At 41.5% G+C, this 52,617-nt stretch overlaps 2 protein-coding genes and 1 pseudogene across 2 annotated transcripts; 1 reads left to right on the forward strand and 2 right to left on the reverse strand.

The window, feature by feature from the left end:
• Nucleotides 1-3,542: 3,542 nt before the first annotated feature.
• LOC139043688 (thrombospondin type-1 domain-containing protein 1-like) lies at nucleotides 3,543-18,576 on the reverse strand. Its single transcript, XM_070503605.1, has 5 exons — nucleotides 18,517-18,576; nucleotides 17,489-17,565; nucleotides 17,349-17,401; nucleotides 10,874-11,278; nucleotides 3,543-4,507 (listed from the first exon to the last, which is right to left on the reverse strand). Exons 1-5 carry the CDS (start codon nucleotides 18,574-18,576, stop codon nucleotides 3,558-3,560), a joined length of 1,545 nt encoding a protein of 514 aa, XP_070359706.1. The 3' UTR covers nucleotides 3,543-3,557.
• Nucleotides 18,577-18,614: 38 nt separating this feature from the next.
• On the forward strand, nucleotides 18,615-28,236 carry LOC139039778 (mitochondrial ornithine transporter 1-like; annotated as a pseudogene).
• A 3,889-nt stretch (nucleotides 28,237-32,125) lies between these two features.
• LOC139043689 (phosphatidylinositol 3,4,5-trisphosphate 3-phosphatase TPTE2-like) lies at nucleotides 32,126-47,650 on the reverse strand (the record flags this gene model as incomplete). The annotated part of the gene is made up of 6 exons (XM_070503606.1): nucleotides 32,126-32,464; nucleotides 34,043-34,110; nucleotides 36,132-36,227; nucleotides 38,943-39,013; nucleotides 43,850-43,964; nucleotides 47,570-47,650. Coding segments are annotated over 6 exons (543 nt in total), but the record flags the coding sequence as incomplete, so codon positions are not given.
• Nucleotides 47,651-52,617: the final 4,967 nt, after the last annotated feature.

A 52,617-nucleotide genomic window follows, 5' to 3' on the forward strand; every position in this document is an offset into this window, starting at 1 on the left:
AAGATTCTACTGACATGAGTGAGTAGCTACAAGCAGCAGTAGGAGCAAAGTCTCCTGGATAAGCAGTTCAGATTTTCTGGGCACAGAACAAGGCTCACTTATATTGGACAAATCATGCTTCTGCCTGGGCCAGTGGACTCCAAAGTGAGTTGTATGTCGCTCAAGGGGGTGGCAGCACAAGACGAACCCATGAGATGAGGAGGAAATATATAGAACATTTTTTTAATCTAAAAGCTTTATATTGTTTAATACATGGATTGACAGCTGATTATATGGGAGGCACCATAGAATAGTGGTAAAAGCAAACTGTCGAGCCAGTCTAACCACCAGTGGTGGTTTAGCCACTTAACCACCATTGACCTTGTTCAAGTTACTTAACCTTTCGGTGACTCCACTTCTGCACCTATAAAATTGACAGTATAATAAACCTAACTCATAGGGCTGTTATGAAGATTAAATGGGTTAATATTCATAAAGCACTGAGACCAGTGCCTCATGCAAAGTAATCACTATATAAATGTTAGCTTTATCATGTCACATGGTCACATACAGCACGTCAGCTGTCCTAAAGGGATCCCAGAGGAAGAGGGGGAGCTGCACTGAATGAAAGGGTTTTACTGGTTCATTGACTTTCAGAGAAGTGACGAGTATTACAGCATCCAAGGGTCTGCTTACAGGGATTTTTAAATTATATTTTCTAGTTTTAGGTAAACTAACTCACAAAGTAGACAAGTGGCTTAATCCGATTTCAGCAAAGGATTAAAGATAAAACCATTATCGCAAACAGCTACAAATAAGAACAAAATGACAGGGGTGACAGCACTCCTATTCTTGGTAAAAAGCTCCTGTTTAGTCATTAGGAAGGAAAAACAAGATCATCTATTCGGAGAAACAAAAAGACGGCCAAAAATGTTAAAATATCAAGAAAACTATGCATTAAATATGTACAATTTTTGTCAAAAAATAAGTAAAAAAATAAAAATATGTGAATATGAATTTATACCTCTATCAATAATAATTCTCAACTCAAATATATATATTTTTGGCCTTGAGATACAGGGTCCATACTCCCTATCTGAAACTCTTGGGGCAGATGTGTTCAGAATTTAGAATTTCTCAATTTCGATTTTTTCAAGTTATTACAGTGCCTGTGCTGTATATTACTAACACTCCCCTAGTGGGATCTCAGGCAGCATCCCATAACCAAACGCATTAACATTTCTGCAGAGAAAAATATAAACATTCACACTAAATAGGATAAATGAAAATCATAAATAATCATTTTTGGCAACATCTATTATATATTTGCTGTAAATCGTTATTTACACACTATCTTCAGGCCCCAAGGAGACAAAAATCCATAGGACTTAGTGATTTATTATTCATAGGAGCTGAAGGAGAAGAGGAAGACGCCTGGGTTTCTGGTTTGAACAATGAGATGGGAGGTGGAGTCCAGCACTGAGGAGCAAGATTAGGGGGTAAGATGATGAATCCAATTCCAGGTACATTGCTTTTGGGGTACCTGGGAGCCATCTGAGGGGGTGACAGCTATTCAGCAGCTCTTGGATGCAGGGGAGAGGCGCCAATCTGGAGTCATTGGCCAGGACAGTAATCACTTAGGAAGTGTGTGAGGAGTAAAACAATGCAGAGGTCCAACACTGAAGGGATGAGAGGAGGTGGTGGAACTGGCAGGCAAAGGAGACAGCCACGGAGGTAGGAGGTAAACAAGGTGAGTATGAGGTCACAGAATCAAGGTCAATGAAGATACGGAGGTCTGAAAAGCACCCCCGGATTTGGAGACCTGGAAGTCATCTGCTGGCTGCTTTAGTGACACCATTTTCAAGGGAGGGGTGTGGGTTTCGAGTGGGTTGAAAAGTGAATGTGAAGTGAAGAAATGAACCCCAAAGTGTAGGCAACCTTTTCAAGAACCTGGACTATGAAAGGAAGAGAGAAAGAGGGTCTTAATTGTTGGAGAACCAGGGTTGAGGGGCGGGGTCTGTTTTGTTTTTAGATAAGAAAATTAAGTACATCTCAAAGTTGATGGGAATGAGCCAGTAAAGAGGGACAGTTAAAGACAGGAGAGAGAGAGGATAATGATTAACACAAGTTTCCTGAAATGAGCGGAGAGGCTGGATCCACAGTGGAGAGGAGGGTTGACCTTGTACCAGAGGAATGACACCTCTCCTCCGGTGACAGCAAAGAAGGGGGAGAGGATGGGACGATGCCTGTAGGTCTACATAGATTTCAGTGGGAGGGCGAGGGAGCTCACACCTGATGGCTTCCAGCGACTCTGTGTGGTCAGAGGCAAAGTCAGCTCTGAGAGTTAGCCAGGAGTAGGTGAGGTCCAAAGAGAAAGCAGGAGGTCTAAATGAGCTATTGTGGGGAACAGGAGCAGAGCCGACCAGGGTGCCTTACTGGGTGGCATGGTGAACCCAGCTGAGAGGAGAGGCATGACCCACCACACTGGCCCCAGTGTACTTGGGTGTGACCTTCTCGTCCAGCTTGGGTACAGTGGGCGGCTGGCAGATTGCTGGATCCATGCAGAGCTGGGGTGTGGCCTGGCAGGTGCAACGGAAGAACAACAGGGCAGAGGAGTTTATGGTATTAGTAGGAAAGTGATTAAAGGGATGGGCCACAGAATCTAGGCCAGATAGAGAGGTAAGTGCAAGCAGGGAAGTGGCCAGTGGGCAGGGACAGAGTTAAAGGAAGGGGACGTCTTCTAAAAAGAGAATGTGGGTGAATTTGGAGCAAAATACACTTGGAGTTACAAAGATGGCCCAGGTTTGGGCCATGAGGGGGCACAGGCTCAGTAGGGAGGAAGGTAAGAGCATATGTAAGTGACCCAGGCAATCTCTGCCAGATTAGCCTCTTGCCAAGACCAGGCCTGCACCCAGCAAAAGGGAAAGAAAGGCAGAGGAACATGCGGGGTGGAGGGGATGGTGATAACCCCCTTTCCTGTGATTAGCTAGGGCATTACCCAAAGAATCCAGAATTTGAAGAAGTTTAAAAATCTTGCCCTGTAATCTCACTAAGCACACTTCCTTCCTCTAAGGAAGGAGATGTACTCAGCTGAAGGAAGACAGAAGTTACTAAACACGATTTGGGATTTAGCTTTGAACTCTGATCGTACCTGCCATGGATTTGCCATGTGACATAATAATATAATTTTTAAAATATAATGTAATAATAGCTAATGTTTATTGGTGCTTCCTATATGCCAGGCACTATGCTAAGAACTGTATCCATTTCCTTCATTCAATTCTCACAACTCTCTGAGGTAGATACTCTTACTATGTCCACTTTACTGATCGGGAAACCGAGACCTAGAGAGGTTACATGAGTGGCCAGCCAGGTCTGTTTATCAGGACTCTTGACTTTTTATATAAGGATGATAATGCCGTTTGGGACATTATGAGGAATAAACCATAAAAATTATGATACAGTTCATAGAAAATTAAGTTCACTTAAATTCAAAATCATAATTTTGATTGCATGAAGGCATCAATTTGATTTAAAAATTTTTTTAAAATCTCAATACCAACCTATATTTCTCTGAATTAGCATGCACTCCTTCTCCTTTGTGGAAAAATGGCTTCCGCTGGAAACACCAAAGTCAAAACAGTACTTATTCCTCCCCATGTCAAACAAGTGCAGTTGAATACTGTTCTCCTCTCTCCCAAGTTCAGGCTGTTTTCAGCCAGTCGAATGATCGCTTCCCCAGGGTGTCTGGGGGCTTCCTTGAAGACGGCGACCACTCCTTGGACAAAGATGCATGGTGGGGGCAGCACCATCACCTCCACCCCAGACTCACATGTGAGTTCCGGCACCATCACTAGTTTGTATCCAAATTTCTGGGCCAGGTCAATGGGTCCTGTGGAGGTAATGACCGAGTCTCGGCCAAGCAGCTTCAGCACCACAGTGACATAGGCTTCAGGCCCCACAGGTGCACAGCCAAACTCAACCCATTGGCCTTGAGAGAGTTCTGTCCTCTTGCTAGTTCTTATCTCCAGTGGCTGTCCCTGACTCTTTCTTGCCTCGGGAAGACTGTTGGTGAAGATGACATCCACCAAGATGTTGGGCTTGTCCACAGGGAACGGGCACAGTGGCTGATTGGTAAAAAGGCCCACCTGGAAGGTACCTTCTGCTGCCTTGGATGTCCTATTTAAGTCAACGTGAAAGACAGGCCATTCCACCTTGGGAAAGGCACTTTTCTCCCACGAGGGGATGGGAGTGCTGTTGTCTGCTGCTTCTGGAGTCATCATGAACCAGTAGTTGCCAGCCTCTTTGAAGTAGAAGCACTCAAACTCGAGCGTCCCCTGGGACTGGTTGGTCAGAAGGTACTTGGTGGTAACAGTCTGGTTGGTGTCAGCCTCCAACAACAGGACAGATACATTCCTCAGCATCCCATTAGCACCATCGAAATAATGGAAATCCACAGACACCGTGTGGTTGCTTAGCGCTACATGGCCTGGCTCTCCCAAGAGGAGGTATTCAGCTTCTCCAAGAACTGAAATGAAATGGTCAGAAAGGGCTTTAAAAAGGTGTTTTGAGCAGGACTATTGGTGCCATTGAAGAAAACAGCATTTTAGACACAAGAGAAGTCTGAACTGAGCCAAGGATGATGTAAAATGATGCCGAGTGCTTATCCTGGGAGCTGGGCACTGTGCTGCTCCCATTCTAAAGGGGCTTGTTCCTACATTTCATCTTTCATGGTTATGTTTAAAGTAACTAATCAGCGATAAATACTCTGAACTCACAACACTGAATAATGTAATATATTTGCAATGAAAATCTACAGTGCAAGAGTAACGACTCTCAACATAAAAATCCAACACCTCACTTTTCTCACTGTAATCAAATTCTGGTGTTTAAGTATTTGGGGAAAATGGATTTACAGTGAAGTGAAAGAAAGCTTGGTTTAAATGATATAATATAAACTGCTCTAGACTATTTAAAATGTAAGATCCCAAATATACTTCAAAGTTATTATTTTCTGATATTCAAGACAAGTACTTGGGCATTTTCACCAGTAAAGGAACCAGTGCCCTTGGTTTGTATGAGACAGAAGTATTTAAAGGAATAAGAAATGTTGACACTATTCTCCAAGGATCATCCAAGGGGTAGAGTGACCATTTATGAAGTAGCCTGGCTTGCCCTTGACAATTTTAATGACATTACAGTAAGTCCTATTGGCCTAGAGAGAAGAGATGACTACTAGCCCACAAGTATCACTCAGTTAGGATCAATCATACCTTCTTAAAAAAGACCTATCTGAGCAGCTGAAGTAGAGAGTGGAGAAAACAGACACACAAGAATCCTTGTTTCTATTTTGAATCTTATCCAAATACATATCAAAGGAGACAGAATTTGGCAAAGTAATAATCAGCTGGCCCATGGTTGTGGTAAGAAATAATTCTAGACTTAAGGGGCTGCAGCATCCTTTTGGTTGAAAAACAACATATGTATGAATTTGTTAGTCTTAATATGTATACATAATATAATACAATATATTATATTAATAATAATAACATACACATCCTATATGTCCAAAAGACTCAATGTGTTGTTTGGGTTGGTAGTCTTTAAATATACCTTACATGTATTCAATCAATGATTGTTAGACTCAGCACATGAATATATGGGCACATAAAGGTTTGGGTTTGTTTTTTTTTAATTAGTTCAGCATTTTACCCATTTCTTATTTAAGATGAGGTGAAATAAAATACATAAAACTTGGACAGACCTGAATGCTTGATCACCACTTGCTTGGAAACTGTAATATGATAAAGCTCTTTATTTTCACTTAGTCAGTACAGAAGTTGAGGGATACTCCCCTTTGGATGGAGATGACTCAAGTTTGAGGAAGGAAGCTGATTTTGGAGCAGCTTGGATACTGGTTCAGAGCCCACCTGGTAGCTTTTTGGGAATAGGTGGCTAAAGAGACTGCAGTGCTCACCATAGCCCAAGGAAGGAGCTAAGACTGAGAACACATGTCAGATTAATTTGAATCTGATGGGGCAGGATGGTTCTGAGATGCATTTTAAGATCGAGAGGCATACACCCCTTAGCTAACTAATGAAAGCCTACTGTCAAGGACAGAGATTGGCAATGAGGCAGATCAGATTCTGATTTGATGGGCAGCCAGCTAAAGAAAGAGACACACGTGCTCACTTGGAAATGGAGAAAAAAGATACAGTTGATGGGTACAAGCAGTGGCAAAGAGAGAACTTGCTACTTTACTCTAAAACCTTTGTTTTTACAAAGAAGAATACATTCTCATTTGGAAAACTACAGTTTGGTTGTATCATATCCTGACTACTACAGTACAGTCACGACTCGCTTAACAGTGGGGATATGTTCTGAGAAATGTGTTAGGCGATTTCATCATTGTGTGAACATCATAGAGTGTACTTACACAAACCTAGATGGCATGGCTTCCCACACACTAGGCTATATAGTACTAACCTTACAGGAACGCTGTCGTATATGTGGTCCATTGTTGACTGAAACCTCGTTATGGAGTGCATGATTGTAGAGTGTTCTCTATTCTCTCATTTCTTCTCTCTCCATTCCTTTATTGTATTTAAAGTAACTCATGTCTCAATATAAGCATGTTTTCTTTTAAAAAAACTAACTGGTAGCAAGATATTTAATCAACATCAAGTGATATTGATAGAGAAGAAGGGAAAAAATCCAGCTCTATGAAAATATCTCCTTTTCCCTCAGTAGCTTGTGCACTCAACTTCTATGTTCTGCTCTATTTTACACTCATTCAACTTTTATTTTTACATTCCAGTGAGATATTTTGCTCTCAACAATGACAAACATCCTAGCAGATTTTATTTAAATAGAAGACTTTGGTGTCTTTATTTACCATTTCGAAACCAAGGACACTTTTATAATTTTTTGTATGAGGCTGTTACACATAGAACAATCTGTTTTTAAGTAGGGATCAATGATTCTAAAAGAAATGAATCCCAGATTGGTTTTCAGTAAATCAAGCATCTTCTTGTTTAACTAAACTTCTTAAAAAGAAAAGACTAGGGAAGGAGATTCCCCGGACACAATGAACAATATACACTCTGGTCTAAGTGGATATGCCACTGATACGAGACGAGCCAGGATGCTCTGTCTCTTGAATCATAATTTCTTCATCAATTTGAAAACAATTTCCACTCTCATACCATCAACTGCTTAGATGAACTGCTATGAAATATTTCGAAATCATCAAAAGAAAAGAGTATTACATTGTTGAATCTATTGGTTCAGTAGTTGCATACAACTGAGAAATGAACTCTATTTTTTGAGGCAAAAATGCAGTCCCTTAAGAGAACCCAGGGTTGCAAGGATCACAGTCTAAAAGGTACTGCACTGGAGACCCTGCCTTGCCTCCTCCACACAGGGTCGACATCAATGCATTTCTAAACCTCACGCTGATGTTTCTTTTTGACACCTATAGCATTAAGTATGCTCACAATACTCACCACAATCACAGAGCACCACCAACAAGCGATTTGAAAAGTCTTTCAACATTTGTTTCATTCTGATCAGCAAAATCCCAGGTCTTTGGTCTCCTCATGTCCTTTCTCGCATCCAAATTGTGAATTTTTTTTTCAAAAACACCTGAAACCAGAACCTCAAAAAATGGATGGCTCTGTTCAATGTGATTCATAAAATAGTAATCATGAAATGATAAAACCATTCTAAGAAGTCAAATTTCCTAGTTGGTACTGAAAACAAAATAAGGAGGACACTAATTTTTCCCGGGGAAATGATCTGTAATTCTGCATGTCCCTTTTGTTCCGTGATAGAGCACCTGTTAAGAACATTCAGGTATGCCCAACACCAAGATTGTCTTTGCGAGACAGCAAGTCTTTCTCTTTATAGCACATCCTTACATGGAGAGTTTGCTATTATTTGCTTAATTTCATCAAAGCCAATAGCCAATCTAAATGATACATCTGCTAGTCATTTCACAATGATTAATATACTAAATTTTTGCCAAAGTTTCATTGCACTGTGTAGACCTGCCTTGCTTCCACAAATGGGCTTACCAACACTGTCTCTCTTACACAATTGGTGTGTTAGTAGGATTGCTTCATTTCTTAATGCCTAGGAGCTCCATCAAAACTATCAGACCTTTAGAAAAGATACCCAGGGTATTACAATTAAATGAGAACTCCCTGTGACCCTGAGTCCCTTGTTTAGGGCACTGTAAAGAGAAAACACAAACAACAATTATCATCTTCTGTCAGTCTTCCAATACTTGCCGCTGCTGGTATCCGTCAGGAGACAGACGATTTCATGCGGCAATCTTCCCAAAGCACCTAGGAGGGCAGGAAAGACCCTGCTGGCCTGTGGTTCAGAATGACTTGTGGAAGGAGGCACTTTGATATAAACAGACTGTTAGGTGATAGAATAAGATGTAGGGCATTTAAGTGCCACTTTTTTCATACCAAAGTCTAGGAAACTATGGGCTACTAAACATAACCAAATGTATATTTTCTTAATGTTTACATTCCCATTATGCACAGCTAATATATTTTTACTAAGCATATTATATTCCAATATATGTATGTTACATCCCTTTAGATAAGACAGAAATTAATGGAATGTAAAGAATTGATGGAAATAATAAAAAATTCAATGGAAAGAGAACTGGTGTGTCTCCACGAGCTTTTTTTTTCCTTTTGAGGAAGATTAGCCCTGAGCTAACATCAGCTGCCACCATCTTCCTCTATTTTATATGTGGGACGCCTGCCACAGCATGGCTTAGCAAGTGGTGCGTAGGTCCACACCTGGGCTCTGGGCCCTCGAACCCCAGGCCGCTGAAGCAGAATGTGGGAATTTAACCGTTGCGCCACAGGGCTGGCCCAGGAGGTTCCTTTCAGTAGAAATTAGCTGAACAAAGGAAATACTGGACTTCCTCAAAGGGAAGCAGAGATTTGAAGTGTAATTATGCAAATGATTAGAGCTCCCTCCCCTCCCTAACAAAAAAAAGGAAATTCAGTTTTGCTGGAATTAAGCATAGATTGGACCTAATCTTTTCCTTGAGCGGGGATGGGAAACTTGGCCAAAGACAGCAGGTGAGCATCATTGGATCTCCTGGGCAAGTGTGGGTGCTGAGGGCACTTTAAAGACTTCCTTTAAGTCACTGATCCTCAGTAACCAAAGAAAGGAGGAGCAAGGCTGGCCCTGTGGCTGAGTGGTTAAGTTTTCGAGCTCTGCTTCAGCGGCCCTCTGCTTCAGAGGGTTTCTCTGGTTCGGATCCTGGGGGCGGACATGGCACCACTCGTCAGGCCATGCTGAGGCGGCGTCCCACATGCCACAACTAGAAGGACCCACAACTAAAATATACAACCATGTACTGGGGAGACTTGGGGAGAAAAAGCAGGAAAAAAAAAAAGATAAAAAAAAAAAGAGAGGAGGAGCAGGTGATCTGTAGCTCCCAAAAGTTGAACTTGCTTCTCCCAAACTGCTTGCTTCCCCATGACAATCATTTCTTAAAGAAGCTCCTAATCACAACTGATTTTGCAATTATAACACATTTTCCTTCTTTGAAAATGACCAGTAAAACACAGAATTGTGTGATAATCTACATTTAGAGCTGAATGGAAATGGAATTATAAAATACACCAGCCTACCTGAAAATCATAATAAGGATGTTTTTTTAAAATGTTCTCACTTTTGAAAATAAATGCTCAATTTTTACCAGCTCAACCATTAATTTGAAGATATTAACAGAACACCCCAGAATGGAATGGAAGGCTGGATAAAAAGCACTACACTTTTTAAAGAAGATAGCATGCTTCTTTAATTTTCCTTTTTTTACACCTTGCTTGCTTTTCTTCCAACGTGTTCCCAATACACTACTGGCTACTTATGTTTGGCTTGAGAATCATTTTGAGAAAAGAAGAACTTAGGTGTATTTCATACACATTTTAAGATACTTCTATATAGCATTCACATACAAAAACGTTTACAGACAAATTTTAAATGTATCTGTTGTGAATATTCTCAATGGCTAACAGCATCATGCCAAGCTCAGATCCCATGTTTTTGCTGAAACCAGCTAAGAGAAACCCCTACAGGGTCTTCACAGCTGCCGAAAAAGAAAATAAATTACGCTAAAGTCCATGGGACCAATGACTTACCAAATAAAAGGGAAAATAAAAATAAGCAAAGTGATTTTTGACCCTTCTGACAACCACGCACACGCTCGTGTGTGTATATATCTAATAATAATATTTATTAGGAGGAAATCCCTAATTCCAAAGCAGCTCGTGTAAACAGGCCTTATTTATATATTCGATCGGCTCTACCCTGGTCCCCCGGGCTGGACGCAGCTTCCCTAGAAGCTGGGCGCTCCCCACCTCCACTCAGCTTTCCAAAGGCCCGCAAGTCAAGTTCATACTTGGAAATCCAGCCCTGCCCGCGTCGCCAGCACAAAGCCCTCTTAAAATGAGGACTGTTCTGAAATGCTTATATCTCAGAGAGGATTTCTTTTTAGAAAGACCCAAACTTGTTCTGAAACGCTTCGCATCCCAACTGGGACTCAACACCCCGCTACCGTCAGCCTCAGCCCCTCGGCCACACCTGCGCCAGGGGAGAGCCGCGCTCGCGTTAAAGCCGGGACTCCGAGATGCGGAGAGGCACACTTTTCCAAGCGCGTTCCTCGGCGGCAGAGGCTGAGCACTAAGAAGCGAAGGCAGGGGACCGGGAGCGTCCAGGGAACGGGAGTGTCCACCTGTGCTTTCAGGCTGCGGGGAGGGAAGGGGCGGCCGGGTCCGGGCGCACTGCCGGGCCCCGGCGGAGCCACCGGGAGCCCTCGCGGCTCAGCAGCGCCCGCCGGATCGCGGAAGGCTCTTCTTACCTCTCGGGACTGGTGGGCGCAGCAGCCCGGGCCGGGGCGAGCGAGGCGACGAGAAGGGTGGCAGGAAGGAGGCCTCAGGGGCCGCGAGGCAGGGCGTCGAGCATCCCGCGTCCCAGGACTGCGCGCCCTGGACAGCAGCGCCGGGTTCCCGCAGCCCCGCCCGGGCCCGCCCCGAAGGCGCGAGGAGGGCGGCACCCGGAGGGCCGCACCCGGAGGGCGGGGGACCTTGGCGAGCGGCCACGTCTGCCCCCGCCCTCTCTGGGCTGCGCATCCTTTCCTGCCCGCGCCGGGCGAGCGCGCTGCTGGACGGGAAACCCGGCAGGAAACGCTCCTGGCCGGCCAGGGCCTGCGGGAAGCGGGTGCGGAGCCCCGAGCGCGCACACACCCGCAGCCCGCAGGCTGGACCTGGATTTTAAGGACAAGCCAGCAGTCTCCCACCAGTTCAAATTCAGTCACTTCCCCAGCGTCATTTTCTTCTGGGGTAACACAAAAGTCAGTCGTTGAAGTGCATAACTGGTGGGTTGTAAACTTGGTTTCCCAAATGTCATCGAAGAGTTTCAAAAGGAAGCAATTCAGGTAAAGTGCATCTTCGTTTTCTTAGCAGCCAGAAATGGTTGTTCAATAAATCAAAAAGAACATTTAAAAAACTCTAATCCGCATGTGTTAAAGTTGTCTTCTTAAAAGAACACAAGAGGATGGAGTTCACCTTAAGAGCTGTCATTTTCGAGTCCACTGTGAAGTGCAACGCACTTCACCATTTGCTTTTCTGTTACACAAAATACACCACTTGACAGACAAAACTAACGTGTGGTAGTAGAAATCAGAGCACGGTGGTGGCCTCTGGGGAGCAGGTGATGGGAAAGAGGCACCAAGGACCTCTTGGGAACGACAGATATCTTCTATTGTTTGGTGTGCGATTTACATGGATTTTTTATGCATTTGTCAAAACTCATCCAACTTAAGATCTGTGCATTTCACTGTGTAAATTTTACCTCCATTTTTTTTAATGTTTTAAAGATTTTTATTTTTCCTTTTTCTCCCCAAAGCCCCCCAGTACATAGTTGTGTATTTTTAGTTGTGGGTCCTTCTAGTTGTGGCATGTGGGACGCTGCCTCAGCATGGCTTGATGAGCGGTGCCATGTCCGTGCCCAGGATTCAAACTGGCGAAACCCTGGGCCACCGAAGCAGAGTGCACGAACTTAACCACTCTGCCATGGGGCCAGCCCCTACCTCAATTTTTAAAACAAAAAAATACAGCATTTGCAGGTCTTTGAATCTAACTTAATCTTTTAAAAGATGGCACAATTATTCAATTATCAGTTTACCAGAGGTACTAAACTTGCTAAGTATTTATCTTGTCAAATAACTAATTCTAGCAGTATTCATTTAATCTACCCAAAGTTTCAAAAGAGGCTTTAAAGTCATTATCCACTTTCACTACCAACAGAATTATCTAGTCCAATATCCATTCATCAGCTCAAATTGGGATTCCTTTTCAAATGCCACAGTCCCTGGCATTTTCAGTTTTAAAAGCAAAAGCTCAAGGCAAAGAGTGGGCTTTGGAGTTAGATACAGCTGAGATTAATTCCAGCCCTGCCTCTGTAACCTTGGGCAAATTACTTAATCCCTCCTTTCCTTCACTATAAAAGGCATATAATAATGGTTATATTGAAGTTTTCTGGTGACTGGGTGAAACAGTCAGAAAGCAACTTGCTCTGCGTTAATCTTTCAAAGACACTCTCTCCCCAGGACCTCAATCCAGGTACAAGTGGCTGGTTAACGTGCTTGGTCATTTCTTAAATAACAGCTTTATTGAGATGCTTGGTCATTGTTGCCTTCATTAGAATTCTCACCAAACTGTATTACTGTCTTTATTGGACAGTTAAAACAGTTTAATCTTTTCTAAAAGAAGGCACATAGACTTGAAGGGAAAAAAAAGCTTTCAAAAGGACAGCGGTATGTTCTTGTCAGTATTGAACTGAAGCTGGCTGTCTAGATATCCTGAATTCTCTTTATGGGTCAGTGACTGGTCTAATGATCTTGTGCAAATTGTGTGAAAATTGTTCACTATCTCAATAACATCCTTTATACAAATGGAGAGATCTTGTATTTCCCTAGATAATACCCTGAGAGAAAAGCTTTAACTGACTCCTGATTATCAGGGCACAAGGAAGGACACGAATTACCCAGTTTTCACACTGTAATAACAAGATCTTACATGTGTGTTAACCTGACTTTTCTGGAGTGCTTCCCACATCATGGATGTGGCCTGTGTCATGGAATTTGAATAAGATAGTGTATCTCAGACAGGCTGAGCCCTGACAAGTCTGGTTGAGAAGCCCCTTGGGAAGAAGGGTAAAGGACTGATTTAGGTTTGTGAGTCAACTCATGGCACATTATAATCCAAAATTGCTCCATTCAGTTAGTACTTAACCAGGATCTACCTTGTACAATCACTGACTTAGGAGTGGGAATTCAAAAGTTGTGTCATATGAAAGTCCTTGAACTCAAAGAAATCCAATTTCTCTATTTTATTACGGCATCAAGACAACAAATAGAGAGCAAGATAAAACACAGTCAAGTATATGAGACGGACAGTAACTCTTAGGGAGTTTAGAAATAGAGCTGTGTACTGGAAACAGATTTTTCTAGAGCAGGTGGGATTGAGCAAAGCATGATTTTGATTAGTGGGGGTAGGGGTGTGAGTGGGAAGAAGGAACGATGGGAAGTCTGGACAGACAAGGGGAAGCGTCCCAGCAACAGGAAGAGGCACACCTCACGCTGTTCCCGTGACCCAATGCCTGCCACCTACTGACCATCTCTTGGTCCTCGTGAGTCTAGTTTACCAAGCTCTTCCCCTCCCACGGGGCCTTCCCAGGTCCCTCCCTCAAAACGAAAAGCTCCTTCCTTGTCTTCCACAGCGTGGTACCTGTGCCCCTTTCATGGCATGGACTTCCTTCCATCTTCAATTAAGGTTGCTCACATGTCTCTTTGCCCAACCGGGCCACCCTCTTAAGGGCAGGGGCTGTATCTTATTCACTTTTGTATCCCCACCAATGGCCCACAAAGCTCCTCACACAAATTCAGTATGTATTAAAAAAAATGTGTTTTAATTGAAGTGACTGGGAGATAAAAAGTAGGATAAAGTGGAGCCAAATTATAAATAGATAGATACACCGGAGTTAATTCATTCAATAACTATTTATTGAGTCATACTGTGTGCCAGGCCCTGTTCTGGCCTCTGGGGATCTATCCATGAACAAACCAGAGAAACATCTCTGCCCTGTGAGCTTACACTCTAGAAAAATGGATGGGATCAGCAATAAATTTACATAAATTCAACCATCCTATTCAGGAAAAAAAAGGATCCATATTTAAATAGTTTATTGGTGCTGTAAAAGTCTACTGTTGATGTGTAGTTTGTATTATATATTGTACTTACTATATTCATAAACTATTCATCCTCATGTATCACACTACAGGGAATCTAATATAGAGAACTTTATTGGCAGTTTAAGAGATTCTCAAGGATCATTTTGAGCATGCTCGATTTCATCCTTAGGCAGTCTTTAGCACAGTCTTTGAAACCTAACTACCTTATAAGTTGTGACTCTACTGAAACAAAATGAAAACTCTGAGATTGTTGGGCAAAGAAGAACCAGTTTAAGTATTTGAGCATGAGAATGCTGACAATCACGTCTGGTCAGATTTGTCTGGTAACAGGGAATGAGAGACAGTACATTCACATGAACACACAAGGTCAATCAACAGTGGAATTCACATCAGGAATTAGAAGAAAACAGTTCATGAGCCATTTCCCATTCTTTTAAAACTAAAATAGTAAGAGCTTGAGGTCATAAATATTTATAATCAACTCTTGATTATAAAATCTAAACAAAAAAATTGTAACATACTGGCTTATTCTAACTAAAGGTTTATCATTTTCATATATTTTTCAAAGAGTATTTAAAAAGAACGCCAAGAAACATCGTTTTTAAATTTTGCAAAAACTTTACTCTATATACATTAATTCCAATCATTTAATCCTGAAAGCAATCTTCACTTGTACAATGTAAAGAAACTTTTGACAGTATGTGACTAGAAATATCCCATTACCATAAAGCTACAAACAGATTTATGCTCCTAAGAGCAAAGTTAGGGAAGCAAAAATAATAACCACACCAGTGATAAGCACCAAGACAGAACTTTTTTGCACTTAGGGCCTGATTGGCTCTATTTAAACAAAACCTCTACCAACAGAGGACCAAAATAACACCTTATTTGGCAAAAAAAAAAAAAAAGAGAGAGATAAAAATATACATACAGAGGTCTGGAAACAGTGGAGAATGCCCACTTAAAAAATTAAACAATGAAATTATTCATATTTGTCTTTTAGTTAATGTGACATTTGCAAAATATATTCATATGTCACTTTTCTTCTTTAGTTCGCCTTATACAATTCAGGTTGTGCCATGTTTGTTAATGTTGTCACACTACTGTAAATCAATATGGTGAACAATGGGAGTTTGCTGTAATGAATCCGAACCATGAGAGCTAGATCCAGGAGCCCAAACAACCTTAGTTGCAACTCATTAAGCAGTGAAACAGATTATTTATCTTTGTAATTTTTACAAGCCGTAGCCAGATATCATGTGTGTGTGCGTGCGTGTGCACGTGCAAGTATGCCAGAGCAGTGAGAGCACAACTCAGAAGGGAGTGACATAAACAGGCTCACACAAGGACCCAAAAGATTTGGGCAGCCGACACTGAATTTCCCCAAAACAAACCTGAAGCTGAGCAATGGGGGAATTCGGGGATCTGTCATCACAATATAGAATCAGTGACAGATTTGGAGAACAAAGACTAAGTAAGGCAGGATGCCTCAGCCACAACATTCCCATGACACTGGAGGACACAAAGCAGTGACAGCCACTCTTCAGGCAGGGATCAGGGACAGACTCTGCCTGCACTTGGAGGGATTCCCTGGGTCTGCGGCCGAGGGTTCCTGCAAAGGCAAAGGGTCCCCAAAGGGCATCTGCAGTAGCCTCAGGCAGTGGCCCTCCACCTCACTCAGTGAGAATGTCTTAGGGACCCCAGAGTGTGGCCCTGGGTATCCCCTCCTCCTGGTCTCAACCGTTCTCTGGATACAGATACTATCCCTTCCAGAGACTTGGTCAAAAACTATTGCTACCTTCCACTTCCAACTCAGTCTCAGGAAGAGGGTGTTCTGGTCCCCGTGGGGTCCCTGAGTTTGAGGTAATGCCGACATACTGTATGCTGTACCACAGTAACATATGAAGGCAGGCAAGTCCACTTGAAAACTCAAGCAATCTAAATTCAACATCAGCCAGTTTTTGTTACCTCGGTAATACTGTTTGGTGAGATAGTTTCTCCACACAACTTATGATGTGTGGGGTAAAGAAAAAAAATATTGCTAGAATGTGATAGAAATATTTTTAAAAGTTCAATGTTGAAACTCCTTAAGGGAAGGAAAAGGAGACATTTTACTTTTCCACTGTCTATGTTCCTGTCCTTGGCTTCGAGGTCAAAGAGCACCAAGGTTCCTGTTAAGCTAGTTCAAGCTTCTCCCAGCCCCTCCCCTGCACAACAATCCTGGGGAATTCCTGAGCCGTCTGCTTCCCAAATTTGTAATCTTATCTCTGGGCATGTCTACACAGCTCTTTAATTCAGTTTCAAAATCCACAGTACTTTTTAAACAAAATGACATAGTTGCATTCTTTAAATGCCAGCTATGAAATCATCACTTAAAAAAAAGAAAGAAAGAAACTACTCAGATTATATATACGTAAGACAAATAAAATTCTCTCCCTTTTTAAGTGCTTTATTTGGTCTGCTGCAGACATGCGTATGGCTGCTTCCAAAGAAAAGCCCTTAGGAGGAGCTGCTGACAGCATTCCGCAGTTTGATATTTGTTCCAATGTTGTCAGGTTCTTAGACGACACCGTACATATGACTTGCTTCATGAAAACCCCCCAAAATGGGCACATTAGATACAGGAAAAAACCTTATTTATAATTCAGTGAATTTTTCTCACACCAAAATAACACTCTAACCTGTCCAAACATGCAACTTCTCCTTTTCTTCCCCCATGAACTAAATTCCTTTCCTTAAAAAATAGTCAGACTTGAGGATTGAGTGAAAAACTACCATATTTCAAGTTCAACTCTGAGGGTTCTTTACAACTGTAGCATGATTTCAAATTCACGTTGTCATTCATTTTTCTGTATTTTCCTATATTTATCCTAAATAACCTTCCTGGACCATTATATTTAGGGAGAAATTAAAAGGGTTTTATATTATACTGCAAAGTTCCTGTAAATGCTCAGTTTATCAGGGTTTACTCTGAGCTCAATGTCAGACAACCTCTACATGACGCAAAGATACAGACAAGAAGTATTTCAAATACAAAACCCTTAGCTCTGTGTCATAAATAAATGTGGGTAAAATCGCAAGCCTTCCGCGGAATCATCTCGGCAAAGATGGCCCATCTTCTCTGCAAGAAGCAACCTAGAAATCAAGAGGAAAAGCCACAATCATGTGTCTGTTCAGAAACACAAACTACAAGGTGTAATGAAGAGCAAGGACCTTACGTACCGTTCTTTGGCCAGGAGGACAGACATTCCTACGAGCTTGGCAAACTCTTCTGACGTTAGGGATCCCTTTTCTGAAACCTAACAGAAACACAGAGCAGAAAAATGTGATGGTGTGGACCGTCTAGGCGCCAACCTAAGGAGAGCGTCCACCAGTATACTCAGGAATAACGGACTGAATTTCCTACTAAATGTAAGAATATCCACTACAGAACCACCTCTTCTTCACTAATGTTTAATTCTGCAAAAGCTGAAGGACCCAGAACAAACAGAGAAGAGGTTAAAATATCACGAAGTGCATAGTAAAACAGTGCGGGAGTACAAAGGCGCTACAGTAAAGCTTAAAAAGAACTATTGGCTATTCTAAGAAGGAACATACGACAAATTCTAATTGAGTGCATATTACACGCTCCACTGAGGACCCTTATCTACAGATGTAGTTTAAAATATGTGGTAGAAATACCTATAGTCTTGGGATTTTCATCTAGCTTAAAATTAGAAGCATAATAAATATGAGTTATTCAAATTATACAGGCTCGCCGCAGAGGCTATGAAGGCAGTAATATTTCAAATATCCTAATGAGTAATATTAGCAGTTTGGCCAGCAAAAGCCATCTAAACTACAGTTGCTTTTCATATTTTTTGAAGCAATTATTTCACAAAACAACTTGTGATGTTTTATAATGCTGCTTATGTGGGTGTTACTGAAAGAAAAAGTTCAGTCATGGGTAACATTCTGATTAACAGAGTTAAGAACCTGTTCTCAACACTGGGCATCAAATGAAAAGAGAACGCCTCACTAATTCTATCTCCTTACTTACAAGACGTTACGAGTATCGGTAAGTTTCAAAAAGCTTTCAAAGTATAATTTTGATTACTATTTATTCATTAATGATAAACTGTTTTTAATTGGGTCTTCAAATGTTACTTTTTAGTAAAGTTAAATCCAAAAGGAAATCCTGTTTCTCAAGTTGCTAAGCATCGCGTCTTGGTAGCAAGCCCTAATAACCAGAGGAAGCCGGGTTCACATACTGTCTCCAAGGCTGAGGCCACCATTTCCTCTTCCTTGTGGGCCTGAAGCTCAATTACCATGACGCCGCTGTCGAAAACTCGGAGCCTACAAATCGCAGATGGGAGAACAAAGCCATGAATATCCGGGATTTTCAACCCCTGAGGAGGCGCAAGTATTTCTTGATATCTTTTATGCCCAGGTATGAGGGGAAGAATAACACAAAATAACCTTTAAAACATAACGACCACAAGCAACCATGGCATAACTAAAAAGCTCATGAATAAACAGGTAATAAAATTATGAACTATAATCCAGAGGCTTTTCTATAATCCAGAAATACGTATGGCTACTTTTTTTTAACCTGAGGATAAGGAAAATGTAATTCACAGCTCAATATTTGCACTTCTAAGCTTCCAGAAACTAACGCAAAATGTCTAGGGGAGGAGGCGCTGGTTACTCTGGCCTCATGGGAGGTGCCTACATTCTACTCTCACTGCCCTCAATCCACAGCCGTCAGACTACTAGCACCCGCAGGCCACGCCCAGCCCTAAGGATGGAGGCCAGAATGACAGAGATGCTTGTGGGCCCAGTGAATTCTGTTCACACGGAATGTAATTTCAAGAGGGGCGATATGGTGGCTGGCCCTGCAGGACGGCACCTGGCAGCGCTTGCCTGTCCACTCTGTGAGGAGCAGCGACTACAGCCAGCAAGGCCCCGCGGAGGACCTTTTACCTGAGAGGTAATTTCAGCGCTTCCAGCATCTTGCACGCATTCACTAAATCTTCTGGCGAGAGCAACTAATGGGGAAACAAATCCAGTTTACACTGAAAATTAATAGAGTGATGCTATATAATTATAATGACCACTGAAACAGAAGAGCAAACTTAAAGCATCGTTTATCAAGGATTTTAGGTAGCTTAATCACTACAAGGCAAAAAGGATTAACAAAGAAGCAGACTTCTACTCATTAAAGCAGTGCTATCCAACAGAAACAAAATGCAAGTCATAAATGTAATTTTTAATTTTCTAGTAGCCACATTAAAAAAATAAAAGGAAACAGGTGAAATTAGTTTTAATACGTACATTTTATTTAACCCAATAGGTCCAAAAATTCAACACATTATCAATACAAAAATTACTAATGAGATATTTAAGAATTCTTTATTCTGTACTAAATCTTGTAAAGTCAATGTATAATTTACACTTAGAGCACCTCTCAGTTTACATTAACTACACTTCAAGTTCACAGTGGCCACACGTGGCTAGCTAGCGGCTACCCTTCTGGACCACATGGCCTTAAAGACTCAGCCCATGTGGTGGCTGACAAGCACAGCTCTGAGTCACAAAGAATGGCTCCAGAGCCAGCCCAGCCTGGGTCCAAATAATTTGCCATGGTCAAATTATTTAATCTTTCTAAGCTTCAATTTCCTCTTCCCCAAATTATCCCCCAGACAGGGACAGTAAAAGTAGGCCCCTCACTGAGTTATTGGGAGGCTAGATGAGGGAACCCTTGCAGAGTGCCTGGCGGATGGGGAACACTCACTGATGGCAGTTATGATGACTATTGAAATAAGAACAGAGCAGAGGCTTAGCTCATGGGGCAGGCTGAATGCTGGAGAGACAGGTGTGGGTCATTTGCATGGAGCTGACACCACAAAACTGATTTAGAGGGCACAACGGTGAGAACCCTGGAGGCCAAGGACATCTGGGTGTGAAGGGACAATGAGAGTTGAACAGCGGCTGCAGATTCAGAGCCAAAGAAGCAGGGCAGCTTTTTCTGTATCATTTACAGGCAATTGGTATCCAACCCAGTTAATTCAAACAGGTGACTATCACAGAGAAGGGGCATCACACTCAACCTTATTAATCACAGCAATACGAACACAGAACATTAGAGCTGAAAGGTATCTGTGCGTCCAAACCCTTATTTTAAAGGTAGAAAACCTGAGTCCAGAGAGGTTAAGTAAGCTACTCAAGGTCACTCAGCAAATCACTGGCAAAACCAGGAACAGAATCTACCTCCTAGACCCCAGGGCAGTATTCTATTCACTGCACCACACTGCTTCTCCAAATAGTTTTGATATTCACAACCCTTCCTCAAATTCTATTCACTATAGGGGAATTTGTACTATATTAAGAAAGTCTATAATTAGTTAAAAGAATATCTAAATATTCTATTCTTACTTCCATTCCTCGAGCTCGGTTTACTAAACAGTATACCTCTGTGAGTGACATTATTCCTCCTCGTCCCTGTTAAAAATGAAACAAAAGAAGTATTACGTTACACTTAGCACCAGTTGGCATTTAACAGAAATCACAATCAGAGTGAAATCAGAAATCATAAAATTTCTTAAGAAGCTTTTAAAAACTGTATTTACAAACAGGAAGACCTGTTCAGATACCCTGAGGCAATTCAAATTCAATACTTGGACTTGTCATTATTACTGTTTTAACATTTACTCAACGAAAAATGGGGCTCTCTTCTTTCATGTTTCAGAAAGAGTATTTAAATGTTTCAAGTTATTCCAACTAATAAATGAAAAAAAATCATAGAATTAAATAGGAATATCACCATTTTACAACCCCTAATAAAGTAACAGATCTCCATAATGACTACCAATGGCTGCCAACATCACAAAAAAAGACGCTCAGACGTTATGCACCTCCTGATGCATGGTGCTGGTGACTGTGGCTGGTGGTACTAAACCCATAGGAGATGAGGTGAGTGCTTCCGCTTTTGGACTAATGTGCATTCATTCCTCCGTTTACATTTCCAGTATAGTCATTTTACCTACAACCCTCGAACTGCTGACGTGCACCGGCCTTATGCTCTCCTCTGGCACCATCACACCCTCATGCCGTCTGTTGCTGAGGTTGAGGCGGTCATCAGCTGACCTGGGAAATCTTTTTGCAATGGCAGCTTTTTGGTTAAAAATTTATCCTGGGTTTTCATCTGTGGCAGTTATATGCTCCACTGCTCCAGGTTGGATTTTGAGCATGTAGGCATAGCCTCAGAACCTAGTTTTATTTAAAGCTTAGCGGCAAATACACTAAAGTATTAATAGTGTATGTTTTTGGGTGATGGGACTATAGGTAATGTTTTCCTCCTCCATGGTTTTTGGTTTTGTTTTGTGTGTCACTGTGTTTCTTGTTCTGGCTGCTGTAACAAAATACCATTGACTGGGTGGCTTAAACAACACACATTTGTTACTCATACTTCTAGACGCTGGGAAGTCCAGGATCAAGGTGCTAGCTGGTTCCATGTCTGGGGAGGGCCCTCTTCCTGTTTTGCAGAGGGACCACTTTGCTGTGTCCTCACATGGCAGAGAGCGAGCACAACCTAGCTCTCTGGTCTCTTATAAGGGCGCTAATCCCTTCATGAGGACTCCACCCTCGTGACCTCATCTAAACCTAATTACCTCCTACAGGACCCTCCCCGCCCGCAAAATGCCATCACATTGGGGTTAAAGGGTTCAACAAAGGAATCTGGGGTGGGGGGCCCAACATTCAGTCCGTAGCGTTGTGACTGATAAAGGAGCATGGATCCTGCAGTCAGGCAGACCTGGGTTCGAATCCTATCATTGCCACTTAGCAGCTGTGTGACTTTGGGCACAACATGTATCATGTCTAAGTGTCGTTTTCTCCGTGTGGCAGTTGGGGTCTTGCTGTTCGCCTCACCGAGTTGCAGATCCTTCAATGAAACAGCACGTGCACGTTCCTGGTGGGCGCTCAGGAAGTGTTTCTCTCCCTTCATCTGCCCTCTCCTTTACCACTGAGTTTCAGCGCAGTGAGTGCTGCATGAATGAACGGCTGGACAGGTAACTGGTCTCCTGTGCTGTGTCCTTTCAGTGACCTGCATAATGCGGCTGCCGGTTCCTTCGCCTCCGCGTTTGCTGCCCTGGTGCTCTGCCCCACTGAGCTTGTGAAGTGCCGGCTACAGACCATGTACGAAACGCAGATGTCGGGGAAGATAGCCAAAAGCCAGAAGTAAGCACCGCTTGGGCACAAACATTAGGTCTCGAGCATGTATTGAGTATTTTAAAAAATATATTGTACTAAAATTAAGTGACAGATATAGAAACAGATGTGTCTAATCCAAAATACTGTTTCTAGAACTTCTACCAATCAGAATAATTTTCTGAACGGACTATTTGTGGTGGTCGGACCCACCCCCCAGGCCACAGAACATCATAGACAGGTGTTTAATACCCCAGAAGTGATGAAGCCAGGAGCTTCTACCCCTTTTGACCGGTTGAGGGCATAAGGCATGATCCCCAGCTGTTTTCGGAGGCACATGGCAGACAGCTTTGGAACTGTGTGTGAGAACTGAGCCTTCATAAGGGCCGCTTTGGTTCTGAGATGAATATTTGATGCCCTTTCCCAGGTTTCACGTAGATGTTCAGGCTGATCACCTCAGATCCCCGCGGTAACTTTCTTTACGCCCCTCCCTAATCCTTCAAGCGGACCTGCAAAGGGCGCCAGTTCTGGGAACACTGAGCAGGACCGTTGTGAGCATAGCTGCCCTTCAGATCAAATTCCTCTCCAGCTCAGTCTTGAAAGATCCTAGTTACCCTGTGAAGGTGTATATGTCACGTAATATGATTTATTTGAATTGTAAAGCAATTTATTATCCTGATTAATCTCAAAACTTGCTTATTTATCTTCACATCTGGCTGACTGCAGTTCTGGGGGTGAATATTGCTGTGGTTAACTCAGACCCTGTCAATCCACTGGGGAAAATTGGTAGATAAATTGACCATTTTCAGAGTTACCAGTCCCCTTGCAGCAGCGAGGCTGGGGTTTGTAATAGAGCCCAATTTCCTGCACCCTTGGGATTCTTTGCAACCAATTTGAATCTATTATTCATAGCCCAGAGTCCAAAACTGTGAGTCTTTAAGACTTTTTATTGAGATAGTATGTGTACACAGTAACGCGAACACACACAGAAATCGTAAGTGTGAAATGAACATGCCTTTGTAACCAGTGCCCAAGAAGTAGGACGTTAATAGCCCCCAGAAAGTTGCCCTCATGCCCCTTGAAGTGGTTTAAGGTATTTTTAAGGAAAATGGTTAGGTCCAAAGGACTTAGGCAGATGGACAGCTTGCGTGAAAGTAAGTACTGGCTGACTGTATTTTGGGCATAGCAGTGGCCACGCAGGGGTGTAGAGTAGCTTGGGGTTAAGACTTGGATGGGAAGGTAGGCTGGCCGTGTCGAGTTGGGTTACTTTGTTACGTTCACATCCGAGGATGAGAGCAGCGTTGCAGGAAGGACCTGGCTGATGGATAATACCCGATGAAGCCTTCTGAAGTCCGAGGAAGGAAGATAATCATCAAAAGCAGGTGGCCTTTATTACCTCTGGGCTTGGTCCTTCATTGGTCCAAACTGAGTCACCTGCTCTCTGAGAACAAAGTGAGGAGTGAGGGGTCCGCCAGGCTGCTGAGTGTGCGGGTTCTGCGCTCTTCCTGCCACGGCGCACGTACTCGGGAAGAGGAGTCTAGATGGACGGGGTGCTGTGTTCCGGCTGCTGCAGGACTCGGATCTGCTTAATTAGAAAGCCTTGCACCCCTACCTCTCTAAGAACTAAGTCCTGGTGCTTCTTGCCTTACAGGAGCTGTAGCTCCATTCTTAGAATTTCTTTTGTCTTGCCTTAAAGTAATGTTTAATGTTACTTGCTCGTTTCCCTGCACTGACACAGAATAAGACAAACCCTAAACACCTGAACCAATTTTCTCAGAACATAGCAGATCAAAAGAAAGGTTGGGGAGATAGAAATCGAGGGAGGTAAGGGACTGGGCAAATAGGATACCGTTTTATTCTTGCTGAGTTTGGACAACTCCTTATTGTAATTTCACTTGTTCCGTATTGAAAAATTGGATGTTAGCTTTTTTACATCTTTGATAATATGCCTTCTAGAAATGTGTGCATCCATTTTAATGAGATTTCTTTACCCTGGAGTAGTTCAGGTGACAAAGGTTGTTATAAAATAGCTGTATCTGAGCTTCCCTGAGATTTCCTTCCCACAGCGGCCTTTTAGAATTCTGGTTCTCTGTTTACAGATTCAGCTGCTTCGCCTGCTGTAACTGTCTCTCTGTGTCTCCTCCCAGTACAGTTTGGTCTGTCGTGAAGAGTATCCTTAGGAAGGATGGCCCCTTGGGTTTCTACCATGGACTCTCGAGCACTTTACTTCGAGAAGTACCGGGCTATTTCTTCTTCTTTGGTGGCTATGAACTGAGCTGATCGTTTTTTGCATCTGGGAGATCAAAAGATGAACTAGGTAAATGTATTTGCGTGGACGGCGGGTGGGTTGATGGTGTCCGCTTCCCGACTCTATGGTTGCTGCGGATTCTGTGCACTCTGCGCCGCCTTGTAGGGGATCCACCTGGCACTGGGGAGATTCTAAATCACAGAAAGTAACAGGGCCGAATGATTTCTAGCATCTTCTTCTGGGCTTCATAATTTCCTCAGGACAGGGGCTGGAGCAGCACATCCCGAACTTCTTCCCTAGAATAACATTTGTGAATTTCTTCTGGATCTATTTTCGGGAAGAAGAAATATAGAAATTACTTTCCCTGTGGGAAATTACCTATAAGTCAGCTTGCAATAAACTTAGAACTTGGTAATAAGTCTTGATAGTGTTTTGAGAGCAGTGAAAAGTGTAGTTCTTTCTAGTTTGTTCTGTTTAGCTGCTGGATACAACCATATCAATGTTTGAATCACATGGGTGATAACTTTTTTCTTGAACACCTCCCTTCATGGTTGGTGGACTTATTCTGGGGTTGGTCAAGCTCCCAGGCTTAACTGCCTTGTTTAATAAGACAACGTTGGTTTTTCATGGTAAAGGAAGAATCAGGGCTGTGGGGCATTAAGATAGTTAAGAGAAGGCTGATAAATGCCTCACCCTGCATTTCAGTGGCCTCTATTCTCATTCCTCCTGTAAGGCGTTGCCATGCTGCTGGGGGCCTGCTGATTCTAGGGGCCAGCCCTCCAAGGATGGCACAGGATGGCCACAGTGCCACAGTGATCAGCCTCAACATGACCCTCACTCGGGCTTCTCGTCCTGGCATGATGAGGGGTAGACGCAGGCCACCAACCGGAACCTTATGCTCTTAGAGCTTCGACAGTCTCCTCAGGGAATTGTGTTTGCAGCGTTTTTGTTTGTACCTACCTCCGGCCACTGCCATTGGCCTCTGGAAATATCACATCAGCTGCCCTTGAGACAAAATACTGTTTGCTAATTTTCTTCTCTAGGCCCTGTCCCTTTGATGTTAAGTGGTGGCATTGGTGGAATCTGCCTCTGGCTTGCTGTATACCCAGTGGATTGTATAAAATCCAGAATTCAAGTTCTTTCCATGTCGGGGAAACAGGCAGGATTTCTTGGAACATTTATAACTGTTGTGAGAAATGAAGGTGAGTCTGGTAATGGCAGAAACAGGAGGTATGTTTAGAGGGGCTGGTCATTTCGGTGCTAGTCTCATTGAGGTGGTCAGGTGTGTAATTGCTTTCTTCCCCCGCCGCATATCCCTTTTCTAGTACTGTATATTAATCCACATTTGTGGATTTCTGTTTCCAACCCCCTGTCTTTAGTTTAGTTAGTTAGTTAGTTTAGTTTCATTACTCTCAAGAAAATTTAAAGTTCTTATTCCTAACCCCTGGCCCGGGTACCTGTCAGGATTCTTTGTTCTCAATAGCCTGGAGGGAATTGTTAACTAGGGGCTTTGTCTAAGGGAATAGGTGTTTTGAAGTTAGCACCACTTGTTTTACATAATGTATTATCAGAAAATGATCTCTAAGAACCACGAAGGGATTTAAAAGAATGTACAACATCCTTAATGCTAAGACTTCTGGAATTAGAAATGCACTGAGCAACTTCTGAAGGTAATTTGCTATCAATTTTTAGAGTTAAGCAGGAGGATAAAGATTTCCCAGTTAATGTTTGTTTAAAGCCAGTTTTATGCAACTAGTGAGTAAAGTTCTGTCCTTCCAGCATCCACTGTACGTCTTAAACCTTGGGATGTGAATGTCCCTGTCTTGATTTTAAGAGAGAGAGCAGGAGCCAGCTCCGTGGCCGAGTGATTAAGTTCGCGCATTCCGCTGTGGCGGCCCAGGGTTCGGATCCTGGGTGCGGACATGTCACCGCTCGTCAAGCCATGTTGAGGTGGCGTCCCACATCCCACAACTAGAAGGACCTGCAACTAAGATATACAACTATGTACAGGGGGGGTTTGGGGAAATAAAGCAGAGAAAGAAAAAAAAAGCACCATAACAATATGCAGAAATTGTTTCGTTTGTATCCCAAATAGAGTGCAGACATCTTGTACATTACTGATAGTAACCCCTCTTTGAATTTGTGTAACACTTTATGGTTTTACAAAGTACTCACACCTCAATTATCTAACTAGTTCTTCATAACTACCTTGGGCAGTGCTAATGCTAGAAACAGGTCTCTGACTTCAACGCTGGTGTTGATGCTAGAAACAGGTCTCTGACTTCAGTGCCGGTGCTCTTTCTGCTGGCCCAATGCCTCGTGGCCCTCACCCCCCAGGAGAAGCTGCAAGGCTGCTGCCTCCTGTGGCTCTGTGGTTGCCTTCTGTCTGCCCACGTGAGGCCTCAGCTCTACCCAATCCATTTACCAGAAGTTAACCAGGTGTGGAATTGCTATATGTTACCTAAGCATCAACCAGCTTTGCTGGGAGACCTGACACTTGTCCTGTTTCTGTTAGTTGATTTGTTTCCGTCAGTCCAGGGAAACCCGGAAATAAGTCTTTCCATCACTCGTTGGTTTTTAGTGCTATTGGCTGGATTTCTAAGTGTAAAAATATCTATGCTTTGCAGCTTTGTGGGGTGGCTCCAAGGAGGGGAGTCTCAGTCTTCCATCACCTTTTATCTTCTAGGAATAATGGCCTTGTATTCTGGACTGAAACCTACTATGATCCGAGCGTTCCCTGCCAACGGGGCACTATTTTTGGCCTATGAATACAGCAGAAAGTTGATGATGAGCCAGTTTGAAGCTTACTGACGTGTTCTGGCGAACCTAGATCCAAATAGGCGTTTGAGGACTGCAGTTCATCTCAGGGTTTCATGGAGTACAAGACCAATGTGGAATTATTTTGATTTTGTGGGAAATTTGTTTTTGTCTTCTCTTCTTCTGCTTTAAATCTTCAGCTTTATGGAAGGACTTCTATTTTGCATCATGTAATTTCTGCTCATAATTGTATTGAAATAGAAAAGTTACTGCTCTTGTCCTTGGTGGGACTTTCAGGGCGAGCTGCTGGCCGTCTGTACCGAATCTGAAAGGCTAAATATAGTTATATCAGGGCTTTTGCGTAACCCTGTATGTGTGTACATGCAGTCTGGATGGCTATGTGTTGTGAGTGAAGCACACTTTGTTCCATGTTTGATCTCAAATCTCACCAGGAAAACCTAGAGGCGTAAACCACGTTTCATAAAGATGGTTATAAGTGATGGCTTAAGCCATCCTATATGTAGGGTCTCTTTTAAAATCTGCTTAACACCTATACTATACTAAGTGGTTAAAGTTTTTAAAAAGTTTTCCTGTGGTGCTTGAAAACTAAAATATCCATCTGTGTTTTAAAGAGGAGACCATACCTGCATACTGGTGTGGCTTCCATGTTCTTGATTTAAGTTTCAGAGTAGGCATCCTGGATTTTCCCAGGATGCTCTACTGTTAAAATAGTGCCATTCATTTTCTAGGTGGAATCATATTCTACACTCTGATGTCTTGTTGGGTTTGGCCTAGAGCATCAGGCCTTCAGGCAACAGCACGCCCTCCCCTGTGCCAACTTCCCTTCTCCTCTCCCAAAGAGCTTCCTGTCTGCTGGGCTTTAGGTTGAGGAAGGGGCTGAAGGGAGGGGGCTGTGCTGCTGTGCTTTGTGAAGTCAGCTTGTGGCTGACAACAGCCCTTAGCTTCTGTCTTGCTCCTGGTCTGGGTGGGATTCCAGAGTATTGTGTTGGACCATCTATGGGCTGTTGATCTACTTTGAGCCTCTCACTCATTACCTGCACCAATTGGAAACCCATCCAGCGAGCAGAGCGCCAAAGCCAAGAGAAGCCCTCGTTCCCTGTCTGGTGACTGAGTGATGGGGCTCATGGGTGGAGTCCTCCCATCTCGGACAGAACTAGACACAGTGTAGTGTTTGCACTCCACTGTGAGTAATGTCTGGGCTGACCCATTCTAACATGTCTCAGGATCCATACTGCTTGCCTTGCTTTTACAGTTTCGGAGCCTTTCACATTTGGTACTGGCAGTCAGTGAATTTTAATGATGACCATGTGGGGGTGTGACTTTATAAAGCAAGGAAACAGGAAAAGTCGTTTTGTTAAACTCTGCCATGTATGTGTACTAACCACAACAAAAACCCCAGTTCATCCGATCCCCAGACTTGGGGATGGGCAGCTGCTCCTTGGCCACCTGGTGTAAGAGAGTCCTCCTCGGCACCACTAAAGCAAGCCGCCTCATTCCATGCCACTCCAAGACCAGCAAGGGCTCTCGCAGTAAAAAGTGTTCTTAAGCAGCCTGTGAGACTGAAAGCAGGCAGCCTGACAATGTTAATAGTAGTCCATACCAGGTGTGTCTGTCCCTGTTGGCAGAATGTAAATAATTTTTCTACCTTGCTTTTCTCTCCGTACTTAAATGGTCAGTAGCTACTGAGGGGTGCCTCATCTCAGCAGTCTTGGCTTGACGCGAAGTAGAAAATGGGACTGGCTTCCAGCAGGAAGTGAAGTGCTTCAGAGTCTGTGGTCCCCCTGCCCGGCGCCTGTGGGTCGTCTGGGGGTTAGCCCTGTTGGCAGCAGACCCTCTCATGTTGTCCTTTAAGGATTGAACTAAGTGTCTGCAGTAGAAGCCGTCTGAGGCAAGGAAGAGTGAGTTGGAGTAAGGAATGGAAACCAAAGTCAGGAGAATTTTTTTTTTCATTCTGTTTGCTTAATTCATGGTTCAGTATTTGGGTACAATTTGTACCATTTCAGATTTGTACTCCAGACAAAAATATAGTAACTTGAAATATTGTGTTTAAAGAAATTCTATTGTTCTATCATCATTAAATTATTTACCTAATATTTGAGCATATGATGAGTTGTTTTGTTTAAGTACTTTATATCCATGCAAAGAACTAAGTGACAGTGATGTTTGAGGCATGTTTAGTAATATTCCGAGGTGGTGGTTTTCTTGCAACAAGCATTGGTTTTTGTCAGCAAGATTCCTGATGTAAAATTATTTCACTGTAGGTAAATGGACCAAAATACACACTTTTTACATACACTGGCGGTATGAATCTTGGCTCTCTGGAATCACTCCCCCTGCACCAGGCTGTGGATGGGACGGGACTGACTTGGCAGGATGCCATTCTATTTTTTAAAATAGTTAAACTTCTTGCTATTAAGTTTTGGATAATTCTATTTCAGATTAGTAAATTCTGTTTAAGAAAACCAGTATTATTCTGATGTATTATGATGGAAGTTTCTTGCATTGGTCAAAGAACGCTTCACAGTGGGTTTGAAGAAAGCAATACCCAAGAGGCCCTAAACCAGTTCTTGTTAGGTGAGCAAAAGCAGGGGAGTGTGGTGACTCAGAATTGCCAGAAATCTTGATGCATTTTGGAGGATTAGGGGAGAGAAACCCCAACTGTAGTCCCCTTTATTTCTAAAAGCAAGGTTCTTAAAAACTGCGCTTTCCTTCCCTTGTTGTTGGCAGTATTGAGAAAGGTGACTGGCTCGGTTGAAGAGTGAGATCGCAGTTTTTCCCCATTCCCCTAAGCCCGCCGCCACCTCTGCCCTCCGTGGGTTGTTGCTCCAGGAATTTTAAAGGAAACCGTACAACGTATTCTGCCACAACACGTTTCTGTCACACAAATACAGGGAATAAAGTAGTCATAACGTGGAAGGAACTTGAAAGCATGTTCCTCCAATAACTCTTCCTCCAAGGGAAGCCCAATTAGGGGAGTAAAATGACAACTTCTGTCAGAAAAGCAGACAGCCTTCAGCTACGCTGCTGCACCGGTAGCTGGGACCCTTTGTGGGCTATTTTGAGAGGAAAAAAGAGCACCATAACCAGGCAGCCTGCCAGGATTGCACGGCTTTCTGTGCCACCATGATGCCCAGCGGCTCAGAGCTCTACTCCCATCTGTGCCGCTCTGCCACCCACCAGCCCTTCTCTAAAGTACGGCTCTAGGTCCCCTTTAAAAAAGATACCTACGATGGCAACTGCCAGATAGTCTGAGCTGCCAACCTGGGTGGTGAGTGGTTAGCATGCCGGTTACGAAGTTGCTTAGTTGGAGTGGTCCGTCCCAAACCCTATTTTTTCCCCACGAACTTGTTTTTTTTTTTTTTTAGTGTGCTTTTTGCCGAGCACAAGGTTTTCAGGAATGAGTACACTGTTTTAGCACAGGCACCGGTTCTTATCAGTTGCTACCTCTCACTTCTTGATAAATTCAACTTGGTCTAGACTGTTGAGAGCCTTGCCAATAAAAGGAAAATCACTCAAGGATAATTTAAATAAAGCCAAACTAGAACTGTTTTCAAGGACAATTATGGCCCTGAGATAAAGTTGCAGTGAAGGTACTTAGAATAAAATAGCACCCAGTACCAATGAGAATATGATTTCCGGTGGACACAGGGCTAGCGTGTGTTTATGACAGAAAGGTGACCTTTCCTCGTAGTTCCACATCACCCGAGTGAAGTTGGTTGTGAGTAGGGGTGGGTTGTAAAATAATCTAGATTTCTCCAGGCAAATATTTCCTTTGGCTTCACTGATGATGTTACACAAAAGCAAAAGTTACTGAGATTCTTTATCCTTCATGTTTACCAAGATTCTGTTAGCCTCCCCGACGTCTGTGCCTGTAGAATTAAAGGAAGCTCGTCACACCGTGCGGTGCTTGGGGCAAGAGAGAAGTGTGTGTTGGGGGTGGGGGACTGCTTGTGGAATGGTTCTTGGGGTTTGAAACAGTCTTTGCTGCCAATGTGATGTTTGCTAACAGACAGTTTATAAATCAAGTGGAGGAAGAAAATAGGGATTGCCTTTCTAATAAACCTGAAATTACAAATGTGAAAGCGGGGAATACATACTTGTTCAAAAATATATAAGTAAATGAAATAAACCCACAGTATTGGGGAGAATCGCATTTTTAAAATATCTCGATTATTTTGATATGAAAGTTTTATTTCAAAGTTCTTAAAAGTGGTAACTTTTAATGTTCCTGTTAGTGCTGTTGAGTCAATTCTGACTCCCAGCGACCCTGTGGACAGCAGAGCAGAACCCTGCCCGGTCTTTTTGTACCATCCTCTCGCCTTCCAGCGCTCTATCAGACAATTCTCCGCTGCTCTTCACAGGGTTTTCATGGCCAATTTTTTTGGAAGTGGGTGGCCAGGCCCTTCTTTCTAGTCTGTCTTAGTCTGGAGTCTCTGCTGAAACCTGTCCTCCATGGGTGACCCTGCTGGTATTTGAAAAACTGGTGGCACAGCTTTCAGCATCACAGCAACATGCAGCTGCCACAGTATGACAACCAACAGATGGGGTGGTGTGGTTCCCTGACCAGGAAACGAACCCAGGCCGCAGTGGTGAGCACGCTGAATCTTAACCACTAACCCCCAGGGCTGGCGAGTTTTCCTGTGTACTGTGTTCCAAATTTATCTCAATACAGATGAAAACTATGTGTGAAGTATATTCCTTCAAAGAAGAAAAAAAAACTGCCACTGACATTTTATATTTGTAATAGATTTCTTAACACATGTACATATATGTAAATAAAAGTATACTGTCAAAGAGACAGGTTTTTAAGATGTCAACGTGCAGTAGGGATTGAAAAGACGTGATTCTATCCTGGAAAGGACACTGTGCTCAGTCAGACGTTAGTTCTGGCTTGAAAATATATCTCGACTGCAAACTTTGGACCGTAAATTTTCCATGTCTTCTGTTTATGGGGATTATCCAGTTCGCTTCTTGAAAGATAAAGCCTAGAATAGAAAAAAAATCATTACGTTTAATTTTGGGCTAAGAGGAAAGCCATGCAGCCGGGCCCGCTTGTTAGAGCTTTAGAAGAGACCTGGCCACCGTTAGGCTCAGCCCCTTCTCAGAGCCCGTCCTCCCACCTTCTCTAGGGAGACGCAAAGTATCTTAATCCTCAGTAACACAGCAGTAACAACATGTCGTCGATTCTTTTAACATTGCCTGTAATGGAGTTAATGACATCTGGGTTTAATAAAATAAGTTTCTATATGTGACAAATCAGCCAGAGAGACTCGATGTGTATTAAAACCCAGTAATAAAATACTGAGTGTCTTTTAAATGATGAAGCTGACATTTTCAGCTGATTAAGAATCTTGTAACTAATAAAAACAGCTTTACTAGGTAGTATGGAAATTTAAATGTTAAATCTTTAGAAACACATAAGTGAGGAGAAAAGTCATCTAATTTGTTGCCTCTCCTATATGATTATGGTGTTTTAAAGGAAAAAACTGTTCTTAGCAAGAACCACTTTTCAGGAGTAGCATCAAGTGACGTTCTGCCCAGATGTCTATATGAGGGACTTTGTTCCTGTTAGGAATCAAAGTTTATTGTTTGCAAACATCTAGGGAAAAAATTGCTAGAAATTTTCCATTAAATCCAAAGTTCAGTCTATCAGAACCCATTAGATGTGTGTCGTTGTAAGTGTGTAGGCCGGATGTTCAGTTCAGTGTTGCGTCACTGGACTTGTGTGATTAGATTTAGTTCAGGGTTGAAGGAAAGGCTAGGCTTGCATGTAGTGAGAACTATCAATTCATGCCACGTACAGTCACAACCACTTCTTCAAAACTCACCTGCACAATGTTTTGAATATTACTTTCCTTTTGTATTTCATGGTATGGTGATACCAATGATCTGAAATTTTCAGCACCACAAAACATACTCCTTAAAGTGAAGAACTTATAGACTCAGGAATGAGTTTCCAGATATGGTAGAAGATTCTTTGGAATAATAATCTTCAAATCAATTAATTTTTAAAAAAGCTTTCCCAATTTAGTTATTAGAAAATCCTTTTAAATGGGAGACTATTAATGATTTTTGTTAGCTGTCTTTATGATACTTATTCTGTCTTATAACTTCTGCCATTGATATAAATGAGTCAATCAGCTTTTAAACTAGCTGAAGCCTTGCTAGGTGATGCCTTCTTTTGGAAGAGAATTTGGTGGTGGCCGGTCATCAGTAAATCAACACATACTGAGGACCTGCCATATTCGAGGTACTGAGCAGACTCATATTAAACTTCCATGGGAGGGATTTACCACCACACCCGAGATCTGATTATAATACATTTTAACTTATAATGCAGTCCTATGGTATAGACCTTGAGGATGATGCAACAGGGGGTCTCAAGAATAACCATATTTTTTAAATACTCAGATTAAGATGGGTAAGGCAATGAAGAGTGGTGACTAGAGGACTTTTTGGTTTCTATAAATTGAGCTTATGGTAATCAGCAAAAGACTTGCCATTTCACCTTACACATACATTGAAGATGAAGCCATTTCTACTGGATTATATCATAGCCATACCTGTTTTTCATGAATGATGTATGAAACCAGAAGAAAAACGGGCATTTGTCATAGTACTTAGGAATATTCTAAAAAGACATGGTTTAAAAATAAAAGGTTATTTTTCATAGTAAAATTGATACCAAGAACTAATCATTCCAAAGTGATTAAAATTCCTTCCTTTATTCTTGTTTATCAAACAATTGTAGCCATTAAATATGCAGCACTTACAGTCTTTAACATTACACTTAACACACAAAGGAGAAGGCTTTAAGAGACGGCTCTTTTTTTTTTTTTTTTTTTGAGGAAGATCAGCCCTGAGCTAACATCCGCCACCAATCCTCCTCTTTTTGCTGAGGAAGACTGGCCCTTAGCTAACATCTGTGCCCATCTTCCTCTACTTTATATGCGGGACCCCTACCACAGCATGGCTTGTCAAGCGGTGCCATGTCCGCACCTGGGATCCGAACCGGTGAACCCTGGGCCGTCCAAGCGGAACGTACGAACTTAACTGCTGCGCCACTGGGCCGGCCTGAGACTGCTGTTCCTGCGCCACTGGGCCGGCCCGAGACTGCTGTTCTTTTGCTGTTTCTACCAAAAATTTCAAGGAAATCTATTTTTTCTGTGATAGGTATTTATAAATGTAGACAGTGGTCTTTTAATCTGGTTTAGATAGTGCTAAACAGAATCTACTAAGGATCTATGATTATTTATGCCCAAATATATTGTCCATTTCTACAAGGAGCAGCTGCATTGGATAATTAACCGTCATTATTGATGATGATAAAAATACCTAAATTTTTTGAAAGTGCTTTCATCTCATGGCCCTGGAAAATCACAAAGGCCAGGTATTACTAATGTCAATGGGTCAATGCCGTTACACCAGTGCTTCTGCTTGGTGTAGAGACCACTGATAGAGAATTCAAACTGGTCCATTATTCAAGGGGTAACCATCCACTGTGGGAACAATCCAGGTCACCTGCTTCAACATATTTACCATTTCAATACTTAACAGATTCTCTCCCAACAGGGAGCAAGCAGCAGCTGAAGGAAGGCACAGGAAATAAGTTTTAAATTGATCAGCATATTTACTTATTGGCAGTTCTCTTTGGTGATTTAATAGGAAGATGAAACTACTGAGGCTTAGAAATTTGTTATATACAGAATAATACACATTTTTTTTTTAGGAAGATTAGCTCTGAGCTAACATCTACTGCCAATCCTCCTCTTTTTGCTGAGAAACTGGCCCTGAGCTAACATCCATGCCCATCTTCCTCTACTTTATATGTGGGACGGCTGCCACAGCAGGGCTTGCTGAGCGGTGCCATGTCCGCACCCGGAATCCGAAGGTGAACACCGGGCCGCCGAAGCAGAACGTGCGAACTTAACTGCTGCACCACCAGGCTGGCCCTACTCACACATTTTATGACTATCAATATAAACTATATACGTGATATTCAGAGTAATGACAATGGCAGACGTTCAGTTTTTCATAAAGTAAATATTAGATTAAAACTACCATTTACAATGTATTATAAATCAATTCAGAGGAAAATAAAATCTCCCTCACTTTAAAGTATTTTGTAAATTATGGGGAGTGATGAATTTTTTTTTTTTTAGTTTGGCACAAGCTAGTGTTATTTTTTAATTTTTTTTAATTTTTATTTTTTTCGGATGTACATCATATTTCAAATTCTGTATACATTACATCATGTTCACCACCCGAACACTAATTATAGTGCATCCCCTTGGGGAGTGATGTATTTTAAAGATACAAAACAAAAATGTGATCACTGCTATAGAGTAAAACATACCTTTGTTGTTTTAACATCTTGGTTTTTGTATTTTTTTCTTATTTGAAAGTTAATCCATGCAAATTGTATAGAATTTAGAAAAAACAAATGAGCAAGAGAATTTTAAAATTACATATGCTTTTCTTTTAAAAAAAAAATTATAGATCTGACTTGTTGCTTTTCTTTTCTCCCTCTCCCTGGCTAGGGATTGACATCTCCTATCATCTCCCTTGTTGGGAATTGTAGCAAAGGAAATCCCAAACCAGAATCAAAGACCAGACAAGAATAATGGCATAGGTTGTTTCTTGATTACTCACGGAGGAAGAGAAAAATTGCACTTTCACGTCGTCATACAGAGGTGGACAGTTAACTGGAGTAATTATCACTCTGTCTGTTTCCACATCATGATGTATCTGTGAATGAATACATGGAGTTCAGAACTATAAACCTAGCTAATAATGAGATAATGAGTAGAACAGCGAAGTTCACGTTCACTTATTGAGGCTTCCTATATTTATTGAGTACTCTTGGTCTCATAGCCCAATCACATGTATATCTACACGTTAATCATTATTTCTATAAAGTTGCAATACTGTTGTTTACATTTTTGAAAGGCCAACATATCTGAGGGTTATGGTGGGGCACTGTTGAAAAGCAAGTATTCAATTTTCTATTAGAGGTTTACCAAGTAAACTTTACTGTTGAATGTGTGTCACTCAATTTTCATATATTAGGAACATGCTAAGAAGCTCAATTTTAAAGTTGATATTCACATTCAAAAAGCAATGCATAATTGGTCACGTTCTATCCAAAATGTTGTGATTGCTGATGGGATCATAGACCTTGTTCCTAGCAGACTGCTGGATGGAGTGGCCAAAGATATGTCAAGTTTCTGGAATGAGCAACTTTGAAGCTATACTGAATATTTCTGTTATTGCTTCATCCTTGTATAATAGTGGCACCACAGTGAGAAAGGTCTATACTAGACCTTGTGAAAAATACAGAAGAAGGTGCAGACTCAGTTGACGCTTCAGGGAGCTATACACATAAGGAACAATAGTAGCATGGCATATAATGACATGTCAAGTTGTATGATGAAGACTGAGTGTGCTGTTGTGTGCTTCAGGGGAGGTTAACCAGAGGTATAGAATGAGAAAGCTTCACTAAGGGGGTAGAAATTGAGTTGGGCATGGAAGGACTTGTATAAATGAAGAAGAGCATTGAAAAGATAATCCAGTTCAGGCAGGAGGCAGCTGGGGGTGGGGGATGGGGCCAGAAAGAGGAAGGGGGAGGAAAGACCAACAAAAACATGAATCAGACATTATTGTGTTCCAAAGGCCAAAGGGGACCCAGTCTACTTGGAGTGGAGACTGCAGGTCAAGTTATGATGGAAATAAGCTCAGGTATGATAGGGCTGTATCTTGAGAGTTGAAGAGCCAGGGAAATAAGAAGGAAGTTGTTGAAGAATATGGTGGGGCATTTCCTTTGTGACAAAGTGGCCTGATAATTATCACATATAACATTTATTTAGTGATTAATAGCTCACAAAGCAACTTCAACTATATTATGTAATTTAATCCTCACAACACTTGAGATGTAATCTTTATTTTACAGATAAGAATACTGAGCCAAATATAGTAACTGGCTTTGACCATGGGCACGCAGTTTGTCTTCTGCTCTACCTATAAGCTTTTCACAATGAGAGCAGTATTTCAGGATGCATATTGCAGGATCCTATATACTGCATTATAAGGAGAAAGAAAAGGTAAGGAGATGATTGTAGAAATCTAGGCGTGAGCAAATGAGGTTCTAGACTAGGTGGTAGCAATGGGAACAGAAAGGAAGGGAGAGAGTGAAGAGAGATTTCAAAGGTATAATCAGCGGGAATTGGTGACTAACTGAATATAGGGGGCCAAGGCAAAGAGAGAACCAAAGATAATACCAAATTTGAAGGCCTGAGCGAGAGAATGCTGGTGTCATTTGCAGAAGCAGAGGAAAAGCTCATTTGATAAATACGGATTGACAAATGTGTTTGAATTGTTAGGGCAGAGACTGTCCATGTTGTAGCTCCAGTATCTATCACACAGTGGGTGCTCATAAATATATTGAGTGAATGAAAGAAAAAAATTATAGTTTAAGCCAGGGGGATGGATGAACAGAACCAATAATAGAGTATGTGTGGAGAGAAGAACAGAAAGCCAAGGATCAGGCCTCGGTGAGTGCCCTCAGTTGGGAGGGGGGCACAAAAAGAAGGGAAAGGAGTGCTGTTGGAGAGGTAATAGTAGAACTAGAGACAGAAGCCTGAGAATTTTAAAAGTTAATTTTTCTTAGACCCATTAAGGAAGCTTGCTTATTGCTTCAGAAAAGGTCCATAGTCTTAGGCATTTCTCCAACATGTAAGAAAACATTGACTACCAGCTCCCATTGCTTTGGGTAAAGAGATTCCTCTTGCATTGTTTCTCACAGAGCAGTTCCATGGGACATCTGAGTTAGAATGACTTGGGACATCACTAAGTCTAGAGATTCCTGGGCCCCAAACCAAATTTCCTGAATTATACTTTTGGGGTGCAACCTAGGAATCTGCATCTTACAAGCTCCTAGGTGATTTTCATGCACACTAAAATTTCACAATCAGTGCCATCCAATAAAAGGACCATGAGGCAGCATCCCACAAAGCACAACCAGAAGAATCTACAACTAGAATATACACCTACGTACTGGCAGGGGGTGGGGGAGAGGCCTTTGGGGAGAAGAAGAAGAAAAAACAAATAAGATTGGCAACAGATATTAACTCAGGTGCGAATCTTAAAAAAAAAAACAACCAAAAGGATTCCTTTAAAAAGAAAAAATACTCTGGTAGATTCCTGGGAAACTGCTTGACATTTATGGAAAAATGAAAGACAATGCAACACTCTGAACTGAAAATATATTCTGGAAAATGCCCTGAAAAAACTAGTTTGAACAGTGAGTTTAATTTAGCTCTGACTAGGGACACTCAGTCGGATGGTAACCAGAAAGCAACTTGGCCTCTCTTTGTGGTGAGCACTGGTCTGGGGAGGTCAAGATGCTGATTTGACATTGAGATTGAGACAAATACCAGAATTTTCAGTTCACGTGCTTTCTCTTACCCTACAGTTCTTGGAAGCAGCACAGACAAAGACAATCCTTTTACGCATTATTATTTGTACTTTCAGATCACGTCCATTTCCATTTCCAACACCTGAATGAAATTAAAAAGTTAGGCTGGTTAGAGCAAAGATCAAAATGTCTCCCCAATTAAAATTATGGATTAAAACGAGAAAAGATTATCCCAGCTAACAACGTGTCAATATAGAAACATTTGGGACATGCATAGATTTTGTCTTTGAAGGACAAGGCTTTAAGCCCAAATCTGTCTCCTAAAGCAGACATTATAAGGCTGGAGAAAAATAAAAAGTCATATAGGTCAGCTTCTAAGACTTAGAATCTCATCTTTTCATCTTTCTAAGAAAAAAAAAAATAGAAAAGGTGACTTGCAACCTTCCTTGTTAATGTGTTTCTTTCTTCAGACTTCTAATCATGATGTTTCTTAACAAATTTAAGTCCAGTTCCTAGCACAGTCTCTGAAAATATCGAATATCTGTATCCAAACATTTCTACGGTGGTCAGGATGTATTTACAGACAGATGGTTTCTTGCTCCTTTTTCAATTCCAATGGCCCACTTCCCTTAGCATTTCCTCAAAGGGCTGGTTTCTCAAGCCTCCAATTAATTTTTATTGTTTTCCTTTCAACCCTGCATATTTCACTTAAATATGCATGGAACTAAAGGTACAAAACTAAAACAAATATTCAAATAAAGTCATATACTAATCATTCTTTTTTTTTTTCCAAGGAAGATTAGCCCTGAGCTAACTACTGCCAGTCCTCCTCTTTTTTGCTGAGGAACGCTGGTCCTGAGCTAACATGCATGCCCATCTTCCTCTACTTTATATGTGGGACGCCTACCACAGCATGGCGTGCCAAGTGGTGCCATGTCTACACCCAGGATCCGAACCGGCGAACCCTGGGCCTCTAAGAAGCGGAACATGTGCACTTAACTGCTGCGCCACCAGGCCCCCCATATACTAATCATTCTTGATTGTTCATCTTATATTATGTTTGTGTTGCTTTCTCTAATACCGTATTATTTTTTTTTTATGTTTTTTTTATAGCCTTTTTTTTTGTTAAGATTTTATTTTTTCCTTTTTCTCCCCAAAGCCCCCCGGTACATAGTTGTATATTCTTTGTTGTGGGTCCTTCTAGTTGTGGCATGTGGGACGCCGCCTCAGCGTGGTTTGATGAGCAGTGCCATGTCCATGCCCAGGATTCAGACCAACGAAACCCTGGGCCGCCTGCAGCGGAGCATGCGAAGTTAACCACTCGGCCACGGGGCCAGCCCCAAATACCGTATTATTGATTTGTCATTAGGAATCATGGTTTCTTTGCCTCAGCTCCCTCTGTCCTATTCCAGTTGCAAATCTTCTTCCTACTGATGTCTACCAGAGATCAGTAAAATGTAGAACTAAACTAAGTCAAATGCTTATCACATGACAAGAAAAGGGCATTGATTTATAAGCTTAAATTAATTCTCACACCTTTAAAATTTTTAAATAATTGAAGTATACTTACATGACTTAAAAATAAAAGGTAAAACAGATGAAGTGAAAAGTCTCTGTCTCACCCATCTTCCCGTTTAGTTCTCCAGCCCCAAATAGATAATCGCTACTATTAGTTTCTTGCTTTTCATGCATACATAATCAAATATGAATATATATTCTCCCAGAGAATTTTATGTGTACACACACACAAATATGAATCCACATTACTGCCCCCTTTTGTCTTACAGAAATTGTTGCATACCATAGTACTGTCCTGTACCTTGCATTTTTTTAACACACATTAAAAATTTTATTTAACTCCTTAATTAATAAGGAACCAGTAAAATGTTACAGCTGGTTCAAAGTACTGCACATTTATAGGCAAATAAGGAATGATGAATTTACAGATATAAAACTGTCAACAATCAATCACTTTTCACTGAACACAACTAATTTGCTTTTCTATGTACAAAAATTATTTGCATTATTATCAGTTTTCTACAACTTACAGAGTTGTAGAATAGCTTAAAGACCATGAGAGGTGGAGGGAACCACGGAAGGGCACCCTAGACAAGATACTGCCTGTTTCAAAGTCTTCCACACTTTTTCCTGACAGTCTCCCATCCCCTTTCTGTTGTGATCAAAACAATCTGAAAGGAAGATTATTATTCCAAAAGAAGGCTGGTGTCATTAGGTTTGGCCTGATGATTTACATGGTGCAGCAAGAATTTTAACTTCCCATAGAGGCCTTCTTAAGTTGGCCCCACAAGCCTAGACCCACATTGTACTGAACAGCTGCTATGGTCACAACTTTCTATCTGGAAGTCTTCATGAGGAATCTCAAATTGGACTTTTAAAATCCTCTATTTTATGTTAGCCCGAGATTAGGAAACCAAATGCATGAAATTCTCCATTTTTCACCTGCAGTACTTAAAAATTTGGGTTAGTTCCTCTGTTCACCACATCTGCACCTTATGGTTTTACTAAATGTCTCCACAGAGTTTAAATAAAATTCAAAATATTAAGAGAGAAGTCACAGTCTTAGGATACAATATCAGACTGGAACAACATATGAAATTCTAGAACTTATTAAAAACATTTCTAAGCTTAGGATTTTGAGAAACTAATCTTATTCTCATTGTTCATATTAGAGAAATGCATTAAAACTCCATTAAACTAGGAGGCCGCCCCGTGGCCGGGCAGTTCAGTCCGCGCGCTCCGCTGCCGCGGCCCAGGGTTTCGCTGGTTCAGATCCTGGGTGTGGACATGGCACTGCTCGTCAGGCCACGTTGAGGCGGCGTCCCACATGCCACAACTAGAAGGATGTGCAACGAAGATATATAGCTGTCTACCGGGGGGATTGGGGAAGATAAAGCAGAAAAAAAAAAAAAAAGATTGGCAACAGCTCAGGTGCCGATCTTTAAAAAAACTCCATTAGACTAAATGCCTGTTTGCCTGTTTTGAATAGTTTAATACTCACAGAAGTTTGTATAGATACTGTTATTCCCATTGTTAACAAAGAGGAAACTGAGGCAGAGTGTGCACTCAGGTACCATACAGGCTCTCACACCATCCAGTTGGTCTATAGTTGGTTTTAAATTTCTTAGAGGAAGAAACTGCTCCAAGAGCCAACTGTGTTGCCTCTCACTCTGTGGAATAAAGCAGCCTTGCAGTCTAGTGTGCAGGGCCCCACTGAGTGTGGGAAGGAAGGGGAGCAAAGCGCTTCTGACCTCTACTGGGCAGCCTCCTGTTAGAACAGGCTGTGTTTCTAGGCTTTGCCTGCATGATGCTTGCTTGAAAATCTAGACCAAAATTTCCCACAGAAACAATGCTACTAGGTTGAAGTTGGTTTCAGAAGCCAGAAACCTACATAATCTGTTTGTGGTAATCCACCAAAATTCCTCACCACCACCTCTTGGTGATGGTGATATGGGTGGGTGTGTGTGCATGGAGGAGGTATGTAAATAATTTGAAAAAAGCATTTTATATTTTAACAACTGTAATCTATCTTTTCAACTATGTAGTATATATATATTTATTTAAAGATTTTTTTATTTGTAAATGATTGGATGAAATGCTAAAAAAAATAAATATCTAGATCTTACTTTGTGTGACTCTTCAGAATGCTGAAAACACTAGGCTGTCTGGGTGGTTACCAATGCTCTGGCACCATTCCACCCATGAGAGGTCCAGCACTCAGCACCTCCTCATGGTCTACAATCTGGCTGTTGCTTTAGGGATCAGAAGCCTCACCCCCTGCTGCACCTCTGGCAGTGAGAGTGAGGCCCTATCCCCTTTCTGCTGAGACATCCCTGCCTTCCCACCTCCTGGAGGTGAGCTGTGCAGGAAAGAGAGGTGAGTGATGGAGAAATAGAGACATGGGACTTGAGGCCAGTTCCTCTCCCTTCCTTCCTTTCTTTTCTTTCTCAAGTCCCAGAGATGGACGATCTGACCAATTTTCCTGCCTCCCTGGGCGCTGGTGGATCCCAGTCTCTCTCCATCATTCTTGAAGCAGGCAAACATCAATTCTTTTGAAGCTTATAAGGATTTTTACTCCTGGTAATAATCAGTAACAGTTGGGGCGTTGAAAGACACCCCATACAGCCCAGGTTTCTCTCAACCCTTTCCAGGCTCATGTGGATTCAGGTAGGGAAGATCTAAGCACTGTCCCCTCAAGAAGCTTTCCCTGACCCCCAGGCTGGGTGGGGCCCAGACTCTGTGTGCTCCCAACACTGTGGTCAGCTCTTTATCTTCGTACTCATTCCGCCCCTCTGCTAACCACCCAGGGACTCCTTAAGGGCAGAGAAACACTAGCGTGGGGCTGGCCCAAAGCAGGTATTCGGTAGTTATTTGTAAAAAGAATTTGTGGCGACAAAATTCATTTGCTGTTTGGGCATTTAAGACATCTTGATGGAGCTGCTGAGAGTGAGGGGGCTACAGGTGGAGGAGGGAGGGCAAAAGGAGAGACCAGGGTGGTGAGAAAACAAAGGGTCTCTGAAAGGAGTAGGTGAGAAAATGGTAGAGATGCTGCTGCCAAGACCATCCCTGAACTAGAGGTGGGTATGAGAGAGAAGTGGTCTCCAGGGCTCACAGGCCCTTCCTCTCTTCTGCATCAGAGGTTCCACTCTGAAAAGTCCACCTGGGCTGAGACCAGAGCAGCAATAAGAACAAGAGAAAAGGGAAGGGGATGGACCCCCCAAAGTGGTGATGGGAGAGGAACGGAGAAGATGTCTAAGGGTTGCTAATATGAGCACAGCACTGCTAGGCCAATAGGAAATTCCAGGGGGAGGGGTTCATATGTGAGGATACATAAAAAGACAACTGTGAGTTGGGATTGTCTGTTTTATATAACCGTAAGGGAAACTCTCTCGAATAGTAAGAACACTGGCCTTCCTGCCCAATTTTCCAATTATACTAAAGCACTTACCATGAATTGAATGAACAATAATTTTTTTTATCATAAGTATCCTTCTTGGAGGAAGATTCATATTGTAGATATTTTTCACAGCTGCAAAGTATCCAACATACCTATTCTGCAAAACAACAGAAGCCTCAGTTTAAGTGGAGATGAAAAGTCTAAAGTCAGCATTCCTGATTTTTTTTCTATACATAGAACTTGTTAAGGAGAGTAATTAATTAAGGAAACATTTATTGGATGACATTATATGAATCTACATACATGCCATTATAGGCGTTTTTATATATGTTGCCTCACGACTGAATATCTACCTTAAAAAAAGATACTGAACTAAGTGCTGTGGGGAAGGAACAAGAAAGGAGCCAGGTGTTGCTTATAGGCTGCTATGACTGAGAGGTTGACCAACCAGAACCAACAAAGCAGTTTCAACAACATTACAGTGAGATGCAGCTAACTGCAACTGTGAAAAAGGTCGATCCAAGGGTAGAAGCTTGACTGTGACGGAGTTAAAGGAAGGCTTGTGGTTTGGTGGAGAGTCGCCTCCTAGGCATGAGAGAACTGCAGATGTGAAAACTCAAGAGGAAGACTTCTCTAGGCCAGTGGTAGATACATATTCTTCTCTCGTTCCTTCACTTTGCATTTCCCCAATTCTATTTTCAAGGAAGCCCTGTCCTTTTTAGTCTAGTTCTTCTCCTGTGGCAGGCTGCTCACAAGGGCTCTCTCCTTGAATCTTTCTTCAAGAAGCTGAAGAGTTCAGGTACTGAATCAACTGGACTTAAAAGTTCGCGGACTCTTCTGCACCCAATGAGAAGTGTTAAATTAACTGCCATACTTTGCATTGGAAAGGGCCAGTCAAGGGAAGCGCTCTTGCAATTTCTTAACTCAGAGGTGGATGAAATGTAGTCTGTAGAATGGCCCACAATGCAGGGTCAGAATTTGACGGTATCTGAGAATTACCTCCCCACATGGAGGGAACTCTGTCCTGGGGCTTTGCCAACACAGCTCAGAAACCTGGGGCCGGGTCCTTGTATTGCTCTCCCAGTGAATCAGAAAAGATTCTGTTGTAGCCTAGGGAGTGCCAGTTCTGGACCAAAGTTAGAGAAACTGTGCATGACTACAGAAGAAATGGGGAAGGGAATCTGTACAGCGAGAGTCCTTGAAGGAGTTACATCTCGCGTCCCCTTGGCTTCTGCCACTAGATTCTTGATCTTTCATTAAAGGATGTAACCCATCATGGCCCTAAAGCTGCTCTTACTCTCACTCTTCCTTCTCCTTCAGCCTAAAACAACAGGGTTTGTAACAGAAGTTAATAAGACAAGCATCTATTTAGTAAGCATTCACTACAAACAAAGGAGATACTATAAGAGGTGCTTTGGGATGCCAAGGTTGGGAAGATGGGTAAGACATGGGCCTTGTCTGCAAAAGGGGCAGAGAAGTCACCACTTCAAATAGCTAGAGAATAATATAAAGTCACTTAGTCCCTAAAAGAAACACAAAGGGATATAAAAACTGAAAAAGCAAGAGACTACATCAGGCTGGGAAGAGAAAAGGACTCCAGGAAAAAGGGTCCACATGAGCAACAGCATGTGGGTATAAAGTGGTACCAGGCTGAGAAACAGCAAATGGTCCAAACGTGTTAGAGCGTAGGACATGTGAATGTACATTATGGAAGAAATGGCTGGAAAAATAAGATCTTGATGCCAGATTAAAATGTTTATATTTGTTGCCCTTGGCAGAGGGGAGCCATTATGGATTTTGAGCATGGAAATGTCATGATTAGAGCCGGGCTTCAGTAAGTTCAAGTATTACTTTTAGCCTATAGCTTATTACTATCTTTTTTTTTTCTTGGGTGTGGCAGAAAAGTATCAGTGGATAAGGCTGAGTTCTTTTGCCCCAAACTAAACTTCTAGAGCCAGCAGTTACTAAATTTCCAGAGCCAGCTAACAAGGCCAAGGTTATCTATTCAGCTCCCATCACTTCATTCAAAGAAAACTTTCTTTCACAGCCGCATCCACATCTACTTAACAATTGCCAACCAACTCTCACTTCGGTTTGAGAGGCAATATAGAAAAGGCAAAAACAGATGAGATGCTGTGCAGAGGATGGGAAATAATGGGCTTCAGAGTCTGACAGATCTAGACTTGAGTTCTTGGTTCAAAAAAATTTCACTGAACTTCAATGTTCTAATCTGTAAAATGGGAATCACAATGGTGCCCTCTCATGGAGTTATTGAGAGTATTAAAGGAGATAATGAATACAAAGCACTTAGCCTGGTTCAACAAAGTCTAGTATGTTGTAAACTCTATAGGATAAATGTCCAAGTTCCTTCAATAAACAAAGTACAAGGAATAAAGAAGAGAGATGGAAAACCTATAAACTAAAAGAGACTTAACAGACAAAGAAACCAAATGAAATGTGTGGCCCTTGTTTAGACCCTGATTGAAACAAACTAAATTTAAAAAAAGATTTAAAGATAATTGTGGAAATTTAAACATGGAGTAGACATTTGAAATTATTAAGATATTATTAAGGTATAATATTCTTAGATGTGATAAATGGTTTTAAGGGTTTTTTAAAGAGTCTTTATGTTAGATGTCACACTAAAATATCTGTGGGATAAAATGATCTCATGTCTGGGATTTCCTTCAAAATAATCCAGGTATAGAGAAAGGATGGAGAGTGAGTGTGTGTGTGTGCACGCGTGCGAGGAGAATGGGGAGAGAATGGATGAAACATGGTTGGCTATATGATGAAATGATTGTTGAAGTGGTGAGGTGACTGTAAGGAATTTATTATATGATTGTCTTGACTTTTTGTGTGTGTGTGAGTAAGTTTCACCCTGAGCTAACATCCATTGCCAATCTTGCTCTTTTTTTTGCTTGAGGAAGATTGTCCCTGAGCTAACATCTGTGCCAATCACCCTCTACTTTGTATGTGGGATGCCTCCAAAGCATGGCTGATGAATGGAGTAGGTCTGCACCTGGGATCTGAACCTGCAAACCCTGGGCTGCAGAAACAGAATGTGTGGAACTTTAATCACTTGGCCATAGGCCGGCCCTGTCTTGACTTCTTATATTTGAAAAAGTCCACAATAAAATGTTTTCAAAAGGAAAAAATAGGGTAATAGCATATATTTCACATGGGTTGTCTGAATATGAAATGAGCTAATATATGTAAAAGTACAATAGTGACTGGTATATAATGGGTTTTTGAAAAATGTTAATTTCCTCTTTTCTCGCTCTTTAAAAACACAGCCTCCCCATCTCTCTTTCTCTCTCTCTCTCTCACACACACACACATGTGTGCACATACACACTTGTGATGTTCTGCAAGGGCTGAATTGTCCCAGTAGGGGTTTGTGAAAGACTCAGTTCCTTTCTGCAGGGAAATAAAAGGCTGATGTCTTTAGATATTTTCAGAGGTCTGGAACCTTAGAATTGGACCTTCCTACTTTGGGAGGGGAATCAACTCCTGAATTCTGTAAACAATAACCAATATAAAATGGAAAGCAGGATGCTCTGGGGAGAACTCAGTGCTTGCAAAGCACAGGCATGCCATAGGCATGGCTCTCGGGCCCTGGGAAGGATCCAGGCCTGTCACGGGGCACCCAAGTGCTGCTACCTGATCACCAAAGGAGAAAAGTCTAAATGAAACTAAGTAATAGGCACCAATCTTAACCAAATTCCCCAAAGAACCCACCTTTTTTAAAAAGAAACTTACCTGGGAAGGAGTTTCTACTCCCTGAAATTTAGAGCTGCTGGTTTTATCTGTTCGTCGTTCTCCAAAATAATAAAGGCTCTCCTATAGAAAAGGGGACAATCCAATCATGGCTCATTTTCACTTTCCTTTCCTATATAAGGTATTCTTAAAGTTTCAAGGCACATTATTTCCTTAAATCAGTGGTCTTTGGGCAGAGGCTATCCAATATAACAAAACTAAGAAGGCAACATGAAGGTCTGCTCTCATCCAAAGGTTGATAAAGACATGGAGTTTCAGAGTTGGAAAGACCTTAGAGATCATCTGGTCCTTCTTCCTACCTTTCCATTTTACAAATAGGGAAGATTGAGACCAAAAGAAAACCAAGTGACCTGTCACGGAGACGTATGCAGCCAGTTGAGAGAGCACAGGCCCAGAGCATAGGTCTCTGGCTCTCAGTCTAGGGCTCTGGGTCAATGGCTTTTGATCTTTTTATTTTTTATTTATTTTATTTATTTTTTTTTTGAGGAAGATTAGCCCTGAGCTAACTACTGCCAGTCCTCCTCTTTTTGCTGAGGAAGACTGGCCCTGAGCTCACATCTGGGCCCATCTTCCTCTACTTTATATGTGGGACGCCTACCACAACATGGCTTGCCAAGCGGTGCCATGTCCGCAGCTGGGATCCGAACCGGCAAACTCCGGGCCGCCAAAGTGGAACTGTGCCACTGGGCCGGCCCTGATCTTTTTATTTTAAAGCTACAATCTACATTAATAAACCTAGGACACACACACACACACACCCCTGAAACAAAAGTTTCACAAAATAATACTACCATTTGACATTTTCTATTTAATCTATTTTATTTTATTAAAAAACATGCTGGTCACAACCCAATAAGTTGATTTACAACTCACTGATAGATCATGATCCATAGTTTGAAAAACACTGTCCTAGAACATCCATTTTATAATTTGTGTGTCTCAAATTAGAAAAAAAGAAGATGGTGGAATTAGAGTGCTGGGCATTGTGCATAACCCACAGCTCCTCTTATCTGGACTGGCGGCCAAACGAGGAGCAGAGCTGCTGAGAGTGTGTCCTTTAAGTGGTAACCTCTCAGCAAGATCATGGCAGAAAAAAGACTGACGACCCTACTTAAAGACGTAGAAACAGCCCACTCTGTCTTCTCACAAATTTCTAGAGGGCACAGACCCCACATATACTGAGTACGCAAAGATAATAATATTCGGGCAAGACTGCTCTGAGTTGAAAAATGATACCGTCTGTCTTCCTAGCACTTCTGAGGATGTTTAAGGTCCTTTGGAGAATTTACCTCATCAATCTTGGTACTATTCTTGTGAGGAAGGAAGAATTCTGCAGTTGGTGGGAGTAACAGCAGATCTGGGACTAGGGGAGGCGAGTAAAACCTCTAGATTGCTGAGTATTTGTACAATTGCATAACTTGGACCTTACTCATCTCATCTCAATCCTGCCCCCATTGAGTCCTGTTTCTATTTAAAATGTTGCTATTGTATACATCATGGAGTTTTTGCATTAATTTTTATTTTTGAAAGTATTGAATTAGAATATTATTTATCTTAATTACTAAAATTTTTGGCATTCCCTTAATTTTTGTGCCCAAGGTGAGTATGTCACTGACAGCACCCTCATCTTGGCCCAGAGTAAGAGGTACCTAGGTTAGTTACTAACTAGAGCAAGTTAAACAAGGATGTATTAAAACCAAGCTTTCTAATAACCACCTCTCCAATTACATTTTCATAAGTACCATGACTCAAAGGATCATCTTAACATCCTACCAGTAAGGTTTCAGAACTAGCGAATTCAATCAGCACAGGACAGAGTTGATAGTAACATCTTTCATACCTCTGCAGTTACAAATATTTCACAGGCAATCAGGCAGGCACAAACCATAGTACCAGTCCGTCCTGGAAAAGAAAACAGTTAGTTCATGAACCAATGTTCATGGTAATACTTGGTATAAAAATACTCTTAGAAATATCCCAAGAGTTCATTTTGGATTGATTTTCTTTCACTCTGAAAGTGCTTGTTCAAAATATTTCAATTCAGAAATAGCCAAAGCTGTTTCACTGCTCAGAGGTTCCACCTGGAATTCTGCCCTAACTCTGTGCATGAACGCACATGGGCACACCTATACCGTTCTTGAGTTACTACTGCTGGGGGCTGCAGTAATAGGCAGAAGCAATCAGCTCTGCTCTAGGACTCCAAAGCTAAAGAGCTGCTTACCAATTAAGACCTAATTACATACCCTGTTTTCTAACTAAAAGTACCTATAAAAGATAAAACATGGTCAGAACCCAAAACACTATCGAGTATTTGAATACCCTTTACTCCTTACATTTTCATTAGAGTTTTTAAGTGTGTTACAAAACATATATGAAAGTAAAAAGAGTAGTATAATGAACCCCCATATACCTGTTTCCCAGATTCTATAATTATCATGTTATATTGCTGTACTTATTTAATTTCTCTTCCTTCTTCCTTCCTTTCTTCCCTCTCTCCCTCTTTCTCTCTCTTTCCTCTATAGCATTGTAAAGCAAACCCTTGATTTCATGTCATTTCATTCTCGAAGTCTCTTATGTTTTATTCCAATTGATATTTTTGTCCTGCCATACAAAATCTGAGTTTAAAAAACATGTTACTTTTATTTTTACGATGATCTGTAGCTTTTGTCTTAGCCAGTATATGCTGAACTTATTTTATGTAATTCCAAACTTACTCTTCTAACTTGAGATGCACTCTATTTTCTAGTCCTTTTTGTTTGTTTGTTTAATGGACTACTAAACTTATTTTGCAACCCATAGTTTGAAAAACACTATTCTAAGCCAAGTGCTTCCAAAGAGGACTTTGTACCACCGTCTGCTATTACAAATAAAAGCTTCTTGCTAAAGGAAGCTACTGACCATTAACAACCTGGCTCTCAGTTGTATAGACTGTTAACATTTCAATTTTCAAGGACATTTCTGGTCTCTATAACTCTGATATTTTCCCATTTGAAGAAAACTTTTGCAGATTCATGTCCTTGTGACTGTAGACAAGTACAAGCACAGACAAAGTAGATGCTCTCTCATCCAGTCAAGTCGTGTACAGCGGGGAATCGTAAAAATGATACATACTTGCCTCAATATTTTATTTTAACTTAAAACATAAATTGTACATTCATTCACTAAACTTCTGATATTGGACCAAGGTTTTAACATTTTGAGTGCCCCCAACTGGAGTTTTTTCTTGGAAAGGCCAGACTCATGGTATAAACCATTGCCTCATCCATATTTCTAGCTTCAGATTCTTCCGAGCAATCTAAGTGCAGGATCCTTCTAGATTTTACTACTGGAATTTTTCTCCCAATGTTTTACATTAGTCGTACTTGCATTTAATTCAGCTGCAATTTTGGTTGTAGGCAGTCAGCTTCATTGAATCTTCTTGAAACATTCAACTTAGGTTTCATAAAATTGTAACTCTTTCTGTTCACTCTGACATTTTACAGATCTACATAATATTTGATTATTTGACATAAGTATAATAACAAGTAGAACTGGCAGACACTGGTGGAAGCAGAAACACATAGGCATACTAAAAAGAAGCATACTAGCTACAAGTTTTCAACATGCCAATGGACACCAATAGGTGTGTTTATGGAGGGAATGGAGAACATGAAATAATCCACCAAGTTGGTCAGATGGAAGTCGTAAGAGAGCTTTTGTTATCCTGAAGTCGGCAAAAGCATCTTGCACCTCTAAATATAATACAATTTTTGGCTTTCATAATGATAACAACTAACATTTGGGTAATGCTTTACAGATCTCATATAATCTTTACAACACCTCAGTGAGGTAAACAACCTGGCATAAAGAAACTGAGGTTCTGTAAGTTTAAGAAACTTTCACATAGTCAAATAGCTAGATACCTTAATGCCAGCTTATATGACCTTTTGCAACAATCCTTAAACTTTATTCTTTCTCAAGTGGTGTCCATCACCCTTCCTCACAATGCAGATCTTATATTTCAAGTTCTTGAATCTATAACCAGAGCACTGAGGTGATTTTCCAGACACCAAGAGTGGTAGCTCTATGTATGTATGTATATATGTATGTATGTATGTACGTGTGTGTGTGTGTGTGTATCCCTTAGAGTTGTTTAAAGCATTTAACATGTAACTGAAGCAATTTCTCATTCAAGATTTTCAGACCAAAATAGCCTTTTGTCAGTTTGACTGCCTTGCTTGATACAATGAATGTCTCAAATGAAAATGTACTTTGTAGCATCCATTAAAAAAGACTTTGAAAGAGCTAGAGACGCTTAAACATTCACTCCTATTATTTAAATAAAAATATGTTCATTGTATATCTACTAGAAAAAGACTCAGGAAAGATAAGTCTGCTGCTAAAAACTGATAGCATACCAGTTGAAGGATAACAATAATGGCCAATATTATCAAGCCATTGATACTTCTTTCAGATAGATAATTTTCACATTTCATTTAATCTCTAAAATAGGACCATGAGGTTGGAACTGTCATCATCCACATTATACTTATTAGAAAACTAAAGCATGGAGAATTTAAGTAATTTACTCAATGCCGCAAAATTCTTTAACGGCATAGTTGGGATTTAAACCTAGATCTTTCATTTCAAAGCCTGTGCTTTTAATCATTATGTTTTGATAACTGCAACTTTTCAATTTCTTTTCTTTTTTTCAGTCTCTCAACCGGGAAAAAAAATCCAATTGAAAAGGATAGACTAAACATTGGTAAAAGACATGTATAAAAGATAGCTGATGAAGCTGTGAGAGAGTTCTCAGTTAATCTAGTCCTTGGGCCCAGTGGAATTATTTTCCAGAAAACTTAGAATTCCTGACTGGACAAACTTGCAAAAGAGATTCCTCAGCATCCCTGGATATTCCTTATGGTGGAGAGCAGGAGAGGTGTGGATAGCCTAGAGCTGATTCATTTCCTGCTTTGCAAATCAGGAGGTAGTGCATTTCCCAAATTGTAAGCCAGTAACCTTAAAATTAATTTAGGGAGAAATTTTAACAC

Source organism: Equus asinus, unplaced genomic scaffold (genome assembly GCF_041296235.1).
Source record: "Equus asinus isolate D_3611 breed Donkey unplaced genomic scaffold, EquAss-T2T_v2 contig_317, whole genome shotgun sequence".
Classification (NCBI taxonomy): Eukaryota; Metazoa; Chordata; class Mammalia; order Perissodactyla; family Equidae; genus Equus; species Equus asinus.

Bases quoted from the DNA above. Each gene is read 5' to 3' on its own strand.
- LOC139043688 (XM_070503605.1), bottom strand. From the start codon at position 18,576: ATGGTAATTGAGCTTCAGGCCCACAAGGAAGAGGAAATGGTGGCCTCA. The intron at 11,279-17,348 runs GCTTGCGATTTT...CTTAAAATCCAG, and splicing joins CCGAGATGATTCCGCGGAAG to GTCCAGCCTGCGGGCTGCGG. The intron at 4,508-10,873 runs GTAAGAAGAGCC...ATTTCATTTCAG, and splicing joins GCGCCCACCAGTCCCGAGAG to TTCTTGGAGAAGCTGAATAC.